At 38.6% G+C, this 72,089-nt stretch overlaps 1 protein-coding gene and 1 pseudogene across 1 annotated transcript; both read left to right on the plus strand.

The window, feature by feature from the left end:
- The first annotated feature begins 16,368 nt into the window (after window positions 1-16,368).
- FDX1 (ferredoxin 1) lies at window positions 16,369-38,501 on the plus strand. Its single transcript, XM_045839292.1, has 4 exons — window positions 16,369-16,987; window positions 21,484-21,608; window positions 32,403-32,532; window positions 36,770-38,501. Exons 1-4 carry the CDS (start codon window positions 16,791-16,793, stop codon window positions 36,882-36,884), a joined length of 567 nt encoding a protein of 188 aa, XP_045695248.1. The 5' UTR covers window positions 16,369-16,790; the 3' UTR covers window positions 36,885-38,501.
- LOC123818945 lies at window positions 26,593-27,118 on the plus strand (annotated as a pseudogene).
- Window positions 38,502-72,089: the final 33,588 nt, after the last annotated feature.

A 72,089-nucleotide genomic window follows, 5' to 3' on the forward strand; every position in this document is an offset into this window, starting at 1 on the left:
CATGTGATTTTTGTCTTTTGTTTTGTTTGTGTTGTATTATGTTTATTGATTTGTGAATATTGTACCATTCTTGCATCTCTGGGATGAATCCCACTTGGTCATGGTGTATGATCTATTTAACATATTGCTGGATGTGGTTTGCCAATATTTTGTTGAGGATTATAGCATCTATGTTCATCAGCGATATTGGCCTGAAGTTTTCTTTCTTTGTTATGTCTTTATCTGGTTTTGGGATTAGGGTGATGCTGGCTTCATAGAAAGAGTTTGGGAGTCTTCCATATTCTTAATTTTTTGGAATAATCTGTAGAGGATGGGGGTTAGCTCTCCCTTAGATGCTTTGTAAAATTCTTCTATGAAACTATCTAGTCCAGAGATTTTGTGTGTCAGAAGCTTTTTGACTACTATTTCAATTTCATCAGCTGTTACTGGTCTGTTCAGGCTTTCTGCTTCTTCTTCATTGAGTTTTGGAAGATTTTATTTTTCTAGAAATTTGTTCATTTCACCTAGGTTTTCAAATTTCTTGGTGTATAGCTCTTGGTAGTAATTTCTTACAATCCTTTGTATTTCAGTGGTATCAGTTATAATCTCTCCTCTTACATCTCTGATTGTGTTTATTTGGGTCCTCTCTCTTTTTTTCTTGATGAGTCTGCTTAAAGTCTTGTCAATTTTGTTTATCTTTTCAAAGAACCAGCTCCTGGATTCATTGATCCTTAGAATTGTGCTTTTAGTCTCTGTCATTTAATTCTGCTCTGATCTTACTTATTTTCTTCCTTCTACTTGCTCTGAACTGTCTTTGTTGTTGTTCCTCAAGTTCCTGTAGGTGTAGGGTTAGGTTGTTTGTTTGAAATGTTTCTATCTTTTTTAGGTAGGCCTGTATTACTATGAACTTCCCTCTCAAGACTGCCTTCACTGTGTCCCATAAGTTTTCAATTGTTGTGAGTTAATTTTCATTTGTTTCCAGAAACTTTTTGATTTCTTCCCTAATCTCATTCTTGACCCATTCATTGTTTAATAGCATGCTATTCAATCTCCATGAGTTTGAGTGTTGGGGATTTTTACCTTGAGGTTGGTTTCTAGTTTCAGTCCCTTGTGGTCAAAGAAAATGCTTAATATGATTTCAATTTTCCTGAATTTGTTGAGGATTTTTTAGGTCCTATCATGTGGTCTATCTTTGAAAATGTTCCATGTGCATTTGAAAAGAATGTGTATTTTGGTTCTTTGGCTTTCTATATATCGGTTAAGCCCATTTGATCTTCGGCATTGTTCAATGCCAGAATATCTTTGTTGATATTTTGTTTGGAAGACCTGTCTATTTTTGACAGTGGGGTGTGAAAATCTCCTACTATAATTGTGTTGCTGTCAATATCTTTCTTGAAGTCCTCCAAGGTTTGCTGTATATATCTGGGTGCTCCTATGTTGGGTGCATATATATTTACCATGTTTATGTCTTCTTGATGAATTCTTCCCATGAGTATTATGAAATAACCTTCTTGGTCTCTTTTTATGGCTTTTTTTGAAGTCTAGTTTGTCTGATATGAGTATTGCTACCCCAGCTTTTTTTTCCCCTGTCCATTTCCTTGGAATATTTGTTTCCAGCCCTGTACTTTCAGTCTGTGTAGGTCTTTTGTTCTGAGATGGGTCTCTGGTAGGCAGCATATGTGTGGGTCATGTTTTTTTGTCCATTCTGCTCTTCTGTGTCTTTTGATTGGGGCATTTAATCCATTTACATTTACGGTTATTATTGATAGGTACTTATTCACTGCTATTTTTTCATGCCTGTGTTCCTCTCTCTTTCACTGTTTTTTTTTTCCAGTTCTTAAAGCAAACCCATTAGTATCTCTCATAGAGCTGGTTTAGAAGAGATATATTCTTTGAGGCTTCTTCTGTCTGCGAGACTCCTTATTGGCCTTCCATTTTAATTGAGAGCCTTTCTGGATAAAGTAGTCTTGGTTGCAGGCCTCCAGTTCTCATTACTTGGAATATATCTTGCCATTCCTTTCTGGCTTGGAGCATTTTCATTGAGAAGTCAGCTGCTAGTCTTTTCCGGGCTCCCTTGTACATTACTTACTGTTTCTCTCTTGCTGCCTTTAAGATTCTCTCTTTGTCTTGGAATTTTGCCATTTTAATTATGATGTGTCTTAAAGTGGGCCTCTTTGGGTTCCTCTTGATTGGGACTGTCTGTGTTTCCTGGATATGTATGAGTTTTTCTCTCATCAAATTGGGGAAATTTTCCATCATTACCTTTTCAAGTAGTTTTTCTACTCCTTGCTCTTTTTCTTCTCCTTCTGGTATCCCTATTATATGAATATTGTTACACTTCATATTGTCCTGAATTTCCCTTAACCTCTCTTCATTCTTTCTGAGCCTCTTTTCCCTTTCTTGCTCATTCTGGGTATTTTTTTGTACCTTGTTCTCCAGCTCGCTGATCCAACCCTCTGCTTCATTGATCCTGCTTTTGATTCTTTCTACTGTGTTTTTCAGTTCAGAAATTATATTCTTCATTTCCTCTTAGTCCTTGTTGATAGTTTCTATTTCCTTTTTCATGTTGATATAGTTTGTAGTGAGTTCATTGTAGTTTTCCTGTAGATTTTAGTAATTTTCTGTGAGTTCATTGAGCTTCCTGATAACCATTACTTTGAACTCAATATCTGATAGTTGAGTTGTCTCTTTTTCATTTAGCATTCTTTGTGAGGCTTCCTTTTTTCATTTCATTTGGGGATTGTTTATTTGTCTTTCCATTGTTTGTGAGACTCTTCTTGTTATCCTCTGCTTCTTAAATTGATCTGTTTGCACTCCTGGGTTTCTGCTATGAACTTCTATGGTAGAAGACCTGTGAGATCCAGTGGTGCAGTCTCCTTGATCTCCCAGGCTCACTGGTCTTGGGCTGTTGTTTATGTTGTCTCTGTGTTTGTCTTTGGGTTTTGATTGTTGTTGGGTCTTTCTTTGGTGGGTCCTTCCATCCAGCTGGTTAACTGAGGGTCACTCCATCTACCACCTCTTGTATTCTGTTGTGCTGATGTGGGCAGGTTGTGTTGAAGCTATTTCTTCTGTGTGTACAAGGTTTTGAGGATTCTCTTTTGCTCTTGTTCAGTTGTTTGTTCTGAGTAATTTCTCCACCATTTATTTGTATTTCCAGATAGGTCCTGTGTTGAGTTAGTGTGGCTTCCATGCCCTCCTTCACCTTCTTCTTGTTATCTGTTGGTGATTCCTTTGTTGGTGGGTTTCCTCTTCCAGCAGGTATCCTGGTGTTCATAGCTTCCACCTACTCTTTTTTGTGATTAGTCGGAGGGGGAAGAGAAAATGGTTTAAGACTGCAGGAATGTATTCTATGATATTTAAAGTATCCACCCATAGAGAGGAGATAGGAGATCCTTGGACTATGTATAGTGTTAACCATGATATTCCACCCAGCTAACCACTTTTTAGAAAGGGTGGAAAGAAGATATGACTCTTGTTGTGGGGGAAAGATTGTGAATTGGATCTAGAAAGCAGTGAGCTTGTGGGAGGTCAGATTATGAGGTAAAGTGAGAGTAAAGGATAGAAAATAGGTGTGGTGTGTAAGAGAATAGAGTTAACCACAACAGTAATAAAGTTCAGGAAAGAGTGAAGTGGACTAAGATCTGGGCAGGGTGCTGTGTAGTATTTACAATTGTATGGAACAACAATTATTTACAATAATAATGGAGCAACAATCGTATGAGAGAATCTATGTGATCTTGATGACAAGAATAGGAAGTATAGGACCTAGAGTAGTGTGCTAATGAAACACAAGTGAAGGGAAAGAAAGTAAATTAAAAATACACTATGAAAGAGAGAACAAGGGAAACCAGTCAAACAATGCAATTTAAGCAGCCAAGAGAAGAAGACTAAACAGAAAGAGAAATACAAAAATACTAGTGAAATGAAAGACGTAAGAATAATGAAAAATAATAATAGAAATATACAATAACTTGCAAATTCTCTGGAGTAGCAAAGTAAAATTTGTCTCACTTTCTCAGCTGCTGGAATGCCCCCTCTTTGGGTACAACTCTGGTGTTTTCACAGTTCCAGGTTTAATTGTCTCACTTGTGGGAATTAAAAAAAGAAGAAGAAGGAAGGAAGAAGAGATAAAAAGGGAAAGAAAGGAAGAAGGAATAAAAAAGAAAGAAGGAAAGAAAGGAAGAAGGAGTTAAAAGAAAAAAAAATTACTTAAAATAAAGCCTCCTGCTGGCTTCAAACTAGCCAAGCCAGTTCTTCTGGTCTTCCTGGCTGCAGCAGGCTGAGCGGGGGACTGGTTTTGCTTTACTTCCTTCCTTAGCAACACTTGCCCAGCCCCCAGCCTAGTTCCTCTGTTCACTGCCGGGCCCCAGTGCCCTTTTGCACCCAGTCTAGGCCTTCAGTCCACCATTTGCACTGTCCTTGAGGTGCACCAACTAGGGGCAATTCACACCCACCACTTCTCACTCTTTGCTATCCTAGATGCTAGGGACTCTCAGCACCCCTTCAGGCTAGTTCAACCTCCCCACTGAGCTAAGTCTTTCTGGGGATTTCTGCCTCCCTGAGTTCTGTAGTTCTCCTCTGTGGGGGTGCCTCTGCTTTCTTCTTAGAGAGCCAGTTGGCCTTGCAGGGCAGGGGTGCCACTGTGGCTCCTGCTGTGGATGCAGGTGTGTGCCTCCTCTGCTGCTTCCCAGCGGGTGCAGGGGTTGGATGCATGGTTCCTTTGGGTGGTGGGCTCAGGCGCACTCTGTCCCTGGCCTGTGGGTGTGGCAGGACGAGCAGCTACCAGTTCTGCAGGTTCTATCACATCCAACACTCAACATTATTTCTATTAATCTAATAGAAATCTATCTAAAATCTATCAACATTAATCTATTCAACATTATTTTTTTGAAAGGGGTTTTAAATATAAGTGGAAGTTTATTTAGAAAGTCACAAAGGTAGAAAAAGTGAGCCAGCTGGGCTGTATGGGCTCAGAAAAACAAGTTACAAAAGCAAAACAAGGGCCCTTGGAGCTTAGGGGGGTGGAAAGAGAACAAAAGTATGCTCTGTAGGCAGTTACCAAGTCCAGGGAGCAGAATTGTGCTCTGTAAGGAGCCTCAGAGTTCAACTGCAAAAATGCAAATGCTAGGAGACAAATTATGACATTAAAGCTCTGGTAAGTCCTCATAACCTAGGAATCACTACTACAATCAATATGTAGAATATTTTCATTACCCCAGAGAGTTTCCTCACACTTCTTACTGCCATGTTCCCTCATCTCCAACCCCAGGCAACCACTGATCAGATTTCTATATAAAGAAAAGCCTTTCAAGGCTTCCGGTCAAGATTGCAGGGTAGGCAGACATGGCTTACCTTTCCACACAACCGCAACAAAACTACAACTAAAATATAGAGCAACCATCACTGATAACCAACAGAAATCAAGTTGAATGGAAGTCAGACAACTACGGAATTAAAGAAACCACATGAATCCAGAGTGGTAGGAGTAGCACAGATATGGAACAGGCAGGTCCCATATCCATGTGTGGTGGATAAAAATTTGGGAGGGATATCTTGGGACCAAGGAGCCCCAGATGCACAGCAGACCCCTCGGCCCAGAGTTCCAGTACAAAGAAGATAAGTTCCCACAACTTCTGACTGCAAAAACCAGTGGGAATTGAGTTAGTGGAAGAAACTTCTAGAGTCCCAAGCAGTTCCCTTTAAAGAACCATTATGCATTAAAAAGAACCATTTTATCAGTAAAATGGGAGCATGTATTTGGTGCCAGGCTAAGTCCTTAATGTATATTACCTCATTTACTCTTCACATCAACCCTTTGAGGTAGGAACTGTTATATTCCCAATCTACAGATAAGGAAAACAAGGCTTCAGAAGTTAAATAATTTGTTCAAGATCACACAGCAAGTGATGAGGCAGGGATTCAAAGTCTAACTCTGGAGCTATAACCTAAACTATTATAATATACTACCTTACCTTGATAACATAATTAGATAATCAAAGTATTAACGTATGCAAAAATGCTTAAAGCCCTTTACGCATGTTATCTCTACCTCACTACATGGGTATCATTCATCAACAGAGGGCATCAAGATATAAAGAGAAAAGCACTAAGATGGTTCCTCAGGGCTCCTCGAGTTCCAGTCCTGAGTTCTGTGTGTCTTAGTGGCTGTGGTAAGTCACTTAATATTTTGAGCTTCAATTGTTTTAATTTATAAAAATGATTGTCATTGAGATCCATCTAGCTAGAAAATTATGCCATTTTCTCGTTTTATGATCTTTTGGATCTAACTTTCTCTCACATACTGGCTCTAAGCATTCTCCTATAGGAGACTTGAATTTTCTACCCTTGCTCCCCCTTGCTAAGTGCCTTGAGTTCATATACAAGATTGTCAAAAAGTATAACATGCCTATAAAAATCTGTGAACAACAGAAAAAGGAATCTTTTTCTTTCGAAAGTTGTGTTTATTTTGTTTTCTTTTGTTTTGAGTAGGTAATACATTTACATTGTCCAAAAGTCAAAATACTACCACAAGTCATACACTGAGGAGTTCTGCTCCCTTCCTTGCCCCTGTCTACCCTATTCCCCATGCCTCTGTTTTTACTTTATTATTTGTATTTCCAGTGCTTATCTATGCAAGTTCAAGCAAAATGAATATAAATATTCTTATTTTCTCCCCACCATTCTTACACAAAAGATGATACATTATTTTCTTCATTATATGCTTTGCCTTTTTCACTTAACAATGTATCTTGGAAATAACCCTGCATCAGTACACAAGAGCTTCCTTTCCTTTATTCATTTTTTAGCTGCATATTATTCAATTGTGTGGTAGTACAGTAATCCCCCTTATCCATGGAGGATATATTCCAAGACCTCCAAAGGATGCTTGAAACCATGAATAGTACCAACCCCTACATATACTATGTTTTTTCATATATACCTTGTCACTTATGGCTTCTCTTTGTTACCAGACAGGGGCCTGGCCCTAAGTGGGTCTGCCTAGGGCTAGCTGTAGCGTGTGGGTTCTTGATTTTGTGTAGGAAAGATTTCACAAGACAAGTCCAGGTGACTATGAGGATACATTTAGTAAAGCTGGGGACAGTGAAACAAGGAAGGGCTTAGCATATAGAAGCGACAGGAGAGCCTAGGCAGGGCTGCCTTAGCTCACTGGGAAGTCAGAGAAAAAGGTGTCTTTGGGGACAGGTTCAGGGGATTAGCCTGGGACAAGCTGTGAGCTGCCCATTGCCTTAGAGTTTAAGAGATGTGTGCTTGGTGGGGAAGAAGTAGGGGAAGAAAAAAGGAAAGGAAATAGTGCTGGCTGCTCCCAGAGGAAGAATACTCACCCTGAGTCCTTTGTCTTGAGGCTTTTATCTCTCTTGCAGGCAGGAATCTTAGGCAAGGTCTTAGGGGAGAATTTCAGCAGAATAGTCATTAGTTCTCCAGGCATGCCCTTTCAGGGTCATGGTTGCCACTGATAAGTCAGTGACAGGGCAGGGGCCATTAGTCATTGCAGTTGGTCCCGGCATCACCCACCTTGTTTTGCTTCTTTTCTGGGCCTGGAGCTGAAACACAACTGAGGCCTAGATGTTATCTCCAAGGAGGTGAACTTTTGTGTCTGGATGTAAAATGCTAAGTCATTTTGTTCAGCTGTCTGTCTCAGTTCCCTATTCTGCTTACCAAGGAATTTCCCTAGCTTCTCACTATCCTGCCTCATCTTTGCCATACAGTGATCCCTCACCTACCACGGGAGTTACATTCCAGAGACCCCTGCAATAGGTGAAAATCCACGAAGTAGTGGCATTATATTTATTTTATTATTTATTTATATTTTAAGGCTTTATAAACCCTTCCCACACTCTTATAAACCTTTCCCACTCTCTTATTAACCTTTCCCACACTCTTATAAACACTTCATATGCTCTTAAACACTTTCTACACTCTCAAACCTATGTAATTTTAACAACATAGAAAATTCTATATGCGTACTCACCAGTGAAGTATACTACAACTTGAATGATGAAGATCATGAATTATGTAGCTGTGCAGTACTGATGGCGATGAGATGAATGTACTGCACAGCCGAGAAAAGCAGTACAGCTCTTCTGAAGACACCACTTCATCAGGTGCTTCATCAGGTGGTGCAGTATCTTTGCCCTGGGCCGTAACTTTTATTTCTGCTAAAGGCATAGGTGTAACTGATCTCTTCGTCCGAGTGATGAACATCGTTGTGGGCAGTTGCTGGCACTGCTTTTTATCCACAGAGGCAGCTTCTCCATGTAGAGAAACACTCTTGAGTCTAAAGTGTCTCCGAAATTTGTCAAACCAGCCCTTGCTGGCACTGAATGGGGTTGGTCTGGTGGGAGAAGCACTCGATGTCCTGCTTCTGTGTCGTCGTCCTCATCTTCATCCTCGTCACCATCATGAATGTCTGTGCTTTCCACAAAACTGTCATAAAGTTTCTTGGCCTTCGTCTGGGTAGTCTTAGTATCCAGTGAGATATTCTTCCTGCAGTCATTTATCCACAGGGCCAATGCAGACTCTATCCTCACAATGGCCTTATTGTGGGAAGTGACCACCCTCTTTGCAGTCTTGTTAAAAGTTATTGTTGCCATAGACCTAATATTTTTCTCATCTTTCTTTATGTAGTGAGCAGTAGATTCATTGATCCCGAAATGGTGGCCTAGAGCCACATAGCTTTTGCCTTCCTTTAACCTGTCGAGAAGTTCCACCTTTTCTTTGATGGTAAGCATATTCCTCTGGCGCTTGGGTTCAATGCCACAAGTCTTAGAAGGTGCAGAACATTTGGGTGGCATCGTAGGGTTTGAAATAAATTCAAACTTTTATGAAAATTTCACAAAAATACAACACTGCAGAACAACACTACACACAGTGATCAGACATCGATGTGAAGTGGACAAGAAGAGATGCTGAATGTATGGGCACAGTGCTGGAGAGCAAAAAGACCGATGCTACAGTCACTGAGCCAAGCAGCACCCAGAATACAGAACACAGGGCTGTGGTTGGTCACCTTCCATTTCATCAGCCAATAGTGTGCCATGTACAATCTCATGTTGGCAAACTTGCGCAAGTGGTAGTGGCATACTGCATTTTCATTGTGTATAGTATGATATTTATCTGCTGATGAAATACATACTGTATTTTATTTCAATTTAATATTCTTTTAATATGTTTGAATTAGCATTTTTATACTTTTATATTTAAATTTTTTTAGGCAAACATAATTAAAATAATAAATATCTATAAATACTTATACCTATACATACATAAATACCTATATACATAAATACCTATATACCACAAAATCCTGTGATAGAGTGAAAACTCCATTTTTTTTAAAGATTTTATTTATTTATTTTTAGAGAGGGAAGGGAGGGAGAAAGAGAGAGAGAGAGAAACATCAATGTGTGGTTGCTGGGGGCCGTGGCCTGCAACCCAGGCATGTGCCCTGAGTGGGAATCGAACCTGCGATGCTTTGGTTCGCAGCCTGCGCTCAATCCACTAAGCTACGCCAGCCAGGGCAAAAACTCCATTTTAAAAAAAAGCCCCATGATACAGTGGAGCCACAATAAGTGAACTGTGATATAGTGAGGGATGACTATATCTGAATTACCAGCATCACTACTCTTGCATTTTGGGGCCATTAAATAAAATAATGGTTACTTGGACACAAGCACTGCAATACCAAGACAGTCACTCTGATAAATGAGATGGCTACTGGCTACTGACTGGTGGGGACCTGACAGGGACTGTGTACAGCATGGATATGCTGGACAAGGAGACCATTCTTGTCCCAAGCAGGATGGAGTGGAAAGGAGTGAGATTTCATTATGCTACACAGACAGCACCATTTAAAACTTATGAATTGTTTATTTCTGGAATTTTCCATTTAATATGTTTGGACCTCAGTTGGCCATGGGTAAGTGGAACAGTAGAAAGCAAAACCTTCAGGTAAGGGGGAACTGCTTGCTGTACCATAGCTTATTTATCATATTTTTCAGACTATAAGACACACTTTCCCCCCAAATTTGGGGGGGAAATGGGGGTGCATCTGATAGTCCAAATGTTGCTTCCCTGGCTTGCTGAGGGGGAGGGGCGGTGGCCCATGTTATTTATGTTATTAAATATTTTACCACATTTTTTGCTTCAAACTTTTCTTTTCCTATTTTCCTCCTCTAAAACCCAGGTGTGTCTTTATGGTCCAGTGTGCCTTACAATCCAAAAAATTCGGTAATCTCCTCACAAAGGACACTTGAAAGGCATTTCTAATAGTTTCTATTACAGCCAATGCTGCAAATAACACTGTACACCCATTATTTTGTATCATACACAGTTGTATCTATAGAACAAATTTCTAGAAGTGGCATTCCTGGATTAAACAGTAAATACATTTGTAATTTTTATAAATATTATCATATAGTGTTCCATAGAAGTAGGACCATTTTACACACCATGTAGGACAGGGGTGTGAAACTCATTTTCACCAGGAGCCACATCAGCCTTGCGGTTGCCTTCAAGGGGCTAAATGTAATTTTAGGACTGTATAAATGTAACTACTTCTTTACTTTAAAGAGTTGAAGTTATATTCAACCCTTTGAAGGCAACCATGAGGCTGATTTGGCCCCCAGTGAAAATGGGTTTGACACCCTTGACCTAGGTATATTTCAGAGCACTTCTTGTACATAGCTTCACCAAAATTGAGTTATTTAACATTGGATTTTTAAATATTCTAATAGAAAAATGATATGCACAAGGATTTTAATTTGCATGAAGGTGGAGCTTTTAAAAAAAGAGTTGAGAAGTTGAAATGCTGGTGAACATTTAAGGTAAGTTTTGATAGAAATGGATTTTTCAAAGCAGACCCCAAGTTTGAAACTTTGCAGCGGACTAGTAGTTAGAAACTCCTGTAATAATAATTAAATAATAATTGACATTGAAACAAAACAGAATTTTTTAACTCAAAGCTTTATGTCAGCTAAGTTCAAGGAAATTTGGCAATTGCTCTCAAGTTACTCAATCTTAATCTAGAGATCAAATGCTGCATTCCTGGAGACCAGCCTTGAGCTGTCCCACAGCACTGTTAACTAAATTTTCTTTATTGTTAAGCTCTTGTCTGGCCTGCATATTAATAACTTCAAATTAATAACTGTATGTTAATAAACTGCAAAGGCAAAGTAACACATGGCTAAGGTCTTGAACAGAATCATAGAGTAAAAATAAGTATGAACAAGATGAAAAACAAATGGAGGAAATCCATTTTGATATCGAGTCAATGAAATTCATGCATACACACCAGCAACAGCACTACTTTCAGATTCAAAGAAATGGTAATGTGTAGACTCCATTTTATTTTTCCTCTCAAGTCTAAAGGTGAATAAATCCACTTGTTGGAAGAATGTAATATAGAATATACATTGTATCTATTGTTTTTATATGTTATAGAAACTACTATACTCAAGGCCATTTAGTATAATTTCTTTTGATAACATCCTAAACCTCATTTTATGTAAATATACTGTGCCCTAGTGTATTCATCAGTAATAATAATGATGCTGCTGCCTACCTCATAGTGGTTTTGTAAAGATGAAGTAAATAAAAAAATGTAAAGCACCTTGGACAGTGTTTGGCACACAGTGAGCACTAAGTAAATGTTAGGTATTATATTTATTCTTTTGCTAGTAAGAAATTTCATGTAACCGAAGAATCATTGGATGTGGTACCCACGGTAGGCACCATATATATTGAGGAAAGTCTTGAAACCTTAATTAAGACACACTTCCAAATGGCTCACTATCAAAGGATAAATGGAGTGAAAATTTGAAAATATTTAAACTGAACAATAAATAAAATATTGCATTTCAAACTTGGGACACAACCAAACATACTACTTAGAGGGAATTTAAATACTTAGTGAAATTAAAATACTTCTTTTAAAAACAAAACTAAAAATTAATGAGCTAAATATCTAGATCCAGAAGTTAGAAGAGGTGATCTAAATCACTTAGAATTAAGAACATCATAAAGATAAGTAAATAAAATTAGAAAGCAAAGATATAGCATAGAAGATCAATGTTATTATTTGAAAAGACTAATAAAGTAAACTTTTGACAAGATTGCTCAAAGAAAAAGGAGAGAAAATGGAGAAAATAATATGAGAAATATAAAAAAACAACTTAGCTATAGATATATCAAAGATTTTTGAAAAACAGGAATAAATACTTGGAAAAAATTATGCCAAAAGATTTTGAAATGTTAGGTAAACTATACAATTTTCTAGAAAATTATAACTTTATAAACTACCTTGTAAATAAATACAAAACATAAAAAAACCCTGTAAGTATGACAGGTAAATAAAGGGAAACAACCAAGCATTTATCTTGCCTTTCCTATACAGGCTCTACTTCAGGATGTTGGAAGAGAATATGAGGTAAGCCTGTCTTTATAGAAGTAGTCTACATAGTCAGTGAAGAAGGAAGGACAATTAGGACACCAGCATTTTGCACAGCCAAGTGAACTGTTCATGAGGAGTGGCTAATATCACAAAAAGAGTCAACCAGCTATTAAATTTGAGGGGCATGTTAAAAAGTTAACAAGTACCTAAGAAGTAATCTTTAAGAAATGGGACCTGAAACCAAGAAAACCACTTGATTAAGTTCTTATCAACAAATGATATTTAATTGTAAGCTATGATAGAGGAATTTATAGTATGTAAGCTTCACGGAAGTTGCATGCATCAAAGAATGGCTCCTGCAAAGTTCTGACCTGAGTCGTAGAGACTGGCTATGCATTAGCCAGGTGCAGGCAGTGGAATACAACAGCTGCAGAGGAGAAGGGCATGAGGCAGGACCAATGCTCAGTGGGCAGCAGAAAGAGCTGGAAGGGTGTTGTGTCCAGCTGAGCAGTTTGTTTTGTTCTCTTAATAAATGGTGATGGATTGTCATTTAATTGTCATTTCAGCGGTAATGGAGTATCTCTTAAGGGTTGTGGAATGTCATTCAAAGACTTTCATCAAGAAAGTAACATGACCAAATCAGTATTTTGACTGGATCAGCCTACTGGCAGTGTGGAGGATGCCTTAGAACAAAATAGGATGGGAAAGGGACTCCTGGACATGGACAACAGTGTGGTGATTGCAGGGAGGGAGGGGGATATAAGGGGACTAAATGATAATGGGAAAAAATGCAGTAAAGATTAAATTTAAAAAAAAAAAAACAAAAAAGAGAGAAAAGATACTTAGAGAAGCTATATTTAAAAAAATAAAAATAAAAATTTTGAGAGCTAAAAATAAAGCCTGAAAATAGAAAGAGCAGTTAAGACAAAGATAGTACTTTATGAAATATCAGTTGTAGTTTTAAAGTTAGAAAACTCACCAATATTATCAGCTGTATTAACAAATAACCTGAGAGTTCAGTGAGTAATTTCTTGGAATGAAATATACCTAGGTCTAATTTCATACTCCTTTTTAAAAATGTAGATAATGATAATTTCTGGCTTTATCCCTAAATTATGGGCACACCTCATTTTATTATGCTTTACTTTTCATGCTTCACAAGTGTTGTGTTTCTTACAAACTGAAGGGAAGACCTATCATCAAAAAGATTGACTTATTTTATTGTGATACTTGCTTTATTAAGGTGGCCTGGAACTGAATTTGAAATCTCTGAGGTATGCCTATATATGGATCATGTAGAAAGTTAAGCACTTACTATTAAAAGTAGAGTTGAAAAATATATGCTATATTAATAATATAATACATAAAATTTAATGAATAATATATGTGAATATATAATAAAATAGAGATGTTCCTCAATTTATGATGCAGTTACATCCTGATAAACCAATTATAAATTGAAAATATTATTAACTGGAAATGCACTTAACCTACCAAATATCACAGCTTAGCTCATTCTGTTTCTATTGAATGCATATCACTTTCCCACTGTCGTAAAGGAAACATTGGAAGTCAAACCATTGTAAGTCAGGGATTGTCTGTGTAATAAAAATAACAAAATAATCATTTCTTGTGCTTATGCCTTGAGCTTGGGACAAAGAATACCTAGATTTAAATTTTAGATTTGCAACTTGCTAGCAGTATGATTCTAAGAAATTCACAACTACTGTGCACCTCAGTTTCCTCATAAAAATAAGAGGCCAAGAGATTGCTTTGTTCACTGCTGTGTCTCCAGCATGGGCATGGTGATTTTACAAACTGCTGATAGCAAATATTTATTGATTAAAGGCATTTATTGCTTACAGGCAAATTTATTTTACAGAGTTGCTGTGAAGAAATGAGATAAAAATTGTGAAAATTCCTAAGGTAGTTTTTAACAAAGACATTATTAAATAGCTGCTTTGTGATAGGCTCTATGCCAGGAGGTAGGAATATGAAGATGAATAAGATAGCAACCCTACTCTTGGGAGCTTCCGTCTAGAGGAGCTGCACAAAGTATATGTGATGGAGCACAGAGTAGGTGCTCCATAAACATTGTGAAGCTCAGAGTAGGTGCTCAATAAACATTGACTCTGAATTTTATGACACTTTAAAGTTCATAAAACACTTTCATGAACACTATCCTTTTTGAAACAACAGATACTATAAGTTTTACAAGAATAAACAAAGGTCTTAGGCATTCAGCAGAGGAAGGGATGATCTGTTGGAATGCACAGGCATGACTTCATGGGAAAGAGAATTTGAGATGAATTTCAAAATATGAATGGATTTTAACTGGAATGAAAGATGGAGAGGTAGTTTTATAAAAAACAGAAATGTGCAAGCAAAAGCTTGCCGTCAGTAATTCCATATTGCTTTTTATCTGTGTTCATGAACCACATGTTTACAAATCTCCTCTGGAATATTGCTGCATGAATACTGGTAACTATAATCTTTGGAATCAATCTTTACCTGCCTTTGAAAATCTGGAGAATATTTTTTCTATCTCTTATTTTCATACACATTTCATGAATTCTGATGATTGGTAGTAGAAGTTACATGACATTACTTTATTCACAAATACTTATGGACCCCTTGCCCTGTGCCTGGAAGTGTGCAGGCTACTAAGATGAACTGTGTATGCAAACAACTGTTCTACAAAGCATAAAGCTGTAAGTGCCATAACCAAGTTGAAGCTAGAAAGAAGGGTTGAGAGGACAGGGATATCTGCATTTTTTTTTTTTCAGTATTCTTCCTACAATTAATTCATCTGACTTTGGAGACTTCATCCTATAAAAACATTAACTGTTCTTTCACAACCTCCTCTTTTGCGGTACTTGTCTGGGTTTGTGTCCTTTCCAACTTGAATTCTTTCTCTTTATCATCTGCTCGAGGCAATTTAGGGGCTAAGCCATTGCCTTCAGTCATTAGATTAAAGGTCCACTGTACATTGTCTGGAGAGACTTTACTTAAGTCTCTACTTTATTATTCCAAATAGTCTTTCAAATATCTGTTCTTGTGTTTAGCATATTTGCAATATCCACTTGACTTTGGCCTTTAGTAACCTTAAGACCAGTCTTAGGGGCACAGTCTTGAGTTTCCTCAGGCTTGTACTGTACTGTGCTTCTCCTATCCTAAGTTCTAAGGGTCCTGAAAGACACCTAACCAAGGAAACAAGGGGCAGCCACACTTCTCAGGGCTTACCTCCTGATCCTGTTTCTAGGGGCCCTTCCTTTGCCTCACGGCGGGGGTGGGGGGTGAGGGGAAACTAGCCTTAGAAAGGCCCAGGAAGTTATCTATCATTGTTTGTGACGCACTAGGCTGGTGGTATGTTTTGTGTTAGTCTAACCCCCAGAATGGCCTTGAAGGATGGAACATCTTATCCATGAAAGTGTTATGGAAACTCTGATCCTCTAAGAGAAAAATTTATCCAAGGTCTCAGAGCTTAACGGAGCTCAAAAGTGGTAGACCTTGAACTTGAACTTTGCTAATTTTTGACCTCAAAGCCCATGCTCTTTCCACCACAACATATTACCATGATAAAGTATATTTTTAAGAACATCTTTCTGGTTTTTGTACAAGTCTTTTTAAAAATCTGTTTATCAAAGTTTCTTTTTAGGTCTCATGAAGTTCAAGTACGCAAGAAGCATTTGCCATTCAGACCTAGAATTACTACCTGCCCCCTTCAGTATCCTCAAATTTATTCATTGTGATGATTTATAACTTTATAATCATAACTATTCCTCTGGGTAGTACATCTATTGGCATTCTGAGATTTCTGAAGTTTCCTATTGTCCTTGTTTGATAATTTCCAGAATTCCCTTTAACACTAATTTGAACTCCGAGATGACACAGTTTATCACGTTGTGTTTTATTTTAATGGGGGCGCGGGGAGGAGGGAAGAGCGGAACAAAAGAAATGGGTTAACTGGGGGTTGTTTTACTCTTATCTTTCTGTCAGACGTTCAGTTATCTTCTAAAATTTATTGTTTTTACGTGGCAACTCTAAATGCTTAACAAAGCTGCGAGGTTAAGACAAAACCTGGTCAGTAGGTTAAAAAAAAAACCCAAACACTAAATGCTTAGCCCCGCCCCCTAAAACACCAGTCAGGGAGGCGTGGGACCGGCGGGGAAGGGCTGTGCTTTGGCCGCTACAGGATTTATAGGGCACCCGGAAGGTTCGCGGAGCCGTCGCCGAGCAGAACGAGAGGGACCTCTACCACACCCCTGCCTTCCGGGACTCCTGTCCAGGGCCGAGGGCGTCAGGCGCTGGCGCAGGTGTCCGTCGGCACGCAGGGAGCCTCTCGCCGCTGCTGTTGAGCTGCAGGCCTGCGTCCCTCCCGGTAGTTACTGGACCACTGGCGATGGCCTCCGTGGGGGTCGCCCGTCTTCTGCAAGCTTCCTCTGTGGCCCTCAGCGGCTCAGTCCGTAGGTGGCTGTTGCTCGCAGGAGCCCGAGCGGGAGCCGGCGGCTTTCCGGGAAGCTGGGGGCCGGGCTGGAGCGCCGAACCCGGCCGGGCGGCGACTCGGCCGTTGAGCGTGTCGGCACCCGTGCTTTGCAGGTGAGGCGCTGGCCTGCTCGTGACTGCTAGAGTCCCTTCCTCAGGGGACAGCCCTCCCCCCACCCCCCCTCCCCGCCTCGGCGCGGCCTCAGTCGCCGGGCTCCATTTCTGGCCCAGCAGTATTTTCTCTGCCCGTCGGCCGGCGCTCAGAACCGCCCGCCTCTGGCTCCTCCTTTTCCGCGGCGCTCCTCTTGACTCTGTTTTGTCGCTGGGCGTCCTCATAGTTTTCCGGATTTCGCGCCGCAAAGTTTCCGAGATACAGACGCAGGGTGGCAAACGGGGACCCAGGGCTCCCGATTTTCTTTTCCGAGAGCCTCAGGAAAGCCGGGCGCTTTGCTGCCACTGGTTGCCCTTGTGGTTTGGCTCGAATCTAACCTTTGCTTTTCTGCAGTGACCTTCGTAAGACGCACCCCATTGAGATCCCGGCCAGCAGTTTGTTGTTGTTGTTGTTGTTGTTGTTGTTTTACAGAGCCTTTGTCCTGCAATGTTAGGACATTCTATCTGTACTTCTTTGCCAGGGTACTCTCATTCTATCCTTCGTGCTTCCCTGTGTGCTCTGGTCTAGTTGATTCAGCGTTAGTTAAAAGCCGCTGCGTTGGAGTAGCTAAGCAGGATTTTGAAATGGCTTTGGCACTTACTGCCTAACTTCCTCAATCTTTGTGAACCTTAGTTTTTCCACTGGTAAATGGGCATAACAATAGATCTCACAGGGTTATTTGAAGAATAAATGAGAGAATACAGGTAATGCAGGTAGTCTTGTGCCTGGCAAATAGCAGGACTCGGTAGATGTTACATGTTAGCAGCAGTAGCTTAGGCCTCCGGTGTTGTTTCGTGTTAATTGTTGAAAGAGGTGTGAAAAAATTTACCCAGAATACGTCGAGGTTTTATATTCTTGGGCATATTTGTTTTTCAAAGACAATCTCCTTAGATATAATAGAGATAAAATGTACTCATTTAGGAGTACAGGAACGTACTGGGGGCCCCATATAATGCAGAACTACTCTGATCCCCTGCTGACATGCATTAATAGGAAGCTAGAACTGGAGGGAGGGAGAAACTGTTGCATTTGAATTCTGCCTTTTCCAGTTCTTCTTGATGAAGTAGCTGAGAATAGAGTGTAGGCTTTATTCCTCTTTCCCCCTTAATCTTGTTATATAGTGGGTGCACAATAAATTTGTTGCACTAACTGTGAAGGGAATAATGGAGAAGGCAAGCTGGATTTATTTGTCTCTATTTTCCCTGCACTTTTCCGCTTTTGAGCTCCTTCCAGGAAGGTTCCTTATTTTCTACAATGGATGCTTCCTTGAAAAATTATTTAGAAATTGGTACATTTATTGAACATACTTGTGTAACTAGTATTTACATCAACATAAATGCTTTTGTAAATGGAAATTAAATCACCAAAACTTATTGTTTGGATTTGGGTGTTATGAAGTTGTCTTAACTGGAGGCACATTTGTTCTATTCCCTCATAGCCCTGCTTTCCCCTTCATTGGCCGAGTTTCTGTTGATGGCCTTGCGCTTCCTATCACAGACTTCAGAGCCACAGCTAGTATTATGTGAGATTTGTGCTGTCCAGTATGATCACCACTAACCACATGTGGCTAGTTAAAAGAATTAAAGTTAAATAAAATTAAAGAATCAGTTTCCCAGTTGAACTTTTAAGTACTCAGTATCTAGAAGCTGCTGTACATCAGACATCGCAGGTATAGATTACACAGGGGTCAACTGGACAGAGCAATCTAGAAGCTGTAGTTCTGACTTTGAGGTTTACCTCCAAAATACTGTCACACAGTACTTTATATTTTGTAGTGATTTAAGTTGAAAAGAGCTTTCCATATATTATTTCACTTGATTCTTGAGAAAATCCTGTGAGGTAGGTAAATGATAGTAAAAATTCCATATTAAGTTGCTGGCAAAACTAGGACTAAAATTCATGTAGTTGAGTACCATAATAGTTGACAATTCTTTAGTCCATGGGGTCATTTGGAAGACTTAAGGTGGCTATTAAAGTAGAGAGTCCTAGGTGGGGGGCCCTTTTCTTATACCAATGGTCCCAGGCTACTCTGTGTGGTGAAAGGGTGGGTGTCAGCAGCTGTAACTCCCCTCCCTGACCTTCACCACAGCAACCCCTGACAGGTTTGTTAAAATGTTTGCTGTGGTTGAGCAGAATAAATAGCAATGAGTTAGGGGTAACAAGTTAGAAACATAGTTGTTTGTGGTATTAGCTGATTAATTGATTGTAGATTTGGAAGGATCACAATGGTTTCCCAGTGTTACGAAATCCTTTCCTTGGGAACAGCTAAAAGCTTTTTGCTAGTTAGTATTGAGGGAGAAATCTACAAAACCCACCAATACCATTTGTTAGTAGTGAATGGTTAGAATTACTTGGGTAAAGTATGTATATAATGCTTTAAGGAAAAAAAGTGTTTCTACAAACTTTCTCTCTTTTAGTTTTCTCAGCAGCTTGGGGAAGTCACTGTTATTCCCATTTTATCCATAAGGAAGTAAGTGGCTTCCTGTAGTCATGTAATGAATGCATGTCAGAATAGGGCTAGAATCTACATCTGATTCTTACATCCATATTTTTCAATTATAGAAGAACCTTTCCTTTTTCATTTCTGCTTCTTCTCCTGTCCTTTGGTAAACCTGTTAGTACTCTTACTCTTCAGGGTTTTTTTCTGGGGTTGTACACCTCTAATACATAGCAGCAGTTCAGGCTTCTTAGCAACAAAAGGACTGAGACTTAAAAGTTACTAATCAGTATTTGTTGAGCTGTACTCTGTGTTATGTATTTTGCATACACTGTTATCCCATTTTTATGAGGAGTCTGAGGTAAAAGAGAGTTCGAATTACCTCTTTGTACCTCAGCTCTGGGGTGCTCTGGAAGAATAGCAACCCTAAAACCTTTGGCTTTCAGTAGTGAGTACAAATGATGGAATTCTTTCTGTTGTACTTTCACCAGGTGTGTGTTGATGTCAAATCTCTAGACTGCTTTGCTGGGCTCAGATCCATGTTTCCATCTGGCTTCTGGACATTCTCATCTACTTTTTTCTATTATTAAATTAAACAGATCTAAACTCAAGCTCATTTCTGTCTTTCCCCAAAGTTCCTTCTCCTCCTCTGTTAACCCTACCTTATTGCCCCATTATTATTATTTTTTTCTGCATTATTTCTTCCCTCTTTCTCAGTCCGTTTTATATTGATGGTGACCAGAACCTTTTAATTCTATCTCCTGAATATCTCTTAAGCCAGTGTCTCCTACATCCTTGTGCTGTTTTAACTTACAAAATGGTCTTCCTGCTTTCAGAGTATCTTCATTCTCAGCCATTCTACCTGGAAAATCATGAATAATATTCAGAATACTTATTTTTAAAGCTTTTTTTTTTTTGCTATGAAAAATAGTTGGAGAGTACAGGCCCTTTTGAGGGACTTTCACATATTTTTGGTAATTTTTAATTAATGGAATTTTCCTTTTTCATTGTAGGGAGGCTATTATCTGATAGGGCTTCAGTTGCCTTGTTTGTGAAATGAGCTAATTTGATAATTTACAAGATATTTATAGCTCTGAAATTATTTAATTCTAGGTTTTACTTACCATAAAATTTTCTTTGATGTGGAGTATTACAATCTGTTGGCAGTTGTGAAAATTATAACTAATAATTTTAAGCTGAAGTACATATTTTCAATTGTGAGATAAAAATTAAAATGATCAATGGTGGAGGATATCTAGTTGCTTATATAAGTTGTTTTCCAAAATTTTGTTGTGATGTTTTTGAGAAGAGAAGAAACTTAAGTCAGCTAGTTGATAAATAATATACTGTCTTATAATAAAACACATAAGGAGGTATTATAGTTATCCTCCCACAGATTCAAACAAACAAACAAACAAACAAACAAATAATGTTTTCTGGTCTCTGATTTTTGAGTACAGTGTGGACCAAGATAAGATGTTCAAATTCTCAGAAATCTATCACACTGCTGCCTGTAAGCAACAGTACCATCAGACACAGGCACAGTTGTCTTATATTAATGGCAGAAAGATTTGCTTTTCTAAAGCTCAGCACAGCCATGGTCTGGTCTTTTAGAGACACATTCATAGAAACATTGTTTTTCTGATTGCTGTGTGAGAGCAAAATAGACTTTCATGAGTGAAAATGATTGCTGAATATTTTCACATGACTGTGACCCATGACCATGATCACTAGGGAGACACATGATACATAGCCTTGGTAGTGATGTAGTTGCCATTTCCTTTAACATGGCAGAATTCTCCTGGTGGGTGGGCAGATAGACATGCCTTTGATTTGTGGTGTCTTCTTCCCAAATGAATTTGGAAAGAAAAGAAAGGACTGTAAAAGAGCACATTTGCTTGCTTGCACACACACATACACACACACACCACTGTTTCTTTGACCTTACAGGTACTTAGAACAATTATTTTAAAGTATCTTTTGAAATTCTTGAAAATAATGAAGGACTGCTTCCTTTTCCAGCTCAGAAGATAAAATAACAGTCCACTTTTTAAACCGTGATGGTGAAATGTTAACAACCAAAGGAAAAGTCGGTGACTCTCTGCTAGATGTTGTGGTTGAAAATAATCTAGATATTGATGGTTTTGGTGAGTATGAAAGATTCCTTAAAATTTTTAAGGGAAACTATTTTTAAGGGAAATCAATAGGTTTCAACTCTGTTATTTGTTGGGAGGGGGAACCAATCAATATTTCTCTAACATCCATGTTTCTCTCTCTGGAATGAATTTGAAAAATGAATGGCTTATTTAGATAAAGAACTCACTGATAATTTCTATATAGGGTATATTCTATAAAAGTTATGTATAATTGATCTTCCTTGTATGAGTTCATATGTAGCTACATTTTAAACTAACCTTAGTTTCTCTGGTACTCTTTGACAAATGAAAAGTAATACATAACACTGTAATGAAAAGTAGACTAGGGTCAAACAGATTATGGTTCATAATCCTCAGAATGATAGTAGCTGTAAAAAGCAAGTGCTTAAGCCCTGGCTGGGTGGCTCAGTTGGAGCATCGTCCAGTGCACTAAAGGGTTGGGGGTTTGATCCCCAGTCAGGGACATACTTAGGTTGCAGGTTCAATCCCTACTTGGGGCACATGTGGGAGGCAACTGATTGATGTTTCTCTCCCACATGTATGTTTTTCTCTCTTTCTATTTCCTCTCTCCATTCTTTTCTAAAATCAATAAACATGTCCTTGCATGAGGATTAAAAAATAAGAAGCAAGTACTTAAAATAGAAGGTAACTTATTAATTACATAGTTATTAATAAAGGTATACTGTTCATTATATACTATGGTTCATAAACTGACATTGTCATTTACTAGCCATGAGACCTGGAGCAAGCAACTTTAACATCTTATGCCTCAGTTTCTTTGTTTGTAAAGTTGGATTATAATATTTCTAAACTTGTGGGATTGTTAAAGATTAAACGCGGTATTGGAAATAAAGTGCTTAGCACAGTGTCTGCTGTGTAAGAACAGTAGAATTTATGGTATTTTAACTTGACTTGCTCTCATTCTCCCCTCCCACCTTAAAAAACTGGCAGAACTACAGTAGCTGTAAAAAGTAAGTGCTTTAAATATACATTAGCTATTACTATTAATGTAATTAGCAATACAGGTACACTGTTCATTATAGCAAATTTTAAAAGTACAGTAAAAAGACTTCCCATGATCTCATCACACAGTGATAACTATTAAAAGAATCCTCTTTTCCCTGATACACCAGAAATATGGAAAATTTAATGCCAACACCGTCTTCAGTAGTTGGCTAAGAATTCTGCACTCACTAATACAGACTTAGCAGAGAGCTTTTAAAGATCAAGGATCCTAACATGTTCAGAATTTTGGTGTGTAAGTATAATCTTGAGACAAGCTAAACTAGGACCACAAAAGGTGAGTTAAGCTTAATTCACTATCTAGGATAAAGATGAAAAGAAATCAAGAAGTCTGAAATGTTCTCCTTATAAGGAAGAGGTTATTGTGACAACATGGGGGCAGCTATTTTATTAATTCCTAAAGCTAAATACAGGAGACCCTTTAAATATTGTTCGTTGTAAGTCATGTTCACAGATGCTCACCACACTCAAATAAGGCTAAGTACAGTGTAACGGATACTGTCCAGCAGTATCCGTCTTGGCTGTGGATGCTCGTCAAAACACGAGAAAAACATACACAAAGACAATCAGGTCCTGTGGGGGAATAGGGACAGAAGGGCCACTTTCTCTTGTGGGGAGGGCTGTGGCTACCCTCTCTCCTGGAGGGCACACCATATCCCTTCCAAAGCAGATTTTTATTCTTGAATACCAATACCCTTTGCAAATTACAAGTAGTTAACTTTGAAAGGTGCTGGCAAATCTTCTGCTGGGAACCTAAGCCAGGGTTTTTGGGGTTTTACCATTTACAAAGACTATAGGACTTAAAAACTTAGTTTCATTTCCTCCCTGTGCCTTCATATTTTAATTAAAGAGCATCCTCCAGCAAGCAGATCTCACAGGGTCTTTCATATTCTATGTCTCAGGCCTGATTACCCCGGGGATCCACCAACTCTGGTCTGAGTCGGGCAGAGGAGACAAAGGCAGCTGGAAGACTTGGATTTCTCAAGGACTCAGGCTTTGGTGAAGGCCTGGGGGCAGGGGTGGATGTCAATCACCCCGTCATTTCCACAGCCCCCTGAGTCTCTTCCCTTAGGGCATTCCCACGTGATTATGTCTGTCATAGATTCATTCTCTTTCCTGGTACCCGTCATTGACTGCCGATCATGTAATAGGGAAGCCAGGCATTAGAACAGGCAGCATTCATGCCAGGGAAATAAGCTTTGTCTCCTTAGTGGCTCCTGGTCCGAAGGTCTTTCACTCAGCCTAAGTCACTGGGGGTTACAGCTTCCTGAGACCAGGCAGGGCGGTCCCCAACAGTACAGAGTCTCTGTACAATTTTCTCCCTGGGTGATCTCATCCTTTCGGTGACCTCAACTCTTATCTAGATGCCCATAAACTCTTAACATTTACATTGTTAGCTCAGACCTCTTCTCTGAGCCGTGGACTACAGACCCAGCTTCCCTCCTATACATCTGTTCTTGGATATTGCACAGGTATTGTTTAAGTCAACATACTTAAACAGCTTTTGATCCACGCTGCCCCCCGAACCCCCACCCTCAACCTGCCCTTCCTTGAGCCTTTTGTGTCAGTTGTGAGCGTCACTGAGCTGTTGAAGCCTGAAACTAGAGAGCATCTTATTCTGCCTTCTTCCCCATCCTCTACCTCCGGTCCATCAGCGGCTCCTGTCAGTTGTGTCTCCAAAGTATGTCTTCTATTCAAAGTGTGTCCTAGTCTCTCTATCCCTGCAGTAACTACTTGGGGCTGGGTGGGCACTGTATACACAGAACTGTGTGGATCTGCTTCTGTTCTTGAGCCCAGTAGTTAGGGTGATTTGTCATAGTACACATCAGACATGTCCCCTGATTAAAAACCATGAATAACTTTCCATTTTACTTAGGCTAAAATCCACATTCCTTACCCTAGCCTAAATGGTTCTATATTATCTGGCCCCATCTGGCCACCCACCTCACCCCTATTTGTACTAGTTCTTTTTCCCACTCTGGCTATGCTGGCCTTTTCTCAAGAGCTGAACTCACCCAGACTTTTTACCTTTGAGACTTTGTATACACTTTACAATTTTTTTCTTCCTGGGATACTTCCCCCATTGCTATCTTGAAAATCCTGTATCTGTCTAGTCTCAGTTTATGATACTTCCTTAGTGAGGCTTTGCCCAGCCACCCAGTCCCAAGTAGAGTTTCTTTTACTAGCCTGAACCCATTATTCTCCATTATAACATCCTGTCCATTTTTTCATAGCATTTATCACAGCTTATTAATGATATATTTTTTGTTTACTTGTATATCTTTCTCCCAAGAGACTGCAATGGAGGATAAAATCATTTCTGTTTTATTGTGTATGAAGTGAAGTAATGAATGGATAAATGATTAAAAAGGAACAGTTGTGAATTTTGGAAGGAACACAAATTTATAAGCATTCTTATTTCCAACTTTTATGTGATTTTAGAGTGTATTATAATATTATGTCACTAGGGGGCAGTTACACCTCTCTGATCAAATTTACCAATTTTATTATCTCAGACGTCCTTTTTTTCTTCTGCATTACCTGTATCCTTGATGTCTGTTTTGAGGGAAATTATTTAAACTGGGAGATTCTGATAATGTTTATATGAATCTGTATTTATTCCTATCATGTTTATTGACTTCCTATTGTTATAATGTATTCTGGCTATTCTAGATCAAACTTTATTTTATAAAATTAGATTTTACATTTATATGTGGTTTCATATTTTTAATATATAATATTCCTATACAGCTATCCAATGGGTTTTTGTTTGGGAAAGGGGTTAAGTTGTCGGGATGGCCCATCTGTCTTGTCAGAATCATAATAAATCTACAAGATGACCTTAATGTGACATACATGTGCATTCACACTTGCGTGTACACACACACAAAACAGCCTTTTCCTGTTGGCAGACGCTCAAGTTAAATGAAGTAGTGTGCAAGTACCTAACTTTCTCTGGGGATTAACGGCAAGAATTTCTGAGCATTTGTACAGAAGCTTAATAGTGTTTTTTTTAATTCATCGGGAAAGTTTTATTCATTACCTACTTTGAAATTAGCCAGCAACAATGCCTTACTTATACTTAGTGTAATTTTTAAATTATACAAATTTGAAATTGTGCAGTTTAACAGTATTAAGTGTGTTACTCTAGTAAAGTCAGAACTGCTGTGAAAACCCAAAACTGTTGTCAAGAATCTCATAATGTGAAGTGGGCAAGCTATGTGAACTGTAAATTTTACATTTGTTACTGTAGCTAAAGAGGCACCACTTTAGTTTGTAAACGAATACCTGCCATTCTTTGTTAGTGTCATAGGAACTGTGCTGTTTGTAGACATCTGAATGCCTGTGTAGTTTTGTTGACTCTAGTGCTGATATTTTAAGCTGTGATTTGATTATAGTTTAATATTTTAAAGCCTTTAACGGTTTCAGCCAAGCATTCATTTTATGATAATGCTAAAAAATACATCTGAAAATGAGTTATTTTGTAAGTTAGAAGTTAGATGTGATAAAATGCTAAAAAGAAAGCCAAAAACCTGTCATGGTACATATTATTATTAATGTAGGAGAAAGAACTCAGAATCATTAACCAAAATGCTGACAAAATAAAAGCAGCACTAAAGCATACATACCTGTAAGTTCGTGAAAACTGTATAAACAGGCAAGGATGATGGATAAAATGTTGCCACTGGGGGCTGATATCAGTAAGGATGTAATGTATCCATAAGTCAGATTATTGTCTGTGCTAAGGCATGCAGTATTTTTAATTATTTGAAAAGTGGATATAGTAACGTAAAAAATTTTACTTCAGATGTTTGTTCTACCCAAGTATATTTTAAAACAAAAATGTGAGGGACTTTAGCAGCTCTGGGTGTAGAGGCGTGGTGATAGTGGCAGCAAGGGCAGCAAGAAGGTCACCAAAACACTTGGATTCTCACGTCTGCACAGGGATCTAACCACCACCATGTGGAGCCAAAGGGTAAGGACCAAGACCACTGAGAAGTGCTGCCAGCATGCCACATCTAGTGTGCTTGCCATATTCCAGCAGTCACAGAGTCAGGAGCCTAAAGAGGCCTTCACCATGATTGATCAGAACAGTGCTGGTTTTGTAGACAAGGAAGATTTACTTGATCTGCGTGCCTCCCTGGGGAATATTCAGCAGTTGAGTATCTAGATGCCATGAAGAATGAGGCGCCAGGTCTCATAAATTTCACCATGTTCCTCACAATGTTTGATGAGAAGTTAAATGGCAGAGATTCAGATGTCATCATCGGAAATGCTTTTGCTTGCTTTGATGAAGAAGCAACTGGCAGCATTCAGGACAATTACCTGAGAGAGCTGCCTACAACAGCGGGAGATCGGTTTACAGACGAGGAAGTGAGTGAGCTGTGCAGAGAAGCACCTGTTGACACAAAGGAAATTTCAACTTCATTGAGTTCATGCACATCCTTAAACATGGAGCAAAAGACAAGTATGACTGAAAAGAACTCCAAATTCCAGCCACATGTTATAGCCACTTTGGGTATTTCTGAGACTTTCACTTAGAACCTATTACATGCCCTAGCTTTACAGCTATTACCTTTCTTGTATTTATTCAGCAGTTAAGGCCACATGCATCTCAATAATCAGATTAAAAATAGGACTTTCTGTCATTTTCAGAATAGAAAATAAGGGTAATTTAACTTAACAGTCCCCTGCCCCCAGTAACTGCAGTCTACACAGAGGCAATATATTTTTTTCAGAGGAAGTTACTCACTCAGTTTTTTCTGAACCATAATTAAACTATATGATAAAAACTGAAAAACCAAAAAATGTGATATGAGGATTATAGATTTATGAACTATGAGAACCCATTTCCCTACTTTATATTTTGTTTCATTGAGAAAATAACTCAAATTATGATATTTAAGCAATTTTCAAAATCTTTGAGAATGCATCCCTCATAAAATGCTGTCACTTTGTGCTTACATATATATGTGTGTGTATCTGTATATACAAATACATGAATATGTGCATATATGCATACATACATATATACACATGTACATATTCCCCCCATTAATATTCTTATAAAACCAATCACTAACAAATATCCTAAAAAGTGACAGCCACCAATATTGCTCTGGACTGTATATAAGCAATAAGCGTAAGTCACATAACTTTTGCACTTTCAGTTCCCACACATGTCATTTTATTATTGTACTCATATTCTGATCAGCTGTCAGTTTTAGATTGAAGGCTATGTTGTGGTAACTTTTGTACTCTTTTCCCTTTTATAGATTGCCTCCCATTGCTTGTTTTGTAGAGTGTTTTTCTTTGTATGTGATAAGAATAAAAACAACAAATATTCCCAATTTTATGAATAGGTTTTATTCTCCAAGACCATTTTTCAGGTCAACTACTTGGGATTTGCAATTTGCTTTCCCATGAAAATAATGTTATATATGGTGGCAAAATTTTCAGGCCAACCTACAGAACCTGTTTATTCATAACTACTTAATCACTGCTTATAGTTTGGTTTTATGAGAAAATGCATTGCAACTTCTAATTCAAGGTCAAGAACACCTTAACTTCTTGGACATACCTACTATACACACACAGACTCACTATGTGCTATACATACCCGCACTCTACAGGGACTCCTTTTCCCTCTTTACCTTATTCTAGGTAATGGGAATTATGCACCACTAGTTTTATGCCATTGTTGGAAAATATAATAAATATGATTTCAATCTTAAATTTTTAAAACTTGTTTTATGATCTAACATATACTTTCTCCTGGACAGTGTTCAGTGTGTACTTGAGAAGGATGTGTCTTGTACATCTTTGCTGCAGAGTTTTCATCTATAGTATTACTTGTATCACAATAGGACCATTATGTTTCTCTGGTTCAGTGTTAGCCATCTTATTTATATAAGCTAAGTTGACTTCATCTTGAGTTTTGAAATTTCTTTTATATTTGAGTTTCTTTTTAGTATGAGGAATAAGAAAAACATACGTGGTCTCAACTTGTAGTGGAAAAAGTTTGAAAGTGACTATAAAATAAGGAGGGATCGTGAATGTGATACATTTATTTAAAGTATAAACATGGGACTAGAACATGTAATAGGAACTTAGCATTTAGGAACCAAAAGTTAATTTGTGTACACTCAGTATTTGTCAAATTCTTATTAGAATATGTTCTTCAGCTCTGAGCTTGGCAGCTTAAGCAAGATATGGAAACATTGGCATGGTTCATGAGAGGGCAATAAAAATTATATTAGAAAATGAAAATAAAATCTTTAGGAAGGTTAGAATTGGACTTCCCTAGGGAAGAGAGAATTTAAAGCGTTTGAAGATTTGGATGGATGGTGAGTAACTCTTCACTTTGTCTGACCAGGTGGTACAAAAAGGAATGCCCTAAGCTTTTCTTTTAGGATTTATGGGCATATGGACTTTTCTTTCCATTTGAGGATGATTGAGACCATATTGTATGCAGTCTTCTTCCCCCGGCTTATCTGACATTGCACTTTCCTGGTTTTCTCTGTACCATTTGGGACATTCTTATTTTGACTGCCTTTCTAGGAGGGGGTACCACCTTGGCTCTTGCTGCCTCTGATCCTTCCTTTCCTATTTGCCCCTCTGGCTTTGTGAAATCTCTTGACTTTTTCTTTTTTTTCATTTTAATTCATCCTTTACACATAACCACCAGTGAGATCTATCCAAAATAAAGTATGCTACATTACTCTCCCACTCAGGATAGTTTTTCAGCTGTCTAAGGTTCACACCCATAGTCTCTCCAAGAGCTAGGTGTGGGAGAAGGGTGACAGGTATTCATCAACCCCTGGCTAGTGTCATCTCTGTGGTAACCCACCATGAAAGACAGTTAACTGAGCCTGTTACCCATCCAGTGTGTTGGGAAACAAAGTGGAGAACAGTGGGCTTCTAGAACAAGTTCAAGCTCCTTAGAAAGCAAATGGTCTGCTGCCTCTGCAGCCCCCTCACACCTCCTGCCCTGCACTGGGAGTTCTGTTTTCCTCACATCTTCTGTTATACTTGGCTTGCAGGTTTCAGGATTTGCTCTTTTAATAACAAATCTGAAGAAAGTTTCTGGGAATATTTTGTAAGGGTTGTTTGACTTACATTTTGAAGACAAAGAAGGAGGCAGGATTTCCTGATTTTTCTCCTGGAATATTTCCAGAGGGATTTGCCATTTTAGTTTTGAGTTTGTTTGCACTGGGTATTTTTTAAATTGAATTTATTGGGGTGACATTGGTTAATACAATTATATAGATTTTGGGTGTATAATTCTATAATACATCATCTGTTTGCATTGGGTATTAAGATAAACAGAACTCAAGATAAGTGTATACTTACTGAATATGTCCATTTAGAATGGTAATACTTTTCTGTGGAGTCATAAAATATTAGAGCCAACAGGGATTAGGAACATTAGGGATCATCTACTTCAATCTCTTATATGGATAAGAAGAAAACTGAGAGACTTGCCCAGGACACAGTGGATGGTGTGGTAGGTCCATCTGGAGCCTGGAGCCCTGACATTAAGGTTACACTACACCAGTTCTCCTTTTACTACAGGAGTTTTTGAACTTGATATATGTATCTGTGTGTATTTTTTTAAAGCAGAGGAAGCCCTTTCCTTTTTAAGTAAAGTATACTCATTTCCCTTTTATGTGAAATACTTCAAATTTACACAAAAATAGAAAACTAAGGTACTTGTTCAAATAACCAATTGGTGTGTATATATATTTGTGTATTATATTTAATATTTAAGTGAGGTGACTTAGATTGAGTGGGAGGAACTTTGTTTTCAGCATTGGAAAACTTATCTGAAGTCATGAACCATCTATTAATTAGTATTCAGTAGTATGACCTTAGTGTATTTATTTAACTTCTTGGGCTTAATTCGTTTTATGTTTATAAAAAGAAAGTTGAATTACTCTAAGATTTCATATAACTTTCAAAAAATAATTACCAACACTCGTGTAGTACTTAGTATCTTATCTACAAGTCATGGTTGCAAGTACGTACTCATATGTTAAGTACACACTCATATATAATTCTCCCAACTACCATGTGATGTTGGTGCAGATAAAACTGTTGAGGAAGCTGGGGCATGATAGGTTAAGTGGCCCAAGTTGGTGCCCTTAGTAAAAGTGGAGCTGGGATTGAAGCCAGGGAGTCTGGCTGCAGAGCCCACACTCATTGCTCCTGTACTTTGCTCTGTGTTCTCCCCCTGCTTAATCCTGTTACTTATTTGAATTAGATTTTATAAAAATGAACATTTAAGGAAGCCTCTCTTTCTTGATTGTTATAACAAAAGATGAATAACAAGTATTTACATTATGAGGGAACAATTCTTACTAAAATGTTTTATTCAGAGGAAAATTAAGGTTACTAGTTATTGATAGTAGTTCTCTTACATATATTATGTGTTGTTTATTGACCAAAAGATAATCTAAATCAAGCTGAGGTAACTCCTAGAAGTCTATAATCTTCAAATTTGTGTAATGACCTTTGAAAATTAGTATTAAAAAACAAATCAGAAAAATGACTTTTAAGGTGGAATTTAACAAGAACAATTCTGCACAATTCTGTTTTGTCAGACCCTCCTGGCTGCCACAGTTGGAGAAGAGCCCCAACCTAGGCTGAGGGAAAGGATTTAGAACTGCTGTAGAAGGGTGTGAGAGACTTGGGTATCCTCAGCTTGGAGAGGGAAGGACAATCTCAAATATATGAAAAGCTATTGTTTAAAAGAAGGAGTCACTAAATAGTTAATAAAATTTTCATAGAAACAGAATAGAAAGGTGTTTGCCAGGGGCTAGAGGTGGGGGAAACAGAGGGAGATTGGTAAAGGGTACAAACTTCCATCTGTAGAATACTTAAGGTCTGAGGCTCTGAAGTATAACATGGTGACTACAGTTGACAACACTGTGTTGTAAAATTGAGATTTCCTAAGAGAGTACAACTTAAGTGTTCTTACTAAAAATGCATAATGGATGTGTTAACTAAATGATAGGAATATTTTTACAATGTATATGTATTTCAGATCATCACAGTGTACATTATAAATATCTTATAATTTTATTTGTTAATTATATCTCAGTAAAGCTGTAGGGGAAAGGATTGGATTCCTTGGGATAGTATTGGATCCGTTGGTGGAAGTTTGAGTTGCAGACTTTAGCTCAGTGGAAGCCAAAATGCAGAACTGGCTGGCTTATGCGGGTGTGGATTTCTTTCAGGTGGTTTTCAAGCAAAGGTTGGGTAACCTGGGAAAAGGATATGCAGAGCAGATTCAGTCATTTCCCTTTTTCACAGCACCTGGCATGTAATAGGTACTTACATTAATAGATTAAATATGGGACAGGAGAAATATCTGATTATTTAAAACCAATGTGACTCTTAGAGTGAACTTATTCAATTCTATCCTGATTACCATGAAAGACCAAGAGGGAAGAATGTATAACTTATTTGAATGTAGGTTTGGTGGCTTTCTCATTCCTCCAATATACCACAAAACTTCATAAATTGCATTGAGCTCTCCAGAATCTTTTTGAAATGATACGTGGAAGTGATTTCAAATTGAGTGTGTATGGGGGTAGAAGGTGGTCCCTGATTCTCACTATTATTCAGAAATAAAGTCTTATTTATGTATGCCAATGCTGATTCTAAAATTCAGAAATAATTAACTTCAGTTAATTCAATTCAAGTTTAAATTGTGTTTAATGTAGAGTGGAGTATGTTCAATGTCTGTTGCTTTCGTAGGTGCATGTGAGGGAACCTTGGCTTGTTCTACCTGTCACCTCATCTTTGAAAAACACATATATGAGAAATTAGACGCAATCACTGATGAGGAGAATGACATGCTTGATCTGGCGTACGGGCTAACAGATAGGTAAGATTTTAGGACCACTTCAGTTGTACTAATAGTTTGGGAATATAAAAGTCTATTAGTTCATGTTTATCTAAGACCAGACCTATGTGTGTAATACTATTCTTTCTGCATAGGTAGATAGCAGTTATAAACTTTGAATATAAAATACGACATTTCTCTGTTTTCACTATTTTGTGGTTTAGCCCTTATGAAACTTTCCTTTTTACTAAAGTAAAAAGATAGGTTTCTTTAGTTTATTTTTATTCCAGAAATTAATATTTATCACAATTTAATGTGTTGGGATTAAATCGAATGCTTTTTATGGTATTGTAGAAGGACAGATTTGATAATTGAACAAAATTATAATGGAAAGTTTTATCTACTTGAGAGAATGGAATTTTTAAAGAAACTTAATATATAATAGTAAGTATGTTAACATGAATAGTTCTAGGTGTATATTAAACTACATCAGTCAGAGGTTATTCTTGTTATTAATTAATAGGTAGAATTACTCTTAAAAGTGGTAAGATCTAAAGTAACAAGTGAGTTATATCAAGTGATGCCTTATTCTTAAAAATTATAATTGGTTGGGATTAGGGAAAGTAGCTAGTTGATTTACTGTGTTAAGGGGCAAGATAATGAGGGCTTATGTAAGGTTGATTTTGGTGTTTAACTATAATTTGGTGGCCCTAATGAAAAACAGTTTTTTTAAAAATTAAAAATAATAGTAATAATAATAGCTTTATTTCACATGTATTATGTAGTTATAATTTTGTTAGACCCTGAACAAATTATTTTATCTAAAAAACATAAACTTTTTTTTTCTAGCAAACATGCTTAGGTCACTGGTATTTACTTAGAGGTGCAGAATAATTCTATCGCTTTTGCAGTTCATTTCCCTCTTGGTGGAGGTGAGACTGATACCCTAGGAAGAGGAACTGGGAAAATAGTATCTCTTTAGAGTACCAGGCGGAGCAGATTATGACTGCCATCTCTCTGTCCCCCTCACATCTTCAGGTGCCACTGTCTCTGTCAACACCTTTTTTCAGAAAGGATAATTAATACACAGAATACACTCAGAGATTCTGTTAATTTAGTTCTAAGAATTGTTTCTCTTCTAATAGGAAGAGTACATCATAGCCAAGTCCTTGACCTTTTAATAGGTAAACTTTGTATGTGCATAGAATAGATAATGTTCTAAGTGAAATGAAAAATTAGAGGAGAGCTACAGTTAGAATGTCAAAAGATACAAAAGCCTAATGTAAATGTGAACTAGCCAAGAAATTTGATAGTAAAATTCAGAAATTTTAGAACACAAAAATGAAGAGTAAGGACTAGCTTTTATGGCATTCACAATAGGACATCAGCAGTTATTGGTGGAATTAATGGTTGATAGGATGAGAGATTCAGGAATTATCTCTGAATCTGTATTTGATGATTGTTGGTATTTGCTGCCACCAGTTTCCATGGATAACCTACAGAAAGGCCTCAGTTTCTGTATTTGTAAGATAAGATATTTGAGGACAAGAATAGCTACTTCATACAGTTGTTGTATGAAGTGCTGTGGAGAAAGCATTCATTAAATGGTAGTTGTTAGCATTATAACTATAATCATATCAATTTATATGTCAGATACTCACTACAGGTAATTCAAGATTATTTCTAGCCATCAGAGTTAGGCAGTGTTATCACCATTTTCTAGGTTGGAGAACAAGGTTTAGTTATCAGAAATTTGCTCAAGGCTGCACAACTACAGAATGATGTGAATCATTCTGTAATTTGGTTAATTTGGGCCTAAAGCCCTTCATTTTTTACTTTTTAAGCTGCTTCCCCAATCTTAGAAGTAAACAGGACACCCAGTATATTTCCACTGTCACTTATATATGACAAGGGTGACTGGAGAAAGTATTTTCAAGGTTAGCACAAGCATCAGAATTTTGTTAGACTCCTAGTGAGATCATGGAGGAAGACTTGCTGTCTGTCTCCTTTTCCAGAGGTGTAAGACTTTCTACACTGGGTAGACTGTCAAGCCACAGGCCTTTGAGGTAGAGAAGCAGGGGAGAAAACAGCCATAGGGTGCCATGACCTTATCTTCCAGGGCCATCGAAGGGATAGTTACTACACAGATAGTTAATAATACCCAGCAGGGGCTCTCAGTGCTACCCCAGCCTGTATTCCCGTAACACACTTTTGACTTACTCTACCTTGTTTCACTGACAGCTGTTTCTGTCTCTTTCTCTTACTAAATTAAAAGTTCCTTGAAGACTAACGCTATCAAATAACCATCTGTCTCTCTAGGGCTCACCACAGTGCTAATTAATTGGTCTAAATTGGTTTGCCTCATTTTCTCTCTTGCAGATGGAGCTTCATGTATACTTGAGTGTTGTCAAGGCTGTGTCTAATATGCCAATAGGAACTAGTGTAGAAGGGGATTTCTTTTTCTAATAACAATCAGTGTTTCCCATGGCTGTACTTACTCCCTTACTCATAAACTTCCCACCATGTCCTCATTGCTCACCAGTTAAAACCTGAACTCTTTCACTGGTTTGCAAAGCTGTCTGACCTGACCATTTTTGAGCCTGTCACTCTTGTCCTTATCTGTCCTGTGCAGCAGCTAAGCTAAAACCCACATTACCTCAAATGTACCTGTAATTCTGTTACCTTTGCCTCAAATGTCTTTCTCCTTTCTCTTTTATTAAATATTAAATCCTGCCTGTTCTTCAGAGCCCATTTTAAACACCAGTTCCCCTGGACAGAAGTAAGTGCTTTCTCCTAGACCTTTTGGCTTTCACTCTCTGGCATTTGTCACAAGCTCACGTGTTAATATCTACTAATGTGTGTCATCTCTTCTATTTGGTTGAAAGTTCACTCTTTAATACTCATTAGCAGCTAATCCTCACAATAGTCCAGTGAGGAACCCGTTTATTATGCGTTTTTAGGATGAGATTAGGAAACTAGAGTTTGGGGAGGGGCATTAAGAAAGTGTACACACCATGTTCAGGCTGGATTCTCAACCACTGATCTGTTGGGCTCTAAGGCTCTAACCCACCCCCGCTTCTTTTGGTGCTCCTTGGGTGCCCAACATGTAAGAGATATTCAAAGGATTGAACTGAGTTGCTGTTCTTTGTACCTCAGCTGACGTTTACTTCTGTGCCTTTAGATCTTTATTTAGTAAGTACTTAGATATATTAATGAAACCAAGACCTGCGTATAATAGTCCATCAAATGGAAGACAATTTGATTGTAGGACTGGCATTTATTTTTGTGTGTCACTAAGAAAGAAAAATACTGCTAGTAAAAATAGAGCACAAAGTTATCATAGCACTTAACCTATTTTGTGCAGAGTAAAAGAGCTATTTTGAATTGCCTTGGCATGATTTGTATATCCCTGTTAAGAAATGAAAGTATAAATAAAATTGGTAGTAATTCTGAAAAGAAAAAGAAAATGGGATTATAGCTATTCTTTTAATGACAGATATTTGCTTTATGAATATCAAATTTATTCTTCTACAAATATCAAATTTATACTCTGCTATGTTTATGTATTTTTAATATTTTTGTTTTGCAGTCTTTTGCATTATTTTTGACTGAGAATTGTTACTACTACATGTATTGAATTTAATTATGTGACTGTGACTGTGACTGGTAATTAAATTCAATACATGTAGTAGTAACATAATTCTCATAACTCATTTGAAGAGACACCTACATGAATATTATAACCAAGTTTGTAGCTCTGAGCTCTATGTGACTGCCACCTCACAGTGATTGTGTGATGTCATTGATTTTAAGATTTATTTCGATTTTAGAGATGTTAAAAGTGCAGGGAAAATGTGTCTGATAGTTTATGACTTCCAAATTTCTTGTTTTACAGTCTTTATAGTCTGTATGATTTTAATTACCTGAGAATTGATTAATCATTTACTTGGCATTGCTAAAACCTGTTTCCTTCACTGTTGTGCCTCTGATTATTTTATTTCCTGTCCTTTCACCAAAAAGCAGTCGTTCTGGTGAAACAATTAATAGATGATGGACACTAAAGACTACAGTGAAACTTTGGTCCACTAGGCTTTTGTTTTTCATGGTCTCTTTTCGTTACTGTCTAGTTGGGTGGAATGTATCTTTTTCAACTTAATAGAAATTTAAGTGGTAAATGAATTTCTAACTTCTTTGGGTAAGAAACTATTCTATACAGCTGCATAGTTTTATAAATAATAAATACTTAATACTAAACCATACCTTCCGCTTTTTTATGCAGGTCACGGTTGGGCTGCCAAGTCTGTTTGACAAAGTCTATGGACAAAATGACTGTTCAAGTGCCTGATGCCATGGCTGATGCCCGACAGTCCGTGGACATGGGCAAGAATTCCTAGGATAGAACAAATAGGAATATTTTATAAAACTTTACCTATTTTTATAATTATTACTTAATACAATTAAATGAGAGCATGGATGGATGGGTTTATTATTATGACCAGCTTTACTACTTTAATTCACCTTGTATAACTACTAAATTTTGTAGTTCAAAAGTATGCACTCTTTATTTTGGTTAAATTATAAAAAGGAAATCATATATCAGAAAGTAGTATGATAAAATGTTATCTGTTTTACCTTACGTTTGTTTAGCAACATTAGCAAAACATTGTCATGTAAATCCTGTGCCTACTTGCCTATAAAGTAGGTTTGAAAAGGTATTACCCCTGTTAGATGTGGGTAAAGGCAGAGATCTAGAATGGCTTGTTGGGGCCTTACAGTGAATTAGCAAGTCTGTGCTAGAATTCACATCTTATTACTACAAATCAGATGTTCAGATTAAAACTGGAGAAATTGTGAATATCTTATTTATAGTAGTAATTAAGTGTGAATGTGTATGGAAAAAACTATTTCTTTGTGAACTGATTAATTTCAAAGACCGCTGTAACCTTATACATAAATATTTCAAAATTTTGATTCAGTGAAAAGTGTAAGTCTGAGCACAGGCAATATAACAGAAGAATTGGAGAAATACAAAATTAGTTGCCTATTCTTTTCTATCCTAAGTAGAATGGACTGTCTTTGTAATATTTTTAAAAATAACGCTGATGTATAAATCTTTGCTTGTAACAGAATAGAGAATTTGTGGATTAGGTTTTCTCTGTCCTGAGTTGCACAAGGAAATGAGCAAGCTTCTACACTGCACAGGCCAAATGGAGCTGCCCAAGGTGGGGTGAGCTCAGCAGCATGCACAGTCCCGAGGAAGAGGGGGGGATGGCTTGATCACCACAGATGACCAGTTTTGCATGGCAGACATTTGTAACTTTATCTTTACTATGAGTACACTGGTAGATGATAATAAAGCGGTATGCAGTATGCTCTTGGAAATACAATTTAACATCAGCTAGCTTGGACTAATTGTGGGGAAGGAAAATAAATGAAAGACAATAGTAAACTATAAGACCCTTGAGTTACCTTCAGGTCCATCCATGCAGTTTGATCATTTGCACAAATATTTAAGAACAATATTTGACCTACAACATTATATTCTGTCCATTGAGGAATACGGAGATGAACATGAAAGGATACCCTCAGGGAGCTCACCTTTAATTAAGAAAAAATAAAATATTTGTGTGCAAAAATAATTTGCTTGAACCAAGTTGACTGATTTGCCAAATAGAATATGTTAAAACTAATTAATGTATAAAAAGTGGTTAGGAAAAATTTAAGGTTTCCAATGTTCATTTGACGTTTTGTAACTATCGAGTGCCTTCTATGTGGAGAGGGCTATATATTAAAGTACTTATTTTAGTTCTCTTTATTAGCTTCAGTATTCTCCATGTTTTCTTCTGTGGATTACCTAAACTCACCTTTCCAGAACTTTCATGATGACATTCAGCCTAAACTTTCTAAAATTTAGATTCTAATGTCCTCAAATTTCAAATTAGGAAAGTTTATATTAAGGAAGTTTAATTGTATTATTTAAATAAAATCTACCAAACATTAAATATCCTAAATTGGTTTGTATAAAGATTATTTTTTTTCAGTTTGCAAAAAAATTATCTCATGTTTAATGGTGTGTGCTTTTGGGTTACTGTTATCTGTTGCTGCAAAACAAATCACCCCAAAATTTAGTGGCTTGAAACAATAATCTTTTATTGTCTCCACTTCTGTGGGTCAGGAATTCACAGAATGCAAAGCAGGGATGGCTCTTCACTGCTCCACAGTATCTGGGTTCTAAGCGGAAAAACTTCACATGGAGGGTTTTTAGTGAGGAGAGGGGGAAGGGAGGAATAGGGGAGGAAAGGTACAGGGAAGAGGAAGCATGATCAGTAGGTATTAAATAGATGGGGAGAGGTCAAAAATGGTATAGGGAACAGAAGACTCAAAGAACTTATATGTACAACCCATGGACATGAACTAAGGGTGGGGGAATGCTGAAGGGTTTGGGATGTACAGGGTGGAGGGGGGAATAAAGGGAAAAATTGGGAAAACTGTAATAGCATAATCAATAAAATATACTTAAAAAAAACTTAAAAGGCCAGGTGCTGGAATCCCCTGAAGACATGATGATTCCCTCATGGGACTGCCATGTAGATGCTGGTGTCAGGTGGGGGTCTAGCAGGGACTGTTGACTGGAACACCCACAGGTGACCTCTGTGTGGCCTGGGCTTCTTCACAATACGATGACTGGGTTCTGAGAGCCAGCAGCGTGAGAAAGCTTGCATTCCCGGCATGCATGTATGCTCTAATGACCTAGTCACAGAAGTTTCACAGTATCACTTTTGACTTTTTTCATTAGACGTAAGATACTAAGTTTGGCCCATCATATGAATAGAGGGGTGTCAAAGAATTTACATTCATGTTTTAAAGCCCCACAGTAACCATTGTTTTTAGGTTAACTTACATCATTGCCTATGAAAACTGGCCTTTTAACTAACCTCTAGACTTTTTAAGAAGGACTAGATTTTACTGTTGTATTGTGTTTTGAAAGATTCTTGTGTCTTTATTATGTTTTATTTGTTTTATTCGTTTTATTCTGTAACTCCCAACACTTTTCTTTTTGACAGTTGATTTAAATCAGAGGGAATAGTTGTGGGCTGTCTTTCAATGCTGTGTAATTTAGTTTACATTTCTCTGTCATTTTGCCATCAAGAAAGGTGTCTTCCTTTGGTATAATACTCTATATAATTGGTGGTTGTGTGCTAATACTTAATATTACCTGTAGTTTTCACAGATAAAACCAACCTTTAATTACATAGGTAATTCAGAGCTATGAATGCCGGATTACTTTTTTAAGTGAACCACTCTAAAAATTTCCAAAACCTTTGCCTAACTTCCACTGTGAAAATACTGTCTAATTTTTGTGTTACAGGACAGTTTTTCTATTTTCTCTATGTGGGTGGTAATTCATGTGGTTTCCATAATGGTCATTCAACATTCATTAGAACTATTACATTTCACTTGAAAGATTGTTTTCTAATGGAAGTTTAGATTTATTACATGTTTTCCCATATTTCTTTTTTTCCTTTTTACAACTTGTGTAATTGCTTTTCCTTCCTTTAAACTACCTGAAATATTGTGGTAAACTACATTTTGTAAAAGGCAAAAGATTGATACAATCTGAAGAGAAACCAGAGTATAAGGTAAACCACATTTTGGATCAGAATTTGTTAGATAGCTTTCTTCCTTACAGGATAACGTATCACTCTATAAAATAAAATAGGAATAATGTGTTATATGTGCTTTTAAAATAGTATATGAAACCTTATTCTAAGTGTAAACCATTCAAAAATGTTAGGTATTACATATGAACTTTATTTACTATTGGAGAAATACTTAAGAATAGAAATAAGATCTTGGTTAAGCAATGAAAGGGTTCCTTGAATGTGTCAACACATCACATGATATCGTTATTTTTAGCAGATTTTTTTATGTTTATAAGTTTTTAGAGACTGAAAAATTAGAAAACCAGCTGGAAGGAGGAAGGCATGCTCACTGGAAGATGAGTATGTGTGGCTGCAACAGGACAGGCACAGAGCTGAAAGATAATTGAAACCTACCAGAGACGACTGAGGAGAGAAGCTGGCAGGAAAGATCTTTACCATTAGAGATGTTACTTCTGCAAAAACTGTTAGTAATAAATCATCTAATCAATGTTTCTCTCTTTGGCTCCCATTTGTTTATCTTATTATCTGGATGTATTATTTGTCATTTACTTTTAGACTTGATTTGGTAATAGTGTTATAAAATTAAGCAGAGCCATTGTGTCTTGCTGGATCCCTTTGTCTGCCAGTCATTTCTGAAACCATTAACACTCAGCCTGATTTATCCCAGTAGTCATGATCGCTGCATCAGTACTCTGTCCCAGTACTCTGCCTTAGACAGCCCTTTATCATTTACTACATGTGTTATATTTAACTACATAAAGTACACTGGCACTTGTTACATTTTCTCCCTGATAAATTAAGCTTTTTAAGAAAGAGGAATTCGTTGTGTTCAACTTTGTAACTGCAGTGTCTACCATATTATTTAGCCCACAGTAAATATACAATATACTCTCATGTCATGAATTAATCAAAACCTGGTCTTACAAGGAATATGCTTCTCACATTTTGCTGTGTGGCAGTCATCTGTATGTGGATGGGACTATTTGAGCTCAGTATAGGCCTATATACTGAGGCTGCATCCTAACCCCAACTTGGCAGGAGTCAGGATACATAGAAATGTTTCCTTGAGAGATCAGGTAATTTCCACCATATTAAAAAAGATTGTGTTCAACTTGTCATAATTTTTTTAACATCTTGGATGAAACAGCTTTTGAATGGGCTGAATGTAGATCCCTTTGCTGGTCTTTGATCTTGTAGGTCATTGATTCTTGAAATCCGAGTGCTGAGGTCCTATGGGTGGTACATGGACTCCCTTCTCTTGAATCATGGGACCCTGTCATGACCATACATACACGCAAATGGGTGCTTCTTCATCTTAGAAGTATCTGGCATCATGAACTTCTGATAGTCCCTCGCAGTTCCTCCTCAGCATAAGGCTTCTTCCTACTGTTCTTAATGAGGATTCCTCAAGACAGTGAAAAAGGGATGGGTAGTTAACACAAATTTTCCCAAATCACCAACACAAAGGCAGAAATATAGAGATGCTCTTCTTAATAGTTTTGTTTTAATGTTCTCTCTTCAATAGAGTGTTGTTTTGTTTTTTAACTGAAGTCCAAAGACTGAGCCTCAGAGTAAGCTCCCTTACTCTGAGTAAACTGAGTAAGCTCCCTTATGAGAGTTGAGGGGAAGCAAGGGATTAGAGCATTGTCTAAACTGGGCCACCTAAGGATCATCTGATGTTGTAGGACTGGGGCATTGGCAAACTGCATCTTGTGGGTCAGATCAAGGCCACCACCTGTTTTGTGTAAAGTTTTATGAGAACACAACCATGTTCATTCATTGCTTACTGCCTATGGCTGCTTTCCTGCTACAGCAGTAGAGTTGAGTGGTGACAGAGAGCACAAGGCCTGAGACACAGGGAGGGGCAAAAATAGGTTTATAGTTCTTAGGGAAACTGATTAAATAATAGAAGAATAAATTCTTGTTTCGTGTACTCACAATTGTAAACCTGCTTTTGCCCCGCCCTGTATTTGCTATTTGGTGATCACTGCTCTAGGGGAGGTAACTGATTTAGTACTTATTATTAATTAGGACCCACTTCTTCTAAAGTTAGATGTTCAGTAACTTAGAGAAGATGGATAAATTGCAAAGGATTTCTGTTTTTGTAGACAAGGCAACTACGAGAATTTCGGTTTCCTCACCATGCAGGGAGTTACTCAGTTTTGTGTCTTTCTGGTCTTATATAGCGTTTTTCCCCCGCTGTGTGTGTATCAGTTGCTCATGTTCTTTGAACCAACTTTGCCTCTCTGCTGGTTCCCTTGTTAATGAATTAAATCTTTAACACATACTCACTATGTATGACAGTCCTTTATAATTCATAAGAAATTATATAGTGAATGCTTGAGGCCTGGCTTTGTCTCCACATTTATGTTCCATCTTGAGTTATAACTTAATTCTGTTCAGCCTCTGGTTATTCATCTGTTCGGTAAAGATCGTTATACCCACACCTCAGCCAAAGTACTCTCACCTATATAGTAACATCCACTGGACACAGCTATTTAAATTCAAAGATGTGTGTAAACACTTTTGTTAACTGCAAAGCACTACATGATTGTTGGTTGTTGCTTCTTGACAAAACCTAGACCTTAGGTATTAAAGCATACATAGAATTCCTATTATGTATGAACTGCAGACTGATACTTGGTTCGTTAACTTTTATATTTAGAATACTTATTTTTAAAAAGCAAATGGATAAAAAGAGTAATGTGAAGTCCAACTACCCATCTGATGAATGTACTAAAAATGGAAGTGCTTTATTATCTTATGTTAGAGGAATATTCTGTTGATGACCACATCAAGTCCTTAAGAAGTTGTTATGGATTGAAAATTTCTAAACTATAATAATTACAAAAGGAAGCAAATGCCAGAATACAGCTATGTATATGATCTGGAAATAAGTCATCGCCTTTTTATTGAGGGAAAGGAGAGTGATAACTTCTGATAAAACTAGAAGAAAGGAAGTGTCTTGCTGAAATGAAAATATAAATTACCATATTTTTCAGACCACAAGACACACCTAAGTTTTAGAGGAGGAAAATAGGAAAAATTATTTTGAAGCAAAAAATGTGGTAAAATATTTAACATAAATAACATTTCACCAATGTAAATGTAAACAGAACTCAACAACAGTATTAACAACCATTATTCCTCCCAAATTGGGACGGGGGCGGGGAGTGTGTTGTCTTAGTCTGAAAAATACAGTATTTTTTAGAGCAACACCAGTTCTTTCAAACCACACAGTTCTTTTTAATATTCCCAAACTGTTTTTAGGAAACCTGTTTTGAAAGGGATAACTACCAATGATCTGCTTACTCCCCACTCACTAAGTTGAGGCATGCATAAGAGTTTAAATATATTTCTTTAATCAAGCTCAAAAATATATTTTACACATTTCTTGACAGCCCAATCTAATTTTTTTGAAGTATGATCATTGGATAAATCTTGCACAATAAATAAACTGTTTTCTGAGCAGAAGTTAAAACACTCTGGGCAAAGTTTTAATAATCCCAGGAGGTTTCCATGTAATCTGTTATGATGAAGTACATACTCTGGCTACTCAGTTTTAAGCTCTATATTGTACAATCAAATGCCAGGAAGATTCTGACATATACAGTGATTTCAAGTGATGTAGCCTACCTAAGGTCATATTTGAATAAGGGTTGCTCCTGTGGTCTTTTTAAAAAGTCCATTCTGTTATTCATTCAGTATTCCAAATGCCTTCAGGAGTATCTGACACATAATAGGTGGTTAATTTATAATGGTTGAATTTGTTAAATGAAACTCCTGTGAAAAGGCCTTTTTCCTTTGTCCACCACTGTGCCCCAAAATATTTCAGGGGTATAATAGCAGGGGCCTAGGAGGATAAAATCTTGCATTAGAGTTTTGGATTAAATAAGTATAATTATGTGAAATGAGTCTGCTAAACCAAAGAAAAGCAGAAAGGTTCTATAACAGCAACAGCTTCTGAGGTGAAAGTGTTGGGTTATAACTCTCATCAGGAGGATGAGGAGACAAACTTCCAAGTGCTTTTTAATTTTTATTACTTTTGCCAGACAGATGAACTCTTGAGGAAGACAAAATGAACTGTTTCTTTTAAGAACGCTGCCAGAATTGACTAAACAAAGTTTTGGTGTATGTAGCAGTGGAATGGACATACTTTGACCTGGTGCCCACCTCTACCCACTTCTTTGTACCTGTGTGTCCCAGGGTGCACTGCCAACTGAGCACACTTTGTGGAATGGAGGGAGGCTTCCTTTATTATAGGGGACAAAAAGAGGATGGCTTCAGGAAGGTGACTCTCCTGTTCTTCTTTTCCTCCATGTTTATCTAACTGTTGTACCAGTTCTCAACCAATCAGCTGGTTGCATTTGTGCAGTAATCTTGGAGCTCTTTCATAGCCCCAGTGAAACACCATCCTTTGAGGGGCAGAGCCTCGTTTTTATATGGTTAATGTGCACTCCTCAGAATATCCATCATGAAGCTCAGAATTCATGCCAAGTGGCAGGATAACAGAACTTATCACAAGGCAGATTATGAAACCACCTGTTGGCGTTCATGTTCCCATTATCCCACAACTTTTCTCATGCCACAAGTCCAGTTTTGTGGACTGCCTACAGCCTTCCAAACCAAAAGTTATTTGGAGGGAGAGCAAAGGAAAAACTAAACAGGAAATAAGTAAGCCAACAGTCATCACCTAATGCAACTGCATAGAAAAGTTGAAAATATTTTAAGTGTTTTCAAAATGTTTGTAGATATCAAAGAGCCAAACCATCTGGGCGAAGCATTCCATTAGTCTTATTTTTTTGTAGGGGCATTAATTTTGAACTGGAAAAAGCTCATCCCTGCCCAAGTTAACGTACTTTGCACTTAACACCTCATTCAAAACTCCCAAGCATGTTAAGTTCTAATTAGTAATAAAACTTAGAAGGGCATGGCTATTAATATTTTTCATTTAAATGTTTGTACATGAGGCTTGAAAAGGAGAGGAATTCTTCCTTACTCCTTGGAACTCACAAGTCCTGTCAAAATGCTAATTCTATCTTACCTCCTCTTCCTCGCCTCTCCCCCTTCATGTCTTTCCATTCTATATTGACCCAGCTCCTTCAAGGACCCCTGATCTGATTCTCTGGGTGGTCTGCCTATCCCCCCTTTCACCCTGCCTTGTCACCTAACCTTACCCATGTCGCTGTCCTCCCCTTTGTGTAGTGTAGTGCCTATTGTGTCATCCTTTCCAAGGTATCTTCTTCCTCCAACCAAATACTAACACTGAGTAATTAGCAGGAGAGAACTTATTAGTAGGACTCATTCAGATTTGAAAGAACTTTTCAATTTGGTCACTTGATAAACGGGAGGAGATGAGGGGCTATGATTTTGAATAAGGAGGAGACATCCAGGATGTTTAGGGTCAGTCCTTGAAGACTCAGGAGTCACCTGTAAGGTCCCATGTTGGGATGGGAATAAGACCATACTCCATCTGGGGGTGGAGGATGGGAGGGTGGTAGCTGCTGCTATTCCATTTCAGCCAGTTGCCAAATAGTAGGAAGGCAGGCCAGTATTTTCAGACTTTTTTCCAAGAGAAATTAGGACCCAAATTTTCCTGTGAAATATGGTTGTTCCATGTTTGCAAGGATTCTTCAGTTTTTCCTTAATAGATGGGGGTGAACAAAACGGCCAACTGTAGATGTAGTGAGCTGCCATCTTGCAACATCTGGTCTAGAGAATCCCTGAGAAGTGGCTCAGTGGGGTCCTAATTATTAAGATTTTCATTATACCCAGAAGCCTCTGAAATGTCAACATAGCTCTCTTTCAGTGAATTCGATTTTTAAGGAATGATTGATTCACCTGCTAAGGGATTCTCTGGGTTTCGGAGGCTGGCCAGACCTGGGGTGTGTCAGTAGGTTGGCCATGGACTGGGGTAGATCACCAGGCCCATCTAGGCTGTCAGCCTGATTCTAAGGTGACCTCTAGGCTACATGGGTTTCTGATGGGCCTGTATTCTCTCTGGTCACCATGTGAAAATGGCCAGGTGTGTCATCCAAGATTTCACAAAGTCTTGCTTTAATAGATCTAAGAAACCTTTAATAAGCCTGGATTAAAAGTATCCTCCATTAAGATGATCAGTCTGAAAACAAAGTAGATCATTTCACATTCCATAAGTGCAGCCCAAGTTCCTTCATCTGGAATGTGGTGTTCTCATAGCACAGGACCCCTGCAGTTCCCTGCATACCTGGTGCAGTTGCATAACTGCATTTGCTTAGACTGACCCTTGGACTTCCCTCCTGCCCCTCTGGTCCTAATTCTTGATGCTCTTTTTGGTGTCTCTGGGAAGTCTCTGAACTCCCAGCAAGTGCTTATTGTCCCCTTTCTAGGTCCCCCAGGATATAGTTTCATCTTAGCATTTATGATACTAGAGTGTATTGAGATTGGCTGTTGGTGTTTGTCTCTGCCACTAAGCCAGAGGCATGTCCTGTGTGTCGCACTGCCTAGAGCCTGGTGCTTAGCACACAGTAGGCAGTCAATAGGCACTTGTGTTAAACACAGGAAAATAGAGTGGGTGCCTTCATGCTAGGGGGTGAGCCATGTGAATGCTAAAAAAACAAACCAAAAAACTAATACAACTCCCCCCAAAACAAAAAGAGTAATCATGTAAAGTTCTAAATATCCCAAACTCAGGAAGGAGTTATAGATACATTACTTGTCCCTGGCTTGGACATTTTTTTTTTGGAACCATTTGAATATGTTTCATAGTTACTTCCAGCTAAGTTTTCTTTTGTCTTTTGCCCTATTTTGGAAGGGCAGAGACTTCTGATCTAAGATGTGTGACCTTGGAAGAGGAAACAAGGGAGGAGGGAAGATAAAATCCATTTATTCATTTAACAAGTATTTATTGAATATCTACTATGTGCTGGGAACTCAGCAATGAATAAACAAAACAATTGAATTCCTGCCCTTAAAGTAATAGCTTACTTTCCAGGGCCAGTGGGGGAAATAGAAAATACTTGAAAATATGGGATGTTTTAAGTGTTGCTAACTGCTTTGGAGAGCAGTAAAGCAGAGAGGAGGGATGTTGGTATTGAGTGGCAGAGAGTGAGGAGCTGCAGTTTTAAATGGGGTGATCTCTGAGGTAGAGAGCGTTCCAGGGTAGAAAGGGCCTAGGGAAGTCAGGGGGTACTGGGAGGGTAGTCAGAAAAGTCAATGAGTGGAGAAGGAAAATTTCCAGATAGTGCAAGCCATGTAGCCCACAGAAAGGACTTGGCTTTACTCTTGTGGGATGGAAGTCTCTGGAGGGTTTTAAGAAAAGCAGTGTGATGTTCTGACTTATGTGCACAGCTTTCTGAGATAGGTGTTCACATGAACTACCTCATTTAATCTGGTCAAGTACTCTGTAAGGTGTGTGATGTTATTTTGCAGGTAAGGACTTGAAAGAACTTTTCAAGGGTCAACATTGAAAATATACAACATTTTCCAGGGTCAAATATGCAGTAAGTGAGGGAGCCAAAAGACAACCTCTATAAGCCCTGACTTCGTCCTCTGTAAAATAGTAATGATACCTATGAACCCTATACAGTTATTATGAAGATCAAATGGTTAAAAAGGGCCTAGTAAAGTGCTTGAGGAACTTAATAAATATTTTCTTTGTCACAAGGTCATACACACGATAACAAAGTCAACACTAGATAGAACACCTCCACCTTTGAAGAGCCTAAACTAGGCACATTCATGAGCCTCATAGATCGAAGTTTCCTTCTCTCTTCTCTCCCCCTGCTCTCTCTTGGTTCAGTTTCCTTATCTCTATGTTGAGCCTATTGGACTGCTTTCTACAGCGATGTCCACTGAGAAAGCTCTTTATTGGATCTGCATTGTCCTAGATCTCTGTCATACTACCCCTTTGACAATTAGTCAGGGTTGTGCACACTGGGGAGCATCGTCAATTTCCAATGAATTATCTGAGAGGTGTGACGATAGATTGGTCAGGTTAAATGGCAATGTCACAATCAAGTTTGTGTCAGTGGTTTTACAGAAGGGTCATGGCTAAATGCCCAAAGGAAGATCTCAGAGTTTTGGAAGATGGAGGCAAAAGGCAAAATGTCACTGCTTCCCAGCAATGCTGGCATGATGCTGCCTCTTGTGTGTTATCCCTATTACTTTATAAGTATCTTCTGACCTTTACATTCTTTGACAGTTGTGGGTCTTTAAAAAAATGACTCAAGAATATTACCATTATGCAGTTGCCTAGGAACAAGGCCTAAAATACACCTGGCTTTAATAGAAGAGCTAAAATGAGTTTTCATTTTTTGGCATTGTCTCTCTCTTTTCTCCACTTTCTCCTCTCCCCACCTTTTCTTTGTACCAACCAGCAATTGCAATAGAATTTCTAACTAATCCTTTCTGAACAGTTTGAAATGAAGATACTGAAGTTTGAGAGAATTTTTCCATCATGGGAAGCTTTAGCAACACTAACATGGTGTTTTGAAACCTAATCCCCAGCCCACTTACATGTAGCATGTAAAGAATCTGTATTGTCAAATCACTCACCACTAGCTTTCTTAGGAAGCTTTGGTCAGCACTCCTGAGAATGTTAGAAGGAGGAGACACTATTTGTTTCCTCATCAAGGATTGTTCTAGTACAGTTTTCCAAATAGGTATAAACATAATTTTCTGACCAATAAAAATTTCTATTCACAACCCTAATCCCTGTCCCAGGATTCTCTGTTTCTTCTACTTCTTTTATCAATGCAGTGTTCAGTTCATGTCTTCCTTTCTAGTGCATGTTGCAAACATAAACCCTCATAACCTCATAAAAAGAAAAGAAAAATAAAGCCCTGGCCAGTGTGGCTTTCTTGGTTGGAACATCATTCCATAACTGAAAGGTTGCAGGTTTGATTCCTAGTCAGGGAACATACCTAGGTTGCCGGTTTGATCCCTGGTCTGGGTGTGTACAAGAGGCAACTAGTTGATATTTCTCTCTCGAATTGATTTTTCTCTCCCTTCCTCTCTCTCTAAAAGCAATGAAAAAAAATTGTCCTCAGGTAAGGATAAAAAAAGAAAAAGAAATAGTGGAAAGGGAAAACAGAATATATTCCATTTTTTTCATGTCTGCTGTTTGATCTCTGCCAGGGGACATAAACTGATTTGCAGCAATGCCGCTGGTGGCAAAGGTCACATACCGTCTTATTTGTTCATGAGTCCAGAAGTCCCAAGGCCAGGTCAGTGTATCAACCCCTACTGACTATTCAGACATTTTGTGGAGGTTCAAGGACCCAGCTCTGCAAGGAGAGGGATGAGGATACTTTTCGTTCAGATAAGAACTGGTCAAGAACTAGTTCCCGTTGCCTGACATCATATCCAGGCCATTTCCAGACTTTCCTGATCATAAAAAAATACCTGATGGCTTGTTAAAATGAGTCATTCAAAGCCTGTCCCCTGAAGCCTGATGCAGCAGGTCTGGCGTAGAACTTGGAAAGCAGCTTTCACAAGCACCCCGGGTGATTCTTAGTAGGCAAGTTTACTAAACACACAGGCCTTGGGACCACACAGGGTAGAGTCCAGGAGCCTTAGGGCAGCAGACAAGGCTTCCAGTGACCTTGCTTCTTTCTTTCTTTTTCTTTCTTTTAAAGTATATTTTATTGATTATGCAATTACAGTTGTCCCATTTTTTTCTCCCCTTTATTCCCTTCTACCCTGCACCGCCCTTCTCATCAGCATCCCCAGTCCACTTAGTTAATGTCTATGGGTCATACATGTGAGTTCTTTGGCTTCTCCATTTCATATACTATTCTGAACCTCCCCTTGTTTATATTATACCTACTATTTATGCTTCTTATTCTCTGTACATTTCCCCCCATTCTCCCCTTTCCCACTCCCCACTATTAACCCTCCATGTTATCTCCATTTCTATAATTCTGTTCCTATTCTTGTTGTTTGCTTAGTTTGTTTTTGCTTTTTCTTTTTTTAGGTTCAGTTATTGATAGCTGTGAGTTTGTTGTCATTTTACTGTTCATATTTTTAATCATCTTCTTTCTCTTAGATAAATCCCTTTAACATTTCATATAATAAGGGTTTGGCAATGATGAATTCCTTTAACTTGACCTTATCTGGGAAGCACTTTTTCTGTCCTTCCATTCTACATGATAGCTTTGCTGGATTGAGTAATCTTGGATATAGGTCCTTGCCTTTATGACTTTGAATACTTCTTTCCAGCCGCTTCTTTCCTACAAAATTTCTTTTGAAAAATCAGCTGATAGTCTAATGGGAACACCTTTGTAGGCAACTGTCCCTTTCCCCTTGCTGCTTTTAAGATTTTCTCCTTATCTTTAATCTTTGGTAACATAATTATGATGTGCCTTGGTGTGTGCTTCCTTGGGTCTAACTTCTTTGGGACTCTCTGAGCTTCCTGGACTTTCTGGAAGTCTATTTCCTTTGCCATATTAGGGAAGTTCCCCTGCATTACTTTTGCAAATAAGTTTTCAGTTTCTTGCTCTTCCTCTTCTCCTTCTGGCACTCCTATGATTCAGATTTTGGAATGTTTAAAGTTGTCCCAGAAGTTCCTAAGCCTCTCTTCACTTTTTTGAATTATTGTTTCTTCATTCTGTTCTGGTTGAATGTTTATTTCTTCCTTCTCCAAATTGTTGATTTGAGTCCCAGTTTCCATCCTGTCACTGTTGGTTCCCTGTATATTTTCCTTTATGTCACTTTGCAAAGCCTTCACTTCTTCCTCTATTTTGTGATCATACTCAACTATTTCTGTCAGCATCCTGATTACCAATGTTTTGAACTGTGCATCTGGTAGGTTGGGTATCTTTTCATCACTTAGTTCTATTTTTGGAGTTTTGTTCTGTTCTTTCATTTGGGCCATATATTTTTTTTGTCTCAGTGTGTCTATTACATAGTAAGGGGTGGAGCCTTAGGTATTCACCAGGGTTGGGCAACCCTCTTTGCTGCATTGTGGTACTGTATGTGGGGGAAGAGTCAGAGAGGGAACAGTCCTGCTTGCTTGGCTCTCAGCTGGATTTCAGTCACTTCCTCTGCCACTCACAAGCAAACTGGACCCTTCTGGTGCTGGTTCCTGGGTAGGTGGTTTTGTGTACATTCTAGGATCCTGTGGTTCTCTGCAATGAACTCTCCTGTGAGGCTGGGAGTTTCTCCTGCTGCCACAACCACCACAAGTTTTTACAGACAGAGGTTTTGAGGCTTTATTTCCCCTGCACTGGAACCCTGGGTTGTGTGGTTTGTCTTGCTCCCCAGTTGTTCCGCCTGGTTTATCCACACACAAATGTGGGACCACCCAGTCTTCCCACTGCCGCCTTGCCCACCCTGTGTTCTAGTCATTGCCTTGCCACATGTCCTCTCCACCCTGGCTGCCTGTCTCTGCTTCTCCTACCAGCCTGGATGAATATTTCTTCTTTAACTCCTTGATTGTCAGACTTCCATACAGTTTGATTTTCTGGCAGGTCTGGTTATTTTTTTGTTTTAAAATTTGTTGTTGCCCTTTGGTTGTGCAAGGAGGCATAGTGTATCTGCCTATGCCTTCATCTTGATGAGAAGTTTCTGCTTCTTTCTAATCTCACCTTCTCTTGCTCACAGTTTTGGCCCAGACATGACACCTATATGTACCCCACTGGGTGCACAACTCCAGGCCTTTGCTTGTGGTTCTACACACTACTCTGTGGCTGCACATTCTCCTTACCAGTTTCCCTGTGTTTTAATATTCAATCCAGGTATCACTCTTGTGTTTGTGGAGTGGTCTGCTCTTGTTTCTAGCACAGAAATAGCACCTGCCCAAATTTATTGCAATTATTGGTTTCTTTATTTCACCTCTACCTCATGCTTCTCAGTTTGAATGCAAGCAACCCTGTGTGTTTTACATTTGTGTATGCTTCATGCCAAAGTCTGCAAGATGACCTGGCAAATGATAGGTGCTCTGTAACTGGTGATTGACTGCTGTCTGCAAAACACTAGACTGTGAACTTGAGAGCTGGGTCCTTCATCTCTGCAACCTCTGGCACCTCATTCACTGTCAGTCATTTGAACATTAGCTAAATGAATCATTGAAAAATTTGACTTTATAACCAGGCTTTGGTCCCCTAAGAGCTCTTAGTGGAGGAAGGATTAAGTAACCACAATTGTGAAAGTAAAAGAGGAGCCAAGTTGGGGAGAACAATGGAAACTGAAAAAGGAGAGAAGAAAGAGATATGCAGGGAAGAGGATGCCGGGTGGGCTACCGCAGTGAAGGAGGTGAAAAAACTATTGAGAAGGGAATAAGGGCTGGTTGTTTCTAAACAACTCAGTTTTTGTTGGTAGTTTCCAAAGACAGCCCAGGGGTCACCAGGGCCATTTCCACTATCCGCCCTTCCCTCATGGCTCTGCATACAACCTAACCCAGAGTGAGCACTGACACACTGCCCTGTGGTCTGTGGTCTAGAGTCAGAGTGCCAGGAGCCCATGTCTGGTTCCACCCTGCTGACCTTTTTCTGGGGCAGAATGCTCAAATATTTTATGCTTTCAGTCTCCTCATTTATAAAATGTCTGTATTAATAGTCTATTATCATAAGGCTGTTGTAATAATTAAGTATGGTAATTCATACAAAGTACTTAATACAGTGGTGGCACCTAGTAATTAGTTGTAGTGCTAGGCATTGGGCACAGTATATATTAAATAGGAGAGTGGCTAAGAGAACAGGCTTTGAAATAAAATGGGTATAGTTTAGAGACCTAGCTCTAGTGCTTCAGGCAAGTTACTTCTCTGAGTTTTAAGTGTAAAGTTGGGGGAAATAGCTACTATTTAGTGAGCACTTACTGGAGGCTGAGTACTTTGAATTCATTAGCTTGTGTGAACCACACACTTGTTCTATGAGAAGAATATTATTCTCCCATACCAATCCCCCAATTTCAACAAGTATCAACTCCTAGTGACCACTGTTTTATCTATAACACCCCTGCCTCCCATCCTCCTACCTGCCACCCACACTGGAGTAGTTCCAAGCAAACGCCAAATAGAATTTCAATTCACCTGTCAACATATTTTATAGCACTTTGGTGGCTTCATCACATCTGGATTTATTGTAATCTAAGTAAACAATCTTGGTTCTGGACAGGAGCATAGCTGAACACCTTGTCTGCTGTTATCCATGTCTTTCAACTTCTGAACCCCTCTTCTCAGCCTCCTGATGAGCTGATACTATTCATGCTGCAGGCGGTGCTGGAGTTAGAAAAACAATGAGGCTAAGTACCCTGCCAGCCAAGTGTGAAGGCCTTGGACAGACAGGGAGAGTAACAGGAAACTATCTCTTTTGCCTTGGCCTTGTGCAGGTAAGTAAACTGGGTGAGAATCCCTGGGGTGACTGTTCCAGGTCACAGTCAAGCCAGGATCATCCTGTATAAACCTGCTCCCCACACCTAAAACTGTCCACATGGCTCAGTGCCACAACTGCTTAGAAGAAACCAGGATCTCTTCTGGGGACTGTTCCTAGGCCACTGAGACCTCTTTAGAACTTGTTTCCTTTAAGTAACAACAATGAGCTTTCAAGATGTTGCACAGGCAGACTGACAAAACAAACCAAAACAAACAAACAAAACCCCCAAAATATTTTTACTAAATTGTCACTTGGTTCTGTTAAATCAGGCTATCATTTTGGCTAACTTGTCAAAAGTTCTTCACATACCAAATCTAAAAGAATTCTAAAATACCTGAGCACTCTGGTAAGCAGAAAACTGTCCTGAATATTTTTCCTTCTCACAGACATTTTCCTTTTCTTTGCCACTCTGAGACTAACATGTTGTTTAAAAGTTTCCGTTTTCTTTTTTTCTCATAGCTCATGTTGCTACTGGTGCAACTTGCTATAAGCAGATTGGTTCACCACTGCTCTAAAACAAAGATCAATCCCTGTATAATAGGAAACACACTCAAGTTGCAACTCCTGAATTTTCTCTGTAGATTACTATCAGTTCCTCTTGAGAAAGATTCTAACCCTCATGGAATCTCCTAATGTGTTCTTTTTGATGGTTCTAGGACAAGTGTAAGGTAAGCTTGAAGCCAGAGATTTTTATTTATTAACTTATTTTTGGTGATGCTGCCAAGATTCCTACTTCAACATAATTTCTAAGGGAGGCAGTATTATATAACCATTGCATCAGATGAAAGCCACCTCTGGTCCTTCTGCCTGCAGGAAGGCTTCTCTTCCTCCTTGATAATGAGCTGGAGATTTTCAGTGGTGAACAGGCAAGTACCATACTGCTTTCTCTTTGTTACAGAAAAGTCTTGATGTTAGCCCGTGGCGTGAAGGGAAACCAGTATGCCTCTAGAAGGAAAGCCTGCTTATCTAGGCTTTTTTTTTAAGATTTTATTTATTTATTTTTAGAGAGGGAAGGGAGGGAGAAAGAGAGAGAGAGAAACATCAATGTGTGGTCGCTGGGAGCCATGGCCTGCAACCTAAGCATGTGCCCTGATTGGGAATTGAACCTGCGATGCTTTGGTTCACAGCCCATGCTCAATCCACTGAGCTACACCAGCCAGGGCCTTATCTGGGCTTTGCCTAAGGACTGGCAGAGGTTATTACACTTCTGTGACTGCAATTCAAAGCTTCTTAAACAAGTAGGTGATAAAGTTCTCATTTAGATGGGTTACTGAAATGTCTGTTTCCAGATGCCATTAATATATGTGTTTACAACAAGTCTGCTCCTATTGCCTCTTCACAGTTCTCTGAGTGGTATGTGTGAGCTCAGTTTTGAAACTCATGGTCTTTATGACTTTGATTAAATTTAGTTTTAAATTCTAATTCTTGAAATCATCTCTGTCTCTGTCTCTTTCTCTGTCTCTCTCTCTCTCTTTTCATTTTACACACATAATGAAACTGGAAAAGTCGACATTTGTGCTGCCTGTCACACAACCTGAACCAATAAGTAGAGAGTGGACTCTTTATGGCACTTTGATGCCAGTGATCTGAGAAGATGCCAGGTTATGTACTCTCAAAAACCATCTTGACATCTCATCTGAAGCTGACCTTTTTTATAGGGAGAAGGAAAGGCTAAGTAAGATGTTTGGGAAAAGGTTAATCAGTTAAGAGTTGTAGTCCTGTGGCAATTTTCCTAGTATTTTTCTATTTGCTGATAAACAATTCTTTATCTGAGTCAATGAACTTCCCTCCCTGGGACACAGTGGTGCAGATTCCATCCCCATTGCTTGCAGACGACCTCCTGGAGTAACATAGTTCATGTCTTCCAGTTCCTGGAATAACAGGTTTCCACAGCATTAAAATCTTTAACTCTTGTGTTCCCATAATACATATTTATATATATACACACACATATACACCCTTACTACATATGTGTGTATATATATATCATACACACACACCTGTGCACACACACACACACACACAATCTATCTATCTATCTCGTGGGGAGACCTAGCATTTCCCCACAATAATCAGCAACCTCTAAGGCAGCAGAAGACAGTAGCTTGGCCCTGACTAATGGTCACGAGGTCTGGATTCTGGCAGGCAAAAGATAACATCTTGACCTAATCTATGGTTCAGCTCCTGAGCTCTAAGGTGGAATTACTTCCTGATTATTTTCTCAGGAGACAGGACAGAAGGACACTAAAAAGACCTCAGAGCCATCCTTAAAACCTTAAGAAATGATTCATTCCTCTTACCTCACCTCCCACCGATCAGCTCCCAGCATGACTCCAAACCCTTAATCATGGTGTCTTGTGATTTTGCCCTATGTAACATGTAATCTTGTGATGTTACCCTATATAAGCTGTAACATACAGGCCTTTGGGGTGTCCAGGCTTTGGGGTATTAGCTTCCTGTCCTCCTGGGTGGCACCATTCATAATAAAGTAGCCAATCTTTCTCCACTACAATTCTTGGTGTCTGATGTTTGGCTCTGCCAGTGCCAGGTGGGCAAACTCTTTTGGCTCTACAACAGTTTCAGTGCTAGTTCAGGAAAACCTAACACAAAAAGGTGGCCCTAGCGGCCCTCTGCACTTTAGTTAACAGCACTTGATGACTGAAAGCTCTACTCCTCTTGATTTGGTGTTGTGCCAAGAGAACTCCTCAACTGTATTAGTAAGTCTGACCATATTCATTTACATAATTAACAGTAGCTGCCTAACAGACAAAACCTTAAACCTCAGTGACTTACTACAAAAGGTTTATTTCTTGTTTCTAAGAAGTCCCATCATGTGGAGTAGAGGTGAAGAGATTTTCTAAAGTGCCGTGGCTAGGCTTTTTTGTTTCTCTCAATGGAAGGACGGGGCCACAGCCAAGGTGGCATGGTGAGGGAATTCCTTTCTCCTGGAAAAGGTTTTTGGTTTGTGACTACATGATACCATGAGTACTTTTGGCCCTGAGATTTGGGTAGTATTTTTCTGTAACAAATTAACATAACATAATAGCATCAATTTTACTGCCTGTGGAGGTCCACTGGCAAATTTCTACCAATTTTTAGGGTCCCTCCCATGGTCCTATGCTCTTGGCTCCACACATGTTGCTTTGGTATATCCCCAAACATGGGGTATATACCATTTGGGTAATCAAAACATGACAAGTTTCAATAGTTTCCAAACACACACACATCATAAAAATATTTACAAACATATGTTTATAACTTTATGAATGTACTGAAGTCAGTACACACCAAACAATATTTCAAAAATCCATTTTGTGGAGAGATATATACCAATTTTGTGGAGTGGGAGATTCAAAACTGTTAAAAATGCCCATCCTCCCTAAACTGATCTATGTATTCAACATACTGCCAATCAAAATTTCAGGAGCCGTTTTTTTTTTTAAGAAATTGACAAAGCTATTCTAACATGCATATGGAAATACAAAGGACCTAGAACAGTCAAGACAATTTGAAGAATAAGAACAAAGTTTGAAGACTTACACTACCTCAGTTCAAGATGAATTATAAATCCACATTAATCAAGACATTATTAGATTGATATAAAGATAGTTATATGGATCAATGAAACAGCATGGAGAGTGCATAGATACTCACATATATATAGTCAGCCAATTGTGACAAAAGAACAAAGGCAGTTCAGTGGAAGAAAGACAGTTTTTCAACAGATGGTGCTGGAATGATTGGAATTCGTATGCAAACAGATGATCTGTGATTCATACTTTTTCCATGTACAAAAATAAACTCTGAATGGGTTAAAGATCTACATGTAAAACCTAGAAGTGTAAAACTTTAGAAGAAAAGATAGATAATATCTTTGTGACCTTGAGTTAGGCAAAGAATTTTTCAGCTATGACCAAAAGCTGGTCCATGTTAGAGGGAAAATGGGTAAATTGGACTTCATCAAAATTAAGATGGAAGAAAATATTTACATAGGACATATCTGATAAAGGGCTTATATACAAATATATAAATACCTCTAAACTCAATAGAGCAACTGAAGAAAAATAAAAAAAATTAAATGAATACTTCATCAAGGAAGGTACATGCTGAAGGGTAAATACATGAAAAGATGGTCAACATAACTTGTTATTAGAATAAGGCAAATTAAAATCACAATGAAATACTACTACACATCTTTAGAATGTTAAAAATTAAAAAGACTGATAATACAAGTGTTAGCAAGGATGTGGAGGAATGGGAAGTCTCATACATCTAGTACAACATTTTAGAAAATAATTTATTTTAAAAAATCTTTTTAGATTTCTTTTTTATTTATTTATTGTTTTGAGAGGGAAAGAGAAACATAAATTTGTTGTTCCACTTTTTAATGCATTCATTGGTTGATTCTTTTTTAAAAGATTTTATTTATTTATTTTTAGAAAGAAGGAAGGGAGAGAGGAAGAGAAACATTAATGTGTGGTTTCCTCTTTCGCACCCCTTACTGGGGACCTGACCCACAACCCAGGCATGTGCCCTGACTGGAAATCGAACCAGTGACCCTTTGGTTTGTAAGCCAGTGCTCAATCCACTGAGCCACACCAGCCAAGGTTCATTGATTGACTCTTATATGTGCCCTGACCAAGGATTGAACCTGCAACCTTGTTATGTGAAGGACAATGCTCTAAGCAACTGAGCTGCCCTGCTAGGGCCAGAAAGTAATTTCTTAAAAAGTTAAATATAAACCTAAAACATGACACGGCCATTCTGTTCCTACTGGAATGAAAGCATTTTTTCCCCCATACAAAGACAAACAGGACTGTTCAGAGCAGCTTTATTGTAGCTTTATTTGTGATAGTCACAAACTGGAGGCAACCCAAATGTCCATCAACAGGTGACTGGATGAACAAACTTTGATATATCAATACAATAGAATGTCTCTTAAAAATGAGAAGGAGTAAACTATTGATACACACTAAATCATGACTAAATCTCAAAATAGTTATACTGAATGAAAAACACCAGACAAAAAAAGAATACATACCGTACAATTTCATTTATATGAAATTTCTATTCTAGAAAATGCAAACTAGCTTATAGTGACAGAAAGAAGATCAGTGGTTGCCTGGGTGGGCAGGGGGTCGGGGGGATAGAAAGTACATGAAGACATTTTGGGGGTGATGTAATTGTTTGCTATCTTGATTGTGTTGATGGTTTCAACATATCAAATAGTGTACTTTAAATATGTATGGTTTGTCAATTATACTTCAATAAAGCTGCTGTTAAAAATCCACTCATTGTGGGCATTACTCTTCTCCAAAGTTGTATTTTAGGCTTCACTACCATGGGAAGTTCTTCTCTTGGCCTCTCCCACATCATTCCTTGACTCTTTTCTTCTCCTCCATACTTTCTCCTCACCTGCCGTTGCTTGCTTCAACAATATGTTTTTTTCCTTGTCTCCTGCTGCCAGTTCTGCCCTCATCCCTGAACTCTGAGCTGTGACTCTAGCTCAAACCTCAGCCCTTGGCCTTACCATTCATCCTGTGGTAGTTCACAGTCCAAGTTCTAGAACATAAGCACATGGATTCACAAGCTCTGCTCTCCTACTTTCCAGCCAGGAGCTTCAGCAATTTACTCATTACCTTTATAACTAAGTTTCATTACCTACAAAATGGTGGTGAAATCAGTAGTATGTACTCTTCTATTAAGATTGCTGTGAAGGCCAAATGAGTTAACAAATACAGAATACTTAGAATAATCTTTGGCATGTAGTCAGTCTCCAATACATGTTAGTTGTTATTACTTCTAGGACCTAGTAGCATTTTTATAAGTTCAGACAATTCCTTCCTTAAGAGGAACTACAGTAGTTCCCCCTTATCCAAGGGGGATATATTACAAAACACCCAGCAGATGCCTGAAACCACGAGTAGTACTGAACCCTATATATACTGTTTTTCCCTGTATGCACATATCTTTTAAAAAGTTTAATTTATAAATTAGGCACAATTAAGAGATTAACAACAATAACTAATAATAAAATAGACAATTATTACATAATGCTGTAATAAGAGTTATGTGGTCTCTCTCAAAATATCTTATTGTATTGTGCTAACCTTTTTCCTTAAAGGAAGCATTTTATGGCTTCACTTTGGCATATCTGAATTGCAAGCATCATTACTCTTGTGCTTTGGGGTCATTCTTAAGTAAAATAAGGGTGACCTGAACACAAGCACTGTGATACTGCAACAGTCCATTTGATAACCAAGGCAGCTACTCAGTGACTCACAGGTGGGGAGTGTCTACACTGTGGAGACACTGACAAAGGGATGATTCACATCTGGGGTGGGAAGGAGCAGGACTCGGGAGATTTCATTATGCCACTCAGAATGGCGCACAATTTAAAACTTAGAAATTGTTTGTTTCTGGAATTTTCATTTAATATTTTTGGACCATGGTTGGCTGCTGGTAATTAAAACCATGGATAAGGGGGGGCTATTGTATGACAATAGAGAAGGAGTTAATAAGTCATGATTCATCTTCTCAGTGGAATATTATATGTACCTTAAAAATGATCTTCTTATGAATTTATAATAATTTTTGGGAAATGCTTGTTAAATAAAAATAAAGCAGACTTTATAACCACTCACACAGTGTCATTTCAGCTACATACAAAAGACCAAATGAAAATTATGCACCGAGTAAAGAATGAAAGGGATTATACAGAAATATTCACAGTATTGTCTTTCATCTTTCATAATGGAAAAATGTTTAAAAAGAATCATTTAGTTACTAGTGAATACCTCTGCGGGGGTGGGGGGAGCTACACACTATATACTTTATTAGTTAATCTCTTATCTAGCCAAGCCCTTAGCAGGAAAGAGTGCAGTGAAGCCTGGGGTGGAGAAATATGTTAGAAGGGAGGGGAAAGGTTAAAAGAAGATACAGATGAAAGTTGAAGAAGAAACTGTAGGAAAGATGGGATATGCCAAGGAAATGCTTGCTTTCCTGTTATACCTGGAGCCAGAAGCATTTGCTGCCCCACCTTCAGGTGGGCATGTCCAACCAGCCTGTTGCTAAAAATCACTCTGGTGCCACTTCATGTGGAGCCCCAAGGTGGAGGCCCAGTCATGCCATGCTGGCTACTCACACCTTTCTCTTTGGCTCAAGGCCTGTGCCTGTTAAATTATTAATAAACTACACAAATCACTTCCTGATCTTCCATCTCAAGCAGAAATTCAACTTTTGTCACTCATAATATTTTTATCCTCATTTATGCTTTTGTTATACATATTTAGTTCCATGGAGAAGACAGGCTTCCTCTTTTCTCCTTTCCTTTTCTTCTCTTACTCTGTGATCTTCTGAGTTGAGTGCTTTGTTTTCCTAATCACATGAAGCTCTCAAGATGAGGCAATGCGAGAAGTTATATCAGTTGTTGGACCTTGGATCCATGGTCAGCCTACCTTTTGTCATCTGGAGGGACTGGTAATTTTTGCTGGATGTCTCCTAGTCCAAATTAGACTCTAGCACATAGGCCTGGTAGACGTGTTCTGTTAGGGACTTGGCTTATCTAACTTCTGTCTGCTAACTGAACCACCAAAGCTAGGAAACTAGAGACACCCCTAATGCCTTTTGCTCAAGAAATCAAGAAAATAGAGCTACTATATTATATAGGCTGCAGGGTAGGAAAAGTGTCCTCACTTTGAGAGGGAGCCAACTGATGAATACATATTTGGAGCATTTCTATAGGGCAGCCTGGCTGTAAATGCCCCAAAGAACACTGGTACCCAGTCTTAAATGCACTTACCATGTCTGTCCTTGGAGACAACACAGGCCCAGCTGGAGTGAGAAGGTCAGACTGGGGAGAGGGTGTTCCCAGGCACCAATTTGCCAACACACCCAAGAGAGTTCATCACTGAGGGCAATCTGAAGCTGCATGCTTTTAAATAAAATTATTTTAATTTAGTGTAATTGCTAAAATATTAAAGCTTATTGTTGAGTTGGAAAATACAGAAAAAGAAATGATAAAACAATATTTTGGACTATTTTATTTAATATTTTATTGTCATCATTTACATAGTTGAGCACTCTAATGTATACAATTTTTGTTTCCTGCTTTTATTACTACATATAACATCAGTCTTTTCTAGTGTTGAGAATACTTTGCAATCATGTGTTGTAATTGTTGCTTAATATTCTCTCCTACTGTAGTTTCTTTAGCCATTCTTCTATGGTTGCACATTCAGGTTATTTACTGTTTTTCAGTATTATGAATAGTATAGCAATAAATGCTATTTTTAAAGGTTTTATTTACTTACTTTTAGAGAGAGGGGAAGGGAGGGAGAAAGAGAGGGAGAGAAACATCAATATGCAAGATTTACATTGATTGGTTGCCTCTCCACTAACTGGGGACCTGGCCCAAGTATATGCCCTAACTGGAAATCGAAGAGGTGACCTTTTGCTTTGTAGGCCAGTGCTCAATCCACTGAGCCACACCAGCCAGGGCTAAATAGCATTTTTATATTTCTAGTTATTTCCTTAATATGGAATATCAAAAGAGGACTCTATGAGTGAAGATATTAAAAATAGCAATCATTTATTTTATTATTTTTTAAAAATTCTATTTATTGATTATGGTATCATAGTTGTCCCAATTTATCCTCCTTTGCCCCCCTCCACCCAACATGCCCCACTCCCTCAGGCAATCTCCACACCATTGTCTGTGTCCATTTGTTATGTGTATAAGTTATTTGGCCACCCCATTTCCTGTAATGTACTTTATCCCCCCCCCCCCAGCTATTCTGTAACTTTCTTCTTTTCCCTCTTCCTCCTCCTCCTCCTCCTCTTCTTCTTCTTCTTCTTCTTTCTTTTTCTTCTTCTTCTTTTATTAGTAAAAAGGAAAGGAACTACTTATTAAAAAGTTATACAAGTTTAGAGTAATGGCAGAGTGCTGCTGTTAAATCTCAAAGTCCCTTTAAAACATTCACAAACACACACATAGTCTTGACTTCTCTTGCCAAACCAGTCCAGTCAGGGGTACCATATCCCAGGAAAAGAAACAGAAATCCATAGCTTGGCTAGACTCCTGGTTCCTCCCAGTAATCCATGCTTGGCTGGGCAGATCTCCCACAGTCCCCAGCACCATCAGCTGTGTCACTGCAATCTCTAGTTCTTAATCCAAAACCACATGGCACCTCCTCATGGCCTGCCAGTGAGAGTCCTTTCACATCTTTTCTTCCTGCATGGACTTACTTTGTCCCCCTATCCCTCATGCTGGCCCACCTTTTAGTTTAATCCCAGCCTGGAACTTCCTCTGTAACCCTATTTCTGACTTCTCCTACAATTGGCTACACCTGCTAGCACTCCTGTATTCTGTGCTTTTCTTGGCTGTCATAGTTAGTCCAGGAAGGTGTGGCCCCATAGTGTGGAATGAACCATCTCCAAGCTCTTGTGCAGGCACTGTAATTGGGAGAGCTGCCTCCCAGTTACATCATGGGCTAAAGTCATGCATACCTTACTGGCTCCACTTGGGTTAGGAAACTAGCCTGCTGTTATTGATATGCGAAAAAACCTCAGCTGCTTTTTCCAGACCCCAAGCTGGGCTTGTGGGGGGCTCTGAGGCCTCTCAGCCTACACCCCATTACAAATCCTCCCTTTCATATATAACCCTTTATATTCTTATAAAGGACAATGGGAGAAGGTTTCATTTTCTTATAGCTACTTCCAGCTGGACACGGCAGCCATCCTACCTATCTTTGGGATGAGGGGTCCCTAAAAGAGTGGGGTGTGTAATAGAGGGTGGCCTACCCATTAGTGGGAGGACCTTGTAGAGTCTAGGTCAGTTGGCTGTTACTGGGGAGTGGCAGGCTCGATGTCCAAAGGCTGGTATTACTGAACAGTTGACATCCTTGTTTTATTTTGGAGGTGACAGATTTGGCAAGAGCATTAGAAGGTACAATTACCATAACCACTAAATGACAAAGGCAGGTACTAATTCTTCAATGTCCCACATTAGGAAAAGAACGGCTTAACTGGAGGAAGATATGCAAGGCATACTATACCTGTACAAAGCTCTTTCAGACTTACCAAATTGGAAGAGTTCCAACCCCTCATACAGGGGTGATCCTCAGAAAATGGCAGATCTCACCGCCTCCATTTTTGCCACTCACCACCCAAACTGGGCAGATGTACAGTCTCTCCTAGATATTTTGCTAACAGCAGATGAGAGATGGCTGGTTCTAAGTAGGGCTGAGCAAGATGCCCAGCATCTCCATGAAGAGGACCACCAGGGGACCCTTGACCCTGGTTGGGCAGTTCCTTGGGTAGACTCTAACTGGGACCCAAATTATAGTGGGGGCCTAGCCTCTTTGAAACAATACAGAAAGTGCATATGGTAAGGGCTTAGAAAAGGAGTACCCAATCAGAGGAGCCTGAATTTGATACAGAATCTCCAGCAGAAGCCAGATGAGAATCCTTCTGAATTTTCAGAGAGGATCTATCAGGTTTATAGGAATACACTGATGCTGACCCAGAGGCACCAGAAAATGTGAGAATGATAAACATGACTTTTACTGGGCAGAGTGCCCCGGACATCAGAAACAAAATCCAACATGTAGATGGGGTACTGGGAATGACTCCCTCCCAGCAGGTGGACATAGCATTTAAAGTCTGCAATGCCTGGGAAGCAGGGAAGGTAAAACAGACCATGGGGTTTTTAGAAACAGCCCCAGGAGACCAAAAGAAGAGGCAGGACCCTAAAGCAGAGAAAGGGCACCCATTAGGTGCCCACTATTGTGCCTGTTGCAAGAGGGGCCCTAAAGAGAGGAGCAAAGACCCAATAGGCATCAATCAATGTGCCTAGTGCAAGGAGGAGAGCCATTTGAGGAATGCATGCCTGGGTAGCAAAAGGGAAAGTAGAAGTGAGAATCCAGACAGAGCATGTCCCCATAGAAAAGGGAGTACGATATAAAGGCATGTATCCATTCAAGAGCTGGCAAGTGTGCTTCACACAAATGCCTAAAACCAAGGGAAATTTCAAATTTTTGTTGGTCTTTATGGATACTTTTTCTGGATTTGTAGAGGCATACCTCACTAGGACTGAAAAGACAACTGAGGTAGCAAAACTGTTATTTAAATAATTCCTAAGTTTGACTTTCCCAAAGCATTCAAATTGACTATGGACCATTGTTTACTTCAGAGGTCTCCCAGAAGTTTGGACAGGCATTACAAATACCATTTGTACTTCTTAATCCCCTCACCTCTTCACTCATTCCTCCACAGCCCCCTCCCATCTGGCAACCATCAAAATGCTCTCCATATCCACGATTCTATTAGTGTTCTTCTTGTTCACTTAGTTTATTTTTGATTCAGTTTTTGATAGATATATATTTATTGCCATTTTATTATTCATAGTTTTGATCTTCTTCATTTTCTTAAATAAGTCCATATAACATTTCGTACAATAATGGTTTGGTGATGATGAATTTCTTTAGTTTTTTCTTGTCTGGGAAGCTCTTTATTTTTTATTCTAAATAATATCTCTGCTGGGTAGGAACAATTTTGGCTGTAGGTCACCACTTTTCATGACTTCGAATATTTGTTGTCAATTCCTTCTAGCCTTCAAAGTTTCTTTTGAGAAATCAGCTGACAGTCTTATGGGAACTCCCTATAGGTAACTAACTGCTTTTCTCTTGCTGCTTTTAAGATTCTCTCTTTATCTTTAGCCATTGGCATTTTAATTATAATGTGTCTTTGACTGGGCCTCTTTGAATCCATCTTGTTGGGGATTCTCTGTGCGTCCTGGACTTGTATGTCTATTTCATTCACCAAATCAGGGAAGTATTCTTTCATTATTTTTCAAATATATTTCCAATTTCCTGCTCTTTCTCTTCTCCTTCTGGCACATCCATGATGTGAATGTTGGAATGTTTGAAGTTGTCCCAGAGGTTGCTTACACTATCCTCATTTTTGGGGGTTGATTTTTTTCTCATTATTCTGATTGGTTGTTTTTTTCTTCTTTATGTTCCCAATCATTAATTTGACTCTCAGCATCATCCACTCTACTGTTGTGTCCCTGTAAATTGTTCTTTATTTAAATTAGTGAATCCTTCATTTCTGACTCTATCTATTCTATGCTGCTGAGGTCCTCACTAAGTTCCTTGAGCATCCTTATAACCAGTGTTTTGACCTGTGCATCTGATAGATTGCGTATCTCCATTTTGTTTAGTTCTTTTTCTAGAGTTTTGATCTATTCTTTCATTTGGGCCATGTTTCTTTCTCTCCTCATTTTAGCAGGCTCCCTGTGTTTGTTTCTATGTATTAGATAGAGCTGCTTTGACTTCTGTCTTGGTAACATGGCCTAATGGTAGTAGGTATCCGGTAGGGTCCAGTGGCAAAACCTCCCCTATCCCCCAAGCTGGGTACTCAAGGGGTACCCTTCATGTGGGCTGAGTATACCCTCCTCATGTAGTTGAGCCTTGATTGCTGTTGGCAGATCAATGGGAGTGATTTGCCCAGTCCAGGCAGCTGCAAGGACTGGCTGTGACCACTTACCACCAAACTTTGCCCTCTGTGGAGGACCAGCTGAGCGGGGTCAGGGTGGAAGTCCTAGTCATGTAGGTTAGACACCTATAAATGGGGAACAAAAAGGGGTTTAGAGAAAAGCCTTAAGCATTAAGCCTCCAGGATTATGAGGTTCTGGTCTACAATGAATACTTCTAGGCCTGAGTTGTGTTTCAGCTCCAGGCCCAGAAAAGCAGTAAAACCAGAGGGAGAGATGCCATGGCTAACATCAGGACCAGCTGCATTGACTAATGATCCCATGCCCTGGTGCCAACCAATCAGTAGAGACCACTATTCTGAAAGGATACACCTGGAAAGCTGATAAATATTGTATTAAGATCTTCCCCTGGGACTGCCCCTAAAATCCCCACCCTTAAAAGTTCTTAGGATGGAGGACCAATGTGCTTTCCTTCCCAGGAGCATGCCTCAGCCCTCTCCCTCCCCCTCCTCTTTCTCCCAGACATGTTACCTTTACCTTCCTCTCTCCTAGGCTCCAAGGGCCCCATCTTTTGCCTCTGTTACTTGTTTCCTGAACCCATTCCTTCTACCACTCACTTCTTCTACCTCTTTGACTTTTTAAATAAACTTTCTCTTATAGTTTGAGTCTTGACTCTGAATTCTTCCTTAGCCAGAACCTAAGTACTGAGGTTGCTGAATCGAGGTCTAGTCTGACTCCATAGGTCTAACTCCATGGTATGAGCCTGGTGCCGTTTTCTTGCTGCCAACAAATTCATTGCATTTAGAGATAAAATATTGTTGAGGAAGAAAATTGTAGAAAAATTAATATTTTTTGACAAAGAAAATGAAAACAGAAAGAAGTAGTAGGTGGCCTAGTATGGATAAACCATATATAAGGACCAGAACTGTTTTAATGTAGGCTCAAGCAGGAAGCATACCGAGGCCTAAACTTCATCACAGTCATGGAGGGATTGTATTGATGAAATGCAGGTGGGAGATACAGGACTAGCTCCTGTAGGAACCAAAGGACTTGGAAAGCTGGGGGAGGGAAGCTTCCCTAGTACTGACATTATGGAGATTAAATCCAGCAGGGAGACACAGTGAAGACAGAGACTGAGAATCAGATGGGCAGTGGCTTTCTGGTCATGGGCAAACAGTTTATTCGAGAAAATAGTCCATCAGTGTTTGGGTATATGAGGATCAAGTTAACACCCACTTCCCCACCTCCAAATGAGTCAGAGAAGAGCCTGGCATGGTGGCTCCATCTGCAGAGAGGAGTTGGCATGGAGAATAGCAGCTGATGCAAGATCATTCATCCCTGGGGGACTGTTTCTTTCCAGTTCCTGCACTGGAATGTAAGCTTCATGAAAGCAGACATAATTTTGTTAACTACTTGATCTCAGTACATTTCACAATAACTCTTGCATAATAGTAGGTTCTCAATTATTTGTACTTGGTGCTGGTCTGTTTTAGTATATCCTAAGTGTTTAAGCAGCAGATTACCAGATCTGCCCACTCCTGATGTTAGGCATGAAGCATTCTGTCCATGGCTATCTGCTTTGAAATACAGTGCGGAGGTCCAGGCTGATAGTGTGTTGATAGATATACTATGGAAGTAGGCTGGAAGTGGTGAATGGCAGGACAATTTCTGTCAGATTACTACTTCCCCTAATCCTTGGGGTGGACAGACTGCCTCATTGGCTCCTTAAGTCCCTCAGCTCCTCAGCTTCTACCTGTGAGAGAGGCCCATAAAAAGAGTTCCTGAAAGGGAAGTGCCTGGGGCTATGGGCTTCAACATTCAAAAAAGCAGCAAATCTTCAAAGATTCAAGCTTTTCCTCCAAACCATTATTAAAGCTTTCCCAGTGGCTTGGTAACAGTATGTGAACTTCAAGGAATACTCTTCCAATTTGGAAGAGGAATTTCTCAATTTTAGAAAAGCTGGAAGGAGCTATTGCCAAGGCAACCAACAGAGGCCATAGTATTTGTTCTCATCCACTTTAACCATGATCAAGTCAACTCTAGGGGTCACAGGGAGGAGGGAATAAGCCCTTCTAAGTAGCTAATCTTTGCTTCCATCCAGCCACTTGCTCCTCAGATAAATGCAATTTATTACATCTGACAGCTGGCTCTGCAGCTGTGGTGCAAACAGGTCATTTCTTCTTTCATCTTGTGGTCTGAGACTGCTCCCTTATTAAATACATGCACTGATTGAAAGCAATGGAGTTATAAAACATGCTTTCAGGGAAGTTCAGAGAAATCAATTTTTCCCATCAGCTCTTCTTGGAGAAGAGCAACAGCCTCTTAGCTGACTTCTCTGCTTCCATTTTTACTCTCTGAAAAGCCAGGTTCCTCACAGTGTAGTCATAGTGATCTTTTAGAAGAGTAATCATGTCTTGTCTCTGAATTTCCACTAGTAGGTTAAAAGTCTCTAATGAGAAGAAAATCTAAACTTCCTATGAGGGAGGCCCACAGGGTCCTGTGATCCCAGACCTAAAAGGCCCCAGCCCCAGCTCCCAGCACTCGCCCCTCACTAGCCTACTCTTACACCCTTTTCTGTTCCTTGTGCTTCTGGTGTGACTGTTTCATTCAGTTCTTCCCAGCTCTATCAGTCTGAGTTCTGGTAATGCTGCCATGAGCTCATACTTTTCTCTAAACAGACTAACTCTTAAGTAAATTCTCAGTTACTTCATGGAAATATCCAACACTAACAAATGTGATCAAGTCTGTAAGATGGGACTAAAACCTGGCCTTACCATAGACCATCTGGAACTCGGAAGGATGGAACTAGAGAATGGGAGAGACAGTGGGAGCTTGGCGGAAAGAAAAATAGAGAAAGTAGTTGCACAAAAGAGAAGAGGGGGGTTGTTCCTGAAATAATATTGTATTAAGATTTAGTCATTATATATGAAATGGTATAATACTAATTCTGGGTAGACTGTGATGAGTTAAGAAACCATAGTGCATATTGATCATGTATCATAGAAATGTATACTTGAAGCCTATATAATATTATTAACCAATGTCACCCTAATAAACTTAATTAAAAAATCCATATTGCAAATTTTAGAGCAGCCATTTAAATATATATAACAAAGAAATATAGATAAACAAACCAACAAAGGAAATAAAATGGAATACTAAAAAAGACTATACTGACTAAAAATAAAAAAAAAAACAACAGAAAAAAGGAAAAGGGATCAAGAACAAATGGGAAATATAGAATCAAAAAGCAAGTAGATACGAACTCAACTCTATCAATGATTATAATAAATGTACTGGTTTCCTAGCACTAGTATAATGAATTACCCCAAATTATGAGGCTTAAAACAATAGAAATTTATTCTCTTATAGTTCAGGTGACTAGAAGTACAAAATTTGCTGGGCAGCACCTTCTAGGGTTTCTGTTCATTGGCTGGTAGCTACAACAGTCCAATCTCTTCACATGGATTTCTTTTCTCTGGTTCTATCTGTGTCTTCTTTGTTCTTATAAGGACGCCACACATTGGATTCAGGGTCTATTCTAATTTCCAATGATGGCATCTTAACCAATTATCATCTGCAAAGACCTAATTTCCAAATAAAATCTCACTCTAAGATTCTGGGTAGATATGAGTTTTATGGGTACACTATTTAACCCTCTAAAAATATTAATGAATTAAACACTGTGATTAATAGACAAAGATTATCAGGGTATTTTTAAAGCAAAACTTCATTGTATGCCATTTATAAGAGATATACTTTAAACATAAAAACACAGAGAGATTAAAAGTAAAGAGTGAAAAAAATGTCTACCTGCAAATTGTAATTCTTCCAATGTTCTGGATAGAGCATTATCAGATAGTTAATTTGCAAATATTTTCTCACACTCGGCAGGTTGCCTTTGTGTCCTGTTAATGGTGTCCCTTGATGCACAAAATTTTTAATTTTGATGAAGTCCAGTTTGTGTATTTTTTCTTTTATTGCCTCTGCCTTTGATGTCATATCTAAGAAACCATTTCCAAATGTAACGTAATGAAACTTTTCTTCTACATTTTCTTGTGGGAATTTGATAATTTTAGCTCTTACTTTTAGATATTTAATCCATTTTGAATTAATTTTTGTATATGGTGTTAGGTAAAGGTTCAACATAGTTTTGCAAGTGGATATCCAATATTTCCACTACCATTTATGGAAAAGATGGTCTTTTCTTCATTTAATGACCTTGGAACTACTGTCAAAAGTGACTTATATGTGAAGGTGTACTTTTGGGCTCTCAGTTCTCTTCCATTGTTCTATGCTTATCTTTATGCCAGTGCCATACTGTTTTGATTATTGTTGCTTTGTAGTAAAATTTAAAACTAGAAAGTGTGAATCAATTTTGTTATTTTTTCAAAATTGTTTTGACTCTTCAGATTTCCTTGAGATTCCATATGAGTTCTAGCATGCAGTTATCTATTACAGAAAAAATAAAGTATTTGGACTGCACTGAATTATAGTTCACTATATTAAGTCTTCCAATCCATGAACATGGGTTGTCTTATCATATATTTATGTACTCTTTAATTTCTTTCAGTAAGGTTTTGTAGCTTTCAGTGTTCAGGTTTTTTTTACTTCCTTGATTAAGTGAATAACTAACTTCTTCTTTTTAATACTACTGTAAATGAAATTGCTTTTTAAATTTCCTTTTTGGTTGTTCATTGCTAGTGTATAGAAATTCAAATGACTTTTGTATGTTGATTTTTTAACCTGCAACTTTGCTGAATGTTTATTAGTCATAATTTATATTTATTCACAGATAAGGTGTATTTAACATTGAATGGGGATTTACTATGTTTCAGGTACTGCATAAATTATTTTACTTAAGGTATATCTAAACTTTTCATTGAAATTATAATGTATCATAATGTTCATTTAACAAATAAGGAAACATTTCCATTTATAAATCCAATGTGGTAATATATTTAAAGTAAAAGATCTAGAATTAGTGAATGTAAGTTGACAGAGACATTTAGCTGATACGATGTCTGACTCTAAAGCACAAGCTTTTAAACCCTGCTCTGTACAGCCTCCCTCCATCATCCTGCTTCTGTGCTTTATTAAAGCCAAAAGAAGTGATTGACAAGGGAGTTACCAAAGCTGACCTCAACCCATTTTCTGTTTAGCAAGACAGTCATAGGTATCAATTAAACAAATGAGCATCTATGAGGCAAAGTATTAGGGACATTGGCAACTTAACAAGGCACAAACCCCTTCAAGTTCTTCCCTGCCTAAAATTGATCCATGGCTCTTTGCCCACTGTGGAAGGAAGTGAAAGCTCCTGGCAAGGACCTATGATACTTACCATGTCCTGTCCCTCTCTACTGAACTGGTCCCCTCTTGTCCCCAGGCCCTGGGTCATGGCCCAGGTGAAAGAATTACTATCTGTTCTCACCTTCATGGTTTTGCCTGAGGTGGTTGCTGGGCCAGGAATGATCCAGCCTTAACCCCCCACCCCCGACTTCTCATTCCTCTCCCCCAGACAGAGGGGCTCTCAGTCTTCTCTCTGGATGACCTGCTCTGTACTTCTTTTCTTGCTGTATTAATCATACCACATTGCCATGGTTTGCTGGCCTCTATCTTTTTGACTAGGCTCTGAGCTTTCCATTGGCCTGGACATAGAACAAGTAAGATTTATCTTTATGGCTCTCAAAGAGAGCACAGCTGTTTGTTGAAAGAATGAATAACTAAATGAAGAAGTGTATTAGAGATGGAGGCAGGTGAAAGGGCTAGGCCTGAAGGTTGAGACACTGCCTGCAGAAGTTATAAATTACAATTACAGTAATGATGATGGTAACCATTTACTGAATCTCTACTGTTTATCTGACACTGCGTTATACCCATCACATCCATTAATTCATTTAATCTTCAGGATGACTTGTAAGGTAGAGCTCACTTGTGGTGACAGAGCCAGTAAGACGAAGTGAAGACTTGAAGGCAGATTTGCTGACTTCAAATTCTAGCCTTTTCCAGTAGGAAGATGTAACTCACAGATTTTTCCTCCTGTCACAGCTGTGCACAGGGTCAGCCTTATATGTCATGGTCTTGGGCAAT

The sequence above is a fragment of the Phyllostomus hastatus genome, unplaced genomic scaffold (assembly GCF_019186645.2).
Source record: "Phyllostomus hastatus isolate PE091 unplaced genomic scaffold, TTU_PhHast_1.1 phas_contig_113, whole genome shotgun sequence".
Classification (NCBI taxonomy): domain Eukaryota; kingdom Metazoa; phylum Chordata; class Mammalia; order Chiroptera; family Phyllostomidae; genus Phyllostomus; species Phyllostomus hastatus.

What these genes read in the sequence shown, in the direction of transcription:
- FDX1 (XM_045839292.1), top strand. Translation starts at nt 16,791, where the DNA reads ATGGCCTCCGTGGGGGTCGCCCGTCTTCTGCAAGCTTCCTCTGTGGCC. An exon ending in TCGGCACCCGTGCTTTGCAG is followed by an intron (nt 16,988 to 21,483) that starts GTGAGGCGCTGG and finishes TTCCTTTTCCAG; the next exon opens with CTCAGAAGATAAAATAACAG. An exon ending in GCGTACGGGCTAACAGATAG is followed by an intron (nt 32,533 to 36,769) that starts GTAAGATTTTAG and finishes TTTTTTATGCAG; the next exon opens with GTCACGGTTGGGCTGCCAAG.